At 47.5% G+C, this 72089-nt stretch overlaps 3 protein-coding genes across 5 annotated transcripts; 1 reads left to right on the forward strand and 2 right to left on the reverse strand.

Annotated features, from left to right (window-relative positions):
- Window positions 1-29899: 29899 nt before the first annotated feature.
- Window positions 29900-31430, reverse strand: LOC109941508 (uncharacterized). 3 transcript variants are annotated; one of them, XM_020542552.1, is made up of 3 exons: window positions 30996-31430; window positions 30702-30837; window positions 29900-30206 (listed from the first exon to the last, which is right to left on the reverse strand). In XM_020542552.1, the coding sequence occupies exons 1-3, from the start codon at window positions 31083-31085 to the stop codon at window positions 30175-30177; spliced, it is 258 nt and encodes an 85-aa protein (XP_020398141.1). In that variant the 5' UTR covers window positions 31086-31430; the 3' UTR covers window positions 29900-30174. The 3 variants fall into 3 exon arrangements, with proteins under 3 accessions (XP_020398141.1, XP_020398140.1, XP_020398139.1); XM_020542551.1 differs by having other exon boundaries at window positions 29900-30220; XM_020542550.1 differs by having other exon boundaries at window positions 29900-30223.
- A 1611-nt stretch (window positions 31431-33041) lies between these two features.
- On the forward strand, window positions 33042-34524 carry LOC103634794 (DUF1639 family protein). The gene is made up of 2 exons (XM_008657385.4): window positions 33042-34037; window positions 34139-34524. The coding sequence occupies exons 1-2, from the start codon at window positions 33480-33482 to the stop codon at window positions 34205-34207; spliced, it is 627 nt and encodes a 208-aa protein (XP_008655607.1). The 5' UTR covers window positions 33042-33479; the 3' UTR covers window positions 34208-34524.
- A 6447-nt stretch (window positions 34525-40971) lies between these two features.
- Window positions 40972-42653, reverse strand: LOC103636755 (E3 ubiquitin-protein ligase WAV3). Its single transcript, XM_008659085.2, has one exon. The coding sequence runs from the start codon at window positions 42630-42632 to the stop codon at window positions 41133-41135; it is 1500 nt and encodes a 499-aa protein (XP_008657307.1). The 5' UTR covers window positions 42633-42653; the 3' UTR covers window positions 40972-41132.
- Between the last annotated feature and the right edge of the window lie 29436 nt (window positions 42654-72089).

Genomic DNA, 72089 nt, shown 5'->3' on the forward strand with positions numbered 1-72089 from the left:
CGGACATCATCTTCCTCCACGCCTTTGACCGCATGGGTATAAGCCACAGCCTGCTCAAGCCTTCGGACAACCCGTTGTATGGCTTCGGCGGCAAGGGCACCTTTCCCGTTGGCAAAATAGAGTTGCCCCTCTCCTTCGGTGTAGCACCCAATGCCCGAAGTGAGCAAGTAACCTTCGATATTGTCGACATGGTATATCCATACAACGCCATCATGGGCCGGGGCTCCATCAATAAGTTCGAAGCTGCCATCCACGGACTGTACCTATGTATGAAGATACCAGGTCCGCTAGGCGCTATTACGATCTACGGCAACCAGCAGACGGCGCGCAACATAGAGCGGGACTTCGTGCCTGGTCAGAGGAACGTGCACTGTCTCACGACCCAGCGCGAGGTCCCTCCGCCCGCCAGCCCAACCGATAAGCAGCACGACAAGGCACAGTTGCAGAGCCAAGACGGGACCAAGACTGCCCCCCTCGATCAGGCCACACCCAAGCAGACAGTCACTATCAGCGAAGACCTTACCTCACCTGAAGAAGAGAAGCTTCTCTGCTGCCTGGCCAAGAATAAAGATGTCTTCGCCTGGTCCGCCCTCAACCTGGTCGTAGTCAGCCGATCCATAATTGAGCACAGCTTGGGAATTGACCCTTCGGTGCGACCAAAAAAGCAAAGGCTTCGCAAAATGTCCGACGAAAAGACAGAGGTCGCCAAGGCAGAGGTGCACCGCCTCCTCGAGGCTAAATTTATCGAGCCAGTGGCTTACCCCACGTGGCTCTCCAATGTTGTAATGGTGCAGAAAAAAGCGGGAAATGGCGAATGTGCATAGACTTCACCAGTCTCAATAAGGCCTGCCCAAAGGACAATTTCCTGTTACCACGGATCGACAAAATAGTCGATAGCGCGGCTGGATGCGAGGTCTTGTCACTCCTCGACTGCTTCTCCGGCTATCACCAGATATACATGAAGGAGGAAGACAAGGCTAGCACCAGCTTTATAACACCCTTCGGCACTTATTGCTTCATCAGAATGCCGGAGGGACTCAAGAATGTCGGGTCCACCTTCTCTAGACTCACCAAAACAGTACTCGAAGGGCAGGTTGGCAGAAATATATTTACATATGTGGACGACATCGTCGTCGCCAGCAATAATAAGGAGGACCACCTCGCCGACCTCGCCGAGACGTTCGCGAACATGCGAGATGCACGACTCCGCCTAAACCCGGAAAAGTGCGTCTTTGGTGTTCGCTAGGGCAAGATATTGGGCTACCTGGTGTCACATCGCGGCATCGAGGCCAACCCAACCAAGATCCAGGCCATCGTAGACATGTCGCCTCCGCAGTCCGCCAGGGACGTCCAGCGTCTAACAGGCAGATTGGCCGCTCTCAACAGATTCATCTCCAGGTCCGCCGAGCGAAGTCTCCCCTTCCTCAAAACACTCCGCGGTGCAAAAGACTTCGCCTGGGGACCGGAGCAAGCAGCGGCCTTCGCCTCACTAAAACAGTACCTGTCGGAGCTGGCCATCCTCACAAGCCCCGACTCCTCGCTCCCCCTACTGCTCTATGTCGCGGCTTCGCCGCACGCGGTCAGCACGGCACTAGTGCAGGAGCAGACAGTTGAGGGTGCGGTCAGACAGTGCCCTGTTTACTATGTCTCCGAGGTACTGACACCGTCCAAGTGCAACATGACAGAGCTGGAGAAGATCGCCTACGCAGTCGTTATGTCCTCGCGCAAACTGCGCCATTACTTTGAAGCATTCAAGGTCCGAGTCACCTCAGACAGAGGACTCGGCGAGCTCTTCAGAAACCCGGAGGCATCGGTGAGGATTGCCAAGTGGGCAGCCGAGCTATCCGGCTACCACATCAGCTTCGAGCCCAGGACAGCCATCAAGTCACAAGTCCTGGCAGACTTCGTCGTCGACTGGACTGGGCCAATAACACAGCCAGACCCGTCCACAGAGAAGGTTTGGACTATCCATTGCGACGGCGCATGGTGCCATGCGGGGGCAGGCGTCGCTGCAGTCGTCACCTCACCAGCCGGAGTCAAACACAGATATGCAGCACGCCTCAGCTTCGCTCTGGAATCCGACAAATGCACAAACAATATAGCAGAGTATGAAGCGGTTATCCTCGGCCTCCGCAAGCTAAGGGCACTCGGAGTCACCACATGTATCATCAAAACAGACTCCAAGATAGTTGTCGGCCAGGTCGAGAAAGACTTTGCAGCAAAGGATCCCGCGCTCATGCAATACCTCGCGGCCATCTGAAGTCTCGAGAGACAGTTCAAGGGATTCACCTTGCAGCATGTGGATAGGGCCAAGAACGAGGAGGCCGATGCATTGGCCAAGGCTGCCGCCAGGGGCGAGCCCTTGCCCTCCGACGTGTTCTTTCACACCATCGGCACGCCAGCCGTCCGGAGCCCCGAAGGGCTCCAAATAACTAATGATAGCGAGGGCCACCGCATAGTCAACCTAATCATGACCGAAGACTGGCGGGCACCAATAACCCTGTTCCTACAGGGGTACTATCATCCAACCGACGTCAGTGAGGCCAAGCGCCTCAGACATCGAAGCCGGGACTTCGCACTGATTGAGGGCCAACTCTACAAGAAAGGGGTCAGTTAGCCAATGCTTAAGTGCGTCACCGAAACCGAAGGCATGCAGATCCTACGTGAAGTCCACAGTGGCACGTGCGGTTCGCACGCAGGGCCAAGGGCCCTAGCTGCCAAGGTGATCCGCCAAGGGTTTTACTGGCCCGCAATGATATGCGCCGCAAATCGGGTCACAAGGTCCTGCGAAGCCTGCTAGAAGTTTTCTCCTCGATCAGGCAGCCCCTTGCAGTATACAAAGCTGATTGCCCACACATGGCCTCTCCAGCGCTGGGGCCTGGATATCGTCGGGCCCCTGCCCACCGCTCAGGGGAACCTCAAGTTCGCCTTCGTAGCCGTCGAATACTTCACCAAATGGATCGAAGCGAGGGCTGTCTCTACAATAACATCAAAGACTGCCCAGAAATTCTTCTGGCAAAACATTGTTTGCCGCTTCGGAGTACCGTCCGAGCTAACAGTTGACAACGGCAAGCAGTTTGACAGCCAAGATTTCAAGGATTTTTGTTTCTCCATCGGCACCAAGCTTGCCTTCGCTTCAGTCTATCATCCGCAGTCCAACGGGGTCGTGGAGCGCGCCAATGGGAAAATCTTCACAGCTGTCAAGAAGATGCTCCTCGATGAAAAAAAAGGCAGATGGACCGATTTGTTACCGGAGGCAGTCTGGGCGCTAAACACAACTGAGTGTAGGGCGACTGGGTTCACTCCTTTCCGCCTTCTATACGGATCGGAGGCCATGACCCCGCAAGAAATAAAGCATGGGTCCCCGCGTACAGTTCCGTCAGCCGTCCCCGACGTGGACGAGCCAACTTCAAAAGATCTCATTGACGGAGACCGGGTCTTCGCCCTACAGGCCCTAAACAAATACCAAGCCTAGACCAAAGCATGGCGCGACCACGCAGTCATCCCGAGGGAGTTCAGCGAGGGGGGCCTCGTACTCGTCCGAATAGCTCGGACGGAGTCCAGGGGCAAGCTGGAGCCCAAGTGGGAGGGCCCCTTTATAGTCAAGACAAAAGCTTCCCCCAGCGCTTACAGGCTCACAACACCAAACGGCGAGGACCTGGAGCACTCCTGGAACATCGACAACCTTCGCAAATTTTTTGTTTGACTCATTAGGGCTGATTTCGCCCTTGTAATTCGCCAAATACAATCTTGTACCGGCCCGCACTCTTTTCCTCCCGGGGGGTGAGGTTTTTAACGAGGCGGAGCCATGTAATATATGTGAGAAAAATCCCCCGAAAAAAAAAACATGTCGAAAAAAGACCGCGACAACGGTCTTCGGCATTCGACCAATTCGAGGTCACCGCGAGGCTAAGCGCTAGCCACCCTCGCGTGCGACAAATCCGTGCAGAAGTCGCCTAAGGGTGCAGCCGGACAGCACAACAAGTGCGCAGAAACCGAAGTCCACCGCGAGGACTATCCGTGCAGAAGTCGCCCAAGGGTGCAGCCGGACAGCACAACAAGTGCGCAAAAACCGAAGTCTATCGCGAGGACTATCCGTGCAGAATTCGCCTAAGGGTGCAGCCGGACCAGCACAACAAGTGCGCAAAAACCGAAGTCCACCGCGAGGACTATCCGTGTAGAAGTCGCCCAAGGGCGCAGCCGGACAGCACAACAAGTGCGCAAAAACCGAAGTCTATCGCGAGGACTATCCGTGCAGAAGTCGCCTAAGGGTGCAGCCGGACCAGCACAACAAGTGCGCAAAAACCGAAGTCTATCGCGAGGACTATCCGTGCAGAAGTCGCCTAAGGGTGCAGCCGGACAGCACAACAAGTGCGAAAAAACCGAAGCCTACCGCGAAGGCTATCCCCGCAGAAGCCGCCTAGGGGCGCAGCCGAACTAGTACAACAAAAGCAGAAACGACAGCATCAAACCGTCCGCGCTAAGACCGACTATAATCACACCAGCACAGCATAACAAAACATACCAGACAAAGTACACAACGCCTTCGCAGACACAGGCAAGCGAGGGCACACGGCTTCATCGTACAAGCCTTCACACATATACAAGCGAGGGCGCCACACTCTACATCGGCTCAACCTTCGGAATAATTTCCATCTCCCTATAATTAAATAACATTATCCTAAGCTCCTCACCCGCAAAGAGACTCCGCAGTTCCCCTTCCCCTATACTCGCGGCAGCGGGCAAAGACAACAGTTCCTGCCGACCAGCCCTACTCACACGAAGCCGAGCCCTTTCCTCCATACTAACCCTATGCTTTGCAACCGCCCTTCGCCGTCGGCGCCCGGTGCTAGGACCTGGCGCATCTTGCGCGTCCGCGGCATGTGGCGAGGCCTCCGCCGCAGCCACGTCCAAGGCCGCAAAATAGTCCAAGTCCTCCTCCGACGACTCCTCAGTCCACTCAACCGAGCTCCCAGAGTCAGTAAAATCAAAAAACTCAGATGCAGATCCACCATATTCATTACCACTTTCCACTGTCGAAGCTGCCAAAAATTCAGTAGTAGCGGTTGCGTGCGCAGGCCCAAAATCTTGAACCTGCGCAGCAACCAAAGTTCAGCAACATATCCAAAATTCCCCAACCCTATACACCCACTACGCCACCTGCGAAGGCCCTGGCGCTGCGGAAGCCTCCGCCATTGGCTCCGCCGCTGCTTCCGCTGTTGATTCCGCCGCCACCGCCGCGGGGTCTTCAGCACTCGGCGCAGCAGCCGCGGGGGCATCAGGTGCGCCTTCGGCCACCTTCGGGGGCAGGTCTTCGCCAGCCGCTGCAGATGTGGGGGCATCCGGTGCGTCTTCCGCGGTCTCCGGGGTCGGCTCCAGGGCGACCCCGGACACGGCCTCCGCGGGGGCCGGCTCCGGGTCAGGCAGCGCGCTGTTCAACGCCCCGAGGTCGTCCACCCGCTCGCCACGCAACGCCTAAGACAAAACACGCAAAATTCAGCAAACACACGAACACCCCACATCCAACAAACGCCAAACAAACGAAAATGTTACCTGAGCCATCGCCGTCTCCGCCCGCTCCCTGACCACCTCGCGACCGTGCGGACCCCACATCCGGTCGTAGAGGGCCCCGGCAGAATCCTTCACCACGAGGTCTTCAACCTTATAGACATCTCGATCAAAATCTTCATCCGCCTGGTCGAAGACCTCGAAGTGCCGGCACCCTTCGCGGGAGAGCGCGTTCATCGCCCCCTTGCAGGTGACCAGGGAGGCGTACGACATAAACCCCCCCACGATAGCGGGGAGTTCCTGCAGCTCCTCCTGCACCCATTGCAGACAACGAAGCCCGGGCTCTCGGTCCGGCACCTCGAAGTCACCGGTCCGCGCACCCAGCTCACGATATGTATCCATAAGCTGCGTGCGCGTCCGTTCGGCCTCCACACGCATCGCGGCCTCGGCCCTCTTCGCGCGGATCTCTAGGGCGGTGAGCCGCTCCTGCAGATGTTCGGCGAGCTCCTTGGCAAGATTGCCCTCCGCCCGCGCCAGTTTGGCCTCCGCCTGCGCAGCCTGCTCCTTGGCGATGGCCTCGTTGGCCTCCCTCCTCTCCGCCGCCAGTTGGCGCCGGAGGTCAGCCTTCTCCCTCTCCAGTACGGCCACCTTGTCCGTCAGTTTACGACACTTACTGTCGGAGGCTGATTTCTCACGGACAGCATCAGCATGTTGCATCCGAAGTCTCTCGACTTCGGCAGACACAGCTGCCGTGAGGGCCCCCGACGCAGTACGGCTGGCGAAGTCAGCCACCTGCAGAGCACATGTAAGGCCGTTGGTTAAAAAAAACCGCGAGAGTACAGCTCAGCGGACCTGACTCAGCGCCTCCGTCACCTCCTTCAGCCGGCGGGTCGCTGCGCCCGCCTCGTCCCTGACAACCGCGAGGGCCGACACCTCGCCTCCGGAGCCAAGAGCCTCGCCCCTCGCCTTCGGCACCATGGCAGCCGTCGCGATCGCCGCGGCAGGCGCAACTGTAGCAAGCTGGCCCTCGTCCGACCCTGCAACGCATCAACGAATTAAACAAAAAAAACCAGCGACTTACCACCAAGATAGTCCTCCACGCAAATGTCGGTGGCGAAATCGGCGACACGCTTGCCTGCCGACGGCAACGCTCGGGCCGCCTTCGCGGCCTCTGCCACCCTGCTGGGCGGCGGCACAGCCTTCGCCAGTTTGGAGCCTCCGGCGCCTGCCGCTGTCTCTGGCGCCTTGCTAGATGCAGGGACGCCTGACTTCGCCGCCTGCGGCGGCTTGCCTCCGCCGGGGGCCGCAGCCTTCGCCGACCCCCGCTGCCTCTTCGGCCTGGCTTCAACAAGCCTGACAGCCGCCTGGCGCTTTTGCGCAGCCCCCTGGCGATCCTTGTCCATCACTGCCGACACAACAGCAGCAATATTCTGCCCGTAAGGAAAAACTCTCCATTTGCGAACCATGCGAGATGTAAAAACGTCCCCGCTGGCCGCGCGGGGGATAGGAACATTCCTAGGCCAGCAACCCCCGGTAACCTCCAGCATCCGAGCCGAAGACTCCCGGAGCTCGGGCGAAGACATCCTTTCCCCCGGGGCCGCGCACGTCCTCATCACTCTCTAGCAAAGCCATCGGAAACCCCAAGTCCTCCCATGGCAGTACCTAGTCTCCTCTTCTTAGAGGATGGGGCGGCCGCCGGCGCAGGGTCGTCTTTAGTCTCCACCACCGGCTTCTTCCCTCGGCGGTCCGCATCGTCTTGACCAGGATAGCCGTCATACGGCAGTTGGTTCAATTTGAAGACCCTATTCAGACGGTCATTTGACCCGCGGATATCAAAGCTACGCTGGCCTTCCGTCCTCGGCACGTAACGTCCCACAAGCCGCATCGCCCCATCCTCCGCATCGCGCACAAAGGCGACCGGGTCGCGGTTTCGCAGACTCAGTGCGAAGGCAGGGCTTCGCACCACCCTTCCTCCGTGAAAAGGCATCTGGCGAGGGCACACTTCGCCCAGCGTCCAACCATGCGCTAGGGGCCACACCTCGTACGCCACGAACTCTTCAACTAAATCACGCCCACTGCTCTGACCGGCGGCGCACCGAAGGGCCCCTTCGTCCGCATCCTCCTCTGCCACTTCAAAGGGCGGATACGCTGAGTAGAAATGAGAGCACATCTCGGACACGGGAAGTCCCTCATGGCCTTCGACGGTACCCTCAGCAACGTAAAACCAAAATTCATTCCAGTTGCCCCACTTGTTGCGGGCGCATGGAACCAGCTCCACCACTTGCATTGTAGTCTTGCCGGTCTTCGGCGTGAATGTGCACGACCCAAACTGAGCAACTTCGTCCCCAATCATCCTCTTCTGCCAGTGTAAGGAATAATACTTCGCAAAAACTTCAACCGATGGCTGCCCGCCGTACGAAGTCGTCGCCCAGACATACTTCGACAGCGCCACCACGGCATTCGGTGTCAGCTGATGTATTTGAACGTTGAATCTACGCAGGACTTCGCCAACAAACCGGTGCGCAGGCAAGCGGAGACCGGCGGCGAAGAACGCCTCGAAAACGACCAACTCCCCCTCCGGCTCGGGGACTTCCTCCGTCCCCGGAGCACGAGCAACTCCGCCGCCAAAGTAGCCCAACCGCTGCATATCTCGAACGCGGGCTGACGTCATCCGCGACACGCCGAAATCAACAGAATCGCCGGCGCGCAATTCCTCCGCCATCAAACTACTCAGCGTCTCCTCCGACGAGGCGGCGGCCGGCGGCGAGGAATCGGCTGGCGGCGTAGCGGCAGCGGAAGAAGAGGAGGACGGCATCGCTACGTACCATCGGTGGCGGCGGGCAGTCTGCTTCACTCGCGCCAGATCTCCGGCGAACAAGAGCACGGCGGGCAGACGAGCAGCAAGGCGGCGGGCGGCTAGGGTTTTCGCGGAGCGCGGAAAGTAAAGTTCAAAAAGCGCCGGCCCCCACCCCCTTTTATAGGCAGGGCGCGGCTCTTCGGGAAACCCGCAATCCAACAGGGCGCGGCGCTTCGGGAAACCCGCAATCCAACAGTACGCCGTCACTCAACGGTCACATCAAAAACCCCCGCGGAACCACTTCGAGCGAGGGCAGCGTCTCCGCCATCTAGCGACGTCTTCGGCACCAGGTGACTTTGTCGAACTGGTCCCTCGGAGGGCAAATGTTGGAGCGAAGGCAGAAACGCCACCCTTCGCTCGAAGTCTCCGCTGCTTAGCCGCTGCTCTGACAGAGACAGCAAGCAGGGGCACCCTTCGCTTGATCGGCACCAGACGAAGACCGACGACGAAGGCATCCCACGGCGCGGCCTCGTCCAGCTCAGAGGCCCACGTGCGATCCGGCCCATTGTAACGGGCCCTGCGTGGCCGCCGCGTGTTACGGGCCTAATTTGTAAAGGCATCCTTGTAATTACAGTCTGTAACCCTGCTTTATGGGAATATTCTGGGGATAACCTAGGTAGCTGAGGGCACATGCGTCCTTAACACAAGGCGCTGGGCGTTCAGGTACCTATAAATACCCCCGCACAGTGCCCGTGAGAGGCCTGGTTAACAGAGCTATTTGCCATCTCACGCGTAACCCTACTGTCTACACTGTTCACCCTTGTTGGCCTTCTTGCGGCTGATAGCAAGTTCCAACACCTTCCTAAGAATTGGCACGTCCCTGATGTACTCTTCCTATCGACCTTACATCCAGCATAGTCGGAATCTGAGTATCCAACCAAGTCAAAGGTAGACCCCTTTGGATACCAGAGCCCGAAGCAAGGCGTAGCAACCAAATATCTAAGAATTCGCTTCACCGCCACTAAGTGACACTCCTTAGGATCGGATTGAAATCTAGCACACATGCATACGCTAAGCATAATATCCGGTCTACTAGCACATAAATAAAGTAAAGACCCTATCATTGACCGGTATGCTTTTTGATCAACGGACTTACCTCCTTTGGTGAGGTCGGTGTGTCCGTCGGTCCCCATCGGAGTCTTTGCGGGCTTGGCATCCTTCATCCCAAACCGCTTTAGCAGATCTTACGTGTACTTCGTTTGGGAGATGAAGGTGCCGTCCTTGAGTTGCTTCACTTGGAACCCAAGGAAGTAGTTCAACTCGCCCATCATCGACATCTCGAATTTCTGCGTCATCACCCTGCTAAACTCTTCACAAGACTTTTGGTTAGTAGAACCAAATATTATGTCATCGACATAAATTTGGCACACAAACAAATCACCATCACATGTCTTAGTAAAAAGAGTTGGATCAGCTTTCCCAACCTTGAAAGCATTAACAATTAGAAAGTCTCTAAGGCATTCATACCATGCTCTTGGGGCTTGCTTAAGTCCATAGAGCGCCTTAGAGAGCTTACACACATGGTTGGGGTACCGTTCATCCTCGAAGCCAGGGGGTTGCTCCACATACACCTCCTCCTTGATCGGCCCGTTGAGGAAAGCGCTCTTCACATCCATTTGGAACAACCTGAAGGAATGGTGAGCGGCATATGCTAGCAAGATACGAATTGATTCTAGCCTAGCCACAGGAGCAAAAGTCTCCTCAAAGTCCAAACCTGCGACTTGGGCATAACCTTTTGCCACAAGTCTAGCCTTGTTCCTTGTCACCACCCCGTGCTCGTCTTGTTTGTTGCGAAACACCCACTTGGTTCCCACAACATTTTGCTTGGGACGAGGCACCAGCGTCCAAACTTCATTTCTCTTGAAGTTGTTGAGCTCCTCCTGCATGGCCAATACCCAGTCCGGATCTAGCAAGGCCTCCTCTGCCCTGAAAGGCTCAATAGAAGAGACAAAGGAGTAATGCTCACAAAAATTAACTAATTGAGATCGAGTAGTTACTCCCTTGCTAATGTCACCCAGAATTTGGTCGACGGGATGATCTCTTTGAATCATCGCTCGAACTTGGGTTGGAGGTGCCGGTTGTGCTTCTTCCTCCATCACATGATCATCTTGTGCTCCCCCTTGATCACATTCCTCTTGATGAACCTGTTCATCGTTTTGAGTTGGGGGATGCACCATTGTTGAGGAAGAAGGTTGATCTTGCTCCAGTTGTTCCTGTGGTCGCACATCACTAATCGCCATGGTGCGCATAGCGGCCGTTGGAACGTCTTCTTCATCTACATCATCAAGATCAACAACTTGCTCTCTTGGAGAGCCATTAGTCTCATCAAATACAACGTCGTTAGAGACTTCAACCAAACCTGATGATTTGTTGAAGACTCTATACGCCTTTGTATTTGAGTCATAACCTAACAAAAACCCTTCTACAGCTTTGGGAGCAAACTTAGAATTTCTACCCTTCTTTACTAGAATGTAGCACTTGCTCCCAAATACACGAAAGTAAGATACATTGGGTTTGTTACCGGTTAGTAGCTCATACGAAGTCTTCTTGAGGAGGCGATGAAGGTAGACCCTGTTGATGGCGTGGCAAGCCGTGTTCACGGCTTCTGACCAAAAACGCTCGGGGGTCTTGAATTCTCCAAGCATCGTCCTCGCCATATCGATTAGCGTCCTGTTCTTCCTCTCTACCACACCATTTTGCTGTGGTGTGTAGGGAGCGGAGAACTCGTGCTTGATCCCTTCCTCCTCAAGGAACTCCTCCACTTGAAGGTTTTTGAACTCGGACCCGTTGTCGCTCCTTATCTTCTTCACCTTGAGCTCAAACTCATTTTGAGCTCTCCTGAGGAAGCGCTTGAGGGTCCCTTGGGTTTTAGATTTATCCTGCAAAAAGGATACCCAAGTGAAGCGAGAAAAGTCATCAACAATAACTAGACCACACTTACTTCCTCCTATGCTTAGATAGGCGACAGGTCCGAAGAGGTCCATATGTAGTAGCTCCAGGGGTCTTGAAGTGGTCATCACATTCTTGCTGTGATGCGCTCCTCCCACTTGTTTACCTGCTTGACAAGCTGCACAAGGTCTATCTTTTTCGAATTGCACGTTAGTCAAACCTATCACGTGTTCTCCCTTTAGAAGCTTGTGAAGGTTCTTCATCCCCACATGTGCTAAGCGGCGATGCCACAGCCAGCCCATGCTAGTCTTAGCAATTAAGCATGCATCTAGACTGGCCTCCTCTTTTGCAAAATCAACTAAATAAAGTTTGTCGTCTAATACACCCTTAAAAGCTAGTGAACCATCACTTCTTCTAAAGACAGACACATCTACATTTGTAAATAGACAATTATATCCCATATTGCATAATTGACTAACAGATAACAAATTATATCCAAGAGACTCAACTAAAAACACATTAGAGATAGAGTGCTCATTAGATATTGCAATTTTACCTAACCCTTTTACTTTGCCTTGATTCCCATCACCGAATATTATTGAATCTTGGGAATCCTTATTCTTGACGTAGGAGGTGAACATCTTCTTCTCCCCCGTCATATGGTTTGTGCATCTGCTGTCAATAATCCAGCTTGAACCCCCGGATGCATAAACCTGCAAGGCAAATTTAGGCTTGGGTCTTAGGTACCCAACTCATGTTGGGTCCTACAAGGTTAGCACAAATATCCTTAGGGACCCAAATGCAAGTTTTGTCTCCCTTGCATCTTGCCCCTAATTTTCTAGCAACTATCTTCCTATCCTTTCTACAAATAGCAAAGGAAGCATTTAAAGCATGATATATTGTAGAAGGTTCATTAACTCTCCTAGGAACAACATTTCTCCTAGGCATATTATGAACAACATTTCTCCTATCAGTATTTCTATCATGCACATAAGAAGAACTAGAAGCAAACATGGATGAGAGTCAAAGACATCATATGCATTACAACTCCTATAAGCATTTCTAGATTGTCTCCTATCATGATACATAAAGGCATGGTTCTTTTGCACACTACTAGCCATGGGGGCCTTCCCTTTCTCCTTGGCGGAGATGGGGGCCTTATGGCTTGTCAAGTTCTTGGCTTCCCTCTTGAAGCCAAGCCCATCCTTAATTGAGGGGTGTCTACCAATCGTGTAGGCATCCCTTGCAAATTTTAGTTTATCAAAATCACTCTTGCTAGTCTTAAGTTGAGCATTGAGACTAGCCAATTCATCATTAAGTTTGGAAATTGAAACTAGGTGTTCCCTACAAGCGTCAATGTCAAAATCTTTACACCTATTACAAGTTGCAACAATTTCTACACAAGATGTTGACTTACTAGCTATTTCTAACTTAGCATTCAAATCATCATTAATGCTCCTTAAGTTAGAAATTGTCTCATGGCAAGAAGATAATTCACAAGAAAGCATTTCATTTCTTTTAACTTCTAGAGCATGAGATTTTTGTGCTTCTACAAATTTATCATGTTCTTCATACAACAAATCCTCTTGCTTTTCTAAAAGCATATTCTTATCATTCAAGGCATCAATCAATTCATTAATTTTGTCTACCTTGGTTCTATCTAGGCCCTTAAACAAACATGAATAATCTATTTCATCCTCATCACTAGATTCGTCCTCACTTGAAGAAGCATAAGTAGAGTTTCGAGTACATACCTTCTTCTCCCTTGCCATAAGGCATGTGTGACGCTCGTTGGGGAAGAGGGCCAATTTGTTGAAGGCGGTGGCGGCGAGTCCCTCATTGTCGGAGTCGGAAGAGGAGCAATCCGAATCCCACTCCTTGCCTAGATGCGCCTCGCCTTTTGCCTTCTTATAGTTCTTCTTCTTCTCCCTCTTGTTCCCTTGTTCCTGATCACTATCATTGTCGGGACAGTTAGCAATAAAATGACCAAGCTTACCGCATTTGAAGCATGAGCGCTTTCCCTTGGTCTTGGTCTTGCTTGGTTGTCCCTTGCGATCCTTTAGCGCCGTCTTGAATCTTTTGATGATGAGGGCCATCTCTTCATCATTAAGTCCGGCTGCCTCAATTTGCGTCACCTTGCTAGGTAGCGCCTCCTTGCTCCTTGTTGCCTTGAGAGCAATGGGTTGAGGCTCATGGATTGGACCATTCAACGCGTCGTCCACGTACCTCGCCTCCTTGATCATCATTCGCCCGCTTACAAATTTTCCAAGGACTTCTTCGGGCGACATTTTGGTGTACCTGGGATTCTCACGAATATTATTCACCAAATGAGGATCAAGAACGGTAAAGGACCTTAGCATTAGGCGGACGACGTCGTGGTCCGTCCATCGCATGCTTCCGTAGCTCCTTATCTTGTTGATAAGGGTCTTGAGCCGGTTGTATGTTTGGGTTGGCTCCTCGCCCCTTATCATTGCGAATCTTCCAAGCTCTCCCTCTACCAACTCCATCTTGGTGAGCAAGGTGACGTCGTTCCCTTCATGAGAGATCTTGAGGGTGTCCCAGATCTGCTTGGCATTGTCCAAGCCGCTCACCTTGTGATACTCGTCTCTGCACAAAGAGGCTAGCAACACAGTAGTAGCTTGTGCATTTTTATGAATCTATTCATTAATAAACAAAGGGCTATCCGAGCTATCAAATTTCATTCCACTTTCCACAATCTCCAAAATGCTTGGATGGAGAGAAAACAGGTGAGTACGCATTTTGTGGCTCCAAAATCCGTAGTCCTCTCCATCAAAGTGAGGGGGCTTGCCAAGTGGAATGGGGAGCAAATGAGCATTTGAGCTATGCGGAATGTACGAATAATCGAAAGAAAAGTTTGAGTTAACCGTCTTTCGTCTGTCGTAGTCGTCGTTGTCCTTTTGGGAAGAAGAGGACTCATCGCTGTCGTCGTAGTAGACAATCTCCTTGATGCGTCTTGTCTTCTTCTTCTTCTCATCTTTTCGCTTGTGGCCCGAGCCCGAGTCGATAGGCTTGTCATCTTTGGGCTCATTGACGAAGGACTCCTTCTCCTTATCGTTGATCACCATCCCCTTGCCCTTAGGATCCATCTCTTCGGGCGGTTAGTCCCTTTCTTGAAGAGAACGGCTCCGATACCAATTGAGAGCACCTAGAGGGGGGGGTGAATAGGTGATATTGTAATACTTCAAAACTTCAGCCACAAAACTTGGTTAATCGTTAGCACAATAATTGCCAAGTGGCTAGAGAGGAATCCTCAACAAAACACAATAACCAACAAAGATCAATCACAGAGATGGCATAGTGGTTATCCCGTGGTTCGGTCAAGACCAACGCTTGCCTACTCCACGTTGTGGCGTCCCAACGGACGAGGGTTGCAATCAACCCCTCTCAAGCGGTCCAAAGACCCACTTGAATACCACGGTGTTTTGCTTGCTTTTTCTCAATCCCGTTTGCGAGGAATCTCCACAACTTGGAGTCTCTCGCCCTTACACTTGAAGTTCACAAAGAAACACGGAGTAAGGGAGGGAAGCAACACACACAAATCCACAGCAAAATGTGCACACACACGGCCAAGAATCGAGCTCAAAAGACTATCTCAAAGTTCTCACTACAACAGAGCTCGAATCACTGAGAATGACAAACGAATGCGTAAGGACTGAGTGTGGATGATCAAGAATGCTCTAAGGTTGCTTAGTGTTCTCCTCCATGCGCCTAGGGGTCCCTTTTATAGCCCCAAGGCAGCTAGGAGCCGTTGAGAGCAATCTGAGAAGGCAATTCTTGCCTTCTGTCGCGTGGCGCACCGGACAGTCCGGTGCACACCGAACAGTGTCCGGTGCCCGATTTCTTTCCTTCTACGGCGAAATCGACCGTTGGCAGCCAGAGAGCCATTGGCGCACCGGACATGTCCGGTGCACAACGGACAGTCCGGTGCCCCCTTCTAGCCGTTGGCTCGGCCACGTGTCCCGCGCAGATCGCGCGGCCGACCGTTGGCCCGGCCGACCGTTGGCTCACCGGACAGTCCGGTGCACACCGGACAGTCCGGTGAATTATAGTCGTACGTCGCCGGTGAATTCCCGAGAGCGGCCACTTCGCTCGAGCCAGCCTAGCGCACCGGACACTGTCCGGTGCACCACCGGACAGTCCGGTGCTCCCAGACTCAGCAGATTCTTGACTGCTCGAGCCAAGACATTTTCAATTGGATTTTTCCTGTTTCCAGCACTTAGACACAATACATTAGTCCATAAAACAATGTACTAAGTCTGAGAAACATACCTTTATCCTTGATTTGTACATTGTCCACCTTTTTACACTTAGGCACTTGTGTTGGACACTAAATCACCAAAATACTTAGAAATGGCCCAAGGGCACATTTCCCTTTCAACTATGCGCAATTCCCTTCCTTTTCCGGCGAAGCCGACCGTTGTAGCCACTGGCCTCTGTGGCACACGGGACAGTCCGGTGCGACCTTCTGACCATTGGCTGAGCCACGTGTCACCCGCTGATCGCACGGTCGACCGTTGGCGGGGCACGCGGCTGGCACACCGGACAGTCCGGTGCACACTGGACAGTTCGGTGAATTATAGTCGCGACACCCACAGCATTTTCCTGAGAGCGGCCTGTTCGCCGGGGCGCTAGCCTAGACACCGGACACTGTCCGGTGCACCACAGGCAGGTGCAAGTCTGGCTTGCCTGAGCCAAACTCCTCCAATTCGATTTCTCACTTTGAGAAGGTTCCTAGCACTTAATAGAATAATGTTAGTACCAAGAACATTTTACTAAGGCTAGAATCATACCTTTCTTTTCCATTTACATCTCTTTGACTCTTAGCTCAATAAATTCATAACTCTATGTGTTGGGCATCTAATCACCAAAACATAATAGAAATGGCCCAATGGCACATTTCCCTTTCAGTTGGTCAAAATTTTATTCGCATTTACTAAGTGTAAGTGGATATCAATCCAATTAAATACTTGATCAATATAAAAAATTATATATCTAGGCCCTTAAGTGATGTTTGGTAACTAATAACAACCATATGTGGACTAACAATTATTGGAGAAATAAGAATGCATGTTGGACCACAGGGAGAAGAATGCATGTTTTCCCTTTGTGAGGAATCTACACAATTTCGAAGTCTCTCACCCTTACACAATTGATCACAATTAAACCACAAGAGTAAGGGAAGGAATAGAACCACACACACGAGACAAACTTGCAGCGACTCACGCACACAAAATGAGAGAGAAGAGCACAAAGACAGCACAACGGAGTTACAGCTCAAAATAAGTGCCCAAATCTCAATCTGCTAAAGCAAAGGCGTGAATTCGATGACTCGGCGTTGTTGGATGTTCAATGACTGCTCGGTGTGCTGCTCCATGCGTCTAGGGGTTCCTTTTATAGCCCCAAGACAGCTAGGAGTCGTTTCAGTTCCATTTGGAAGGACCTGATTGCCTTCTATCCGTGGGCGCACCAGACAATCCGGTGCACCACCGGACAGTGAACTATGCGCAATTCCTTTCCTTTTCTGGCGAAGCCGACCGTTGTAGCCACTGACCTCTGTGGCACACGGGACAGTCCGGTGCGACCTTCTGACCGTTGGCTGAGCCACGTGTCACCCGCTGATCGCACGGTCGACCGTTGGCCGGGCACGCGGCTGGCACACCGGACAGTCCGGTGCACACTGGATAGTTCGGTGAATTATAGTCGCGACACCCATAGCATTTCCTAAGAGCGGCCTGTTCGCTAGGGCGCCAGCCTAGACATCGGACACTGTCCGGTGCACCACAGGCATGTGCAAGTCTGGCTTGCCTGAGCCAAACTCCTCCAATTTGATTTCTCACTTTGAGAAGGTTCCTAGCACTTAATAAAATAATGTTAGTACCAAGAACATTTTACTAAGGCTAGAATCATACCTTTATTTTCCATTTACATCTCTTTGACTCTTAGCTCAATAAATTCATAACTCTATGTGTTGGGCATCTAATCACCAAAACATAATAGAAATGGTCCAAGGGCACATTTCCCTTTCAATTGGTCAAAATTTTATTCGCATTTACTAAGTGTAAGTGGATATCAATCCAATTAAATACTTGATCATTATAAAAAATTATATATCTAGGCCCTTAAGTGATGTTTGGTAACTAATGACAACCATGTGTGGACTAACAATTATTGGAGAAATAAGAATGCATGTTGGACCACAGGGAGAAGAGCTTTATCAAAAGTCTTGGAGACTTAAATCATTGGTTGTTGGATCAGGTCAAGGCAAAGGTATGTCATAGGTTTTGTTTTTGCCGCTCACTAGATGTTTAGAGAAGAAATTGACTAGATTAGTAGGCTAGATAGCCATACTATTAAGAGGGGTCACTGACAATTGCCTGTGTGAAATTTAGTGCCTCATAGAACATTTAGATGTTGCATTTGCATGAGGACTAAAAACGCTTCCGATTTCAAGGATTAAAATATTTTCAAAAGTGTGTTTGAAAAATGAGCAAATGTCTATGTCGTGGACCGTCCGGGCCAGGTGGTCGGATCGTCCGCAACCTACTGAGAGAGGTACGAAATGTGATGTCTTCGGTGTGGTCTGAAGAGATTGTATTGTGGATCGTCCGAGCCTTAGCGTCGAATCGTACGCAGTCCTGACAAGAAATGTATCTCATTTGCATAGGTCCCTGTGTGCTACTCCAGACAGTCTAACCAGAGGGCACGGACCGTTTGCAAGGGCCAAAATGGAATTGGGCAGAGACTGTGTGGATTTTGGCATTTGTACTTAAGAGCACCTAGAGGGGGGGTGAATAGGTGACCCTGTAAAAACTTAAAACTTATAGCCACAAAACTTGGTTAAGTGTTAGAGAGATAATACCAAGTGACTATAAAGCGATCTCTTGCGAATCACAACAATTACACAAAAAGCAATCACAAGAGACACGCGAGTTATCCCGTGGTTCGGCCAAGTACAACACTTGCCGACTCCACGTTGTGGCGTCCCAATGGACGAGGGTTGCACTCAACCCCTTTCAAGTGATCCAAAGATCAACTTGAATACCACAGTGTTTTTCTTTCTTTCACTATATCCCGTTTGCGAGGAATCTCCACAACTTGGAGCCTCTCGCCCTTACAATTTGATGATCACAAAGAAGCACAGATGTAAGGGAGGGAAAAGCAACACACACAAGACTCAAAGCAAGAGACAAACACGCACACTAGTCACAACTTGAGCTCTAAGTTCACACACGGAGTTCTCAACTCAAGATGAGCTCAAATTGCTATCACAACGAATCAAATGCGCTAGGATGAAGTCTTGGTGCTTAGAGATGATCAGAGAATGCTTGATGTATTCTTCCATGCGCCTAGGGGTCCCTTTTATAGCCCCAAGGCAGCTAGGAGCCGTTGGAGGCATTCCAGGAAGGCAATTCTTGCCTTTTGTCGGGTGGCGCGCCGGACAGTCCGGTGCACCACCGGACATCCACTGTTCACTGTCCGGTGCAGATTGCTTTCCTAAATTGGCACAGCCGACCGTTGAAGATTTGGAGTCGTTAGCGCACCGGACACTGTCCGGTGCACACCGGACAGTTCGGTGCCCCCATCAGACCGTTAGCTTGGCCACGCGTCACGCGCGGATTGCGCGGCCGACCATTGGCTCACCGGACAGTCCAGTGGACCACCGGACAGTCCGGTGAATTTTAGCCGTACGCCGCCGACGAATTCCCGAGAGCGGCCAGTTGACCAGACGCCAGCCTGGCACACCGGACACTGTCCGGTGCACCACCGAACAGTCCAGTGCACCCAGACTGCGCAGAGTCTTGGCAAATATGTTTCCTTTTGTATTTTCTCTGATTCTAGCACTTAGACAAATATGTTAGTGCACAAAAACCAATGTACTAAGTCTAGAATCATACCTTTGTGTTGATTTGCACTTCATCCACCATTTGGCACTTATTAATACTTTAAGGCACTTGTGTTGGACACTTAATCACCAAAATACTTTAGAAATGGCCCAAGGGCACATTTCCCTTTCAATCTCCCCCTTTTTGGTGATTTATGCCAACAATTCAAAAAGCAACAAATAGAAGTGCAACATCAATGCAATTAAGAACAAGAATTGTGATTCAAATTTGGCATATTTGGATCATTCTTTGCCATCACTTGGTTTGTTTTCAAAATCAAACTCAATTTCCTATCTCTAAGTCAAACACACTTGTTTAGGCATAAAGAGAGGTACTTCATGGGAAAATTTGATCAAGAGCCAAAAAAACTCCCCCTTTTTCCCATAATCCTATATTCTCCCCACAAGAGGGCACATAAGAGTATTTTGACAAAACAAAAGTTCTAACTCTACTATTTTCAAAATTCTCAAGTGGTAGCTGATCCATTTGCTTTGGCCTTAATTTCTCCCCCTTTGGCATTAAGCACCAAAACGAGATCATTATTGGCCCTTAAACCCCATTGCCTCACCAAAATCTTCAATTAAGAGTAAAAAGGGCAATAAGAGCACGGAGATGAACTTGGAGTAAATTACCCTCTCATCGGAGTGCAGTGGAAGTCTTGCATGGTCCAAGTTCACCTTTTCCCTTTCAATCACCTTTTGATACTAAATTAAGAAAACTCAAGCACACGGTTAGTCTTAAAGGGTCAAGTTGCAGCATTTCGCCCCCTAAATATGTGCACCATTCACACATGGACTTGTGAGGTCCGAGGATCCCTTGCACAACTTGAGCACCATAAATAAGCAATAAAATGCATAAAGGAACATGATCAAAGGCATAAAACACATGTATGCTCTAGATCAATCCAAGTTACACGAATCTAAGACATTTAGCTCACTACGCAGCCTGCAAAAGGTCTTCTCATCTAGAGGCTTGGTAAAGATATCGGCTAGCTAGTTCTCGGTGCTAACATAAAACACTTCGATATCTCCCTTTTGTTGGTGGTCTCTCAAAAAGTGATGCCGGATGTCTATGTGCTTTGTGCGGCTGTGTTCAACAGGATTGTCCACCATGCGGATTGCACTCTCATTGTCACATAGGAGTGGGACTTTGCTCAGATTATAGCCAAAGTCCCAGAGGGTTTGCCTCATCCAAAGTAGTTGTGTGCAACACTGTCCTGCGGCAACATATTCGGCATCAGCGGTGGATAGGGCAACAGAGGTTTCTTTTTTAGAACTCCACGACACCAGGGACCTTCCTAGGAATTGGCACGTCCCTGATGTACTCTTCCTATCGACCTTACATCCAGCATAGTCGGAGTCTGAGTATCCAATCAAGTCAAAGGTAGACCCCTTTGGATACCAGATCCCGAAGCAAGGCGTAGCAACTAAATATCTAAAAAATCGCTTAACGGCCACAAGGTGACACTCCCTTTGGTCGGATTGAAATCTAGCACACATGCATACGCTAAGCATAATATCCGGTCTACTAGCACATAAATAAAGTAAAGACCCTATCATAGACCAGTATGCCTTTTGATCGATGGACTTACCTCCTTTGTTGAGGTCGATATGTCCGTCAGTTCCCATTGGAGTCTTTGCGGGCTTGGCGTCCTTCATCCCAAACCGCTTGAGCAAGTCTTGCGTGTACTTCGTTTGAGAGATGAAGGTGTCGTCCTTGAGTTGCTTCACTTGGAACCCAAGGAAGTAGTTCAACTTGCTCATCATTGACATCTCGAATTTCTGAGCCATCACCCTGCTAAACTCTTCACAAGACTTTTGGTTAGTAGAACCAAATATTATGTCATCGACATACATTTGGCATACAAATAAGTCACCATCACAAGTCTTAGTGAAAAGAGTTGGATCGGCTTTCCCAACCTCAAAGGCATTAGCAATTAGAAAATCTCTAAGGCATTCATACCATGCTCTTGGGGCTTGCTTAAGTCCATAGAGCGCCTTAGAGAGCTTACACACATGGTCGGGGTACCGTTCATCCTCAAAGCCAGGGGGTTGCTCCACGTACACCTCCTCCTTGATTGGCCCATTGAGGAAAGCGCTCTTCACGTCCATTTGGAACAACCTGAAAGAATGGTGAGCGGCATAGGCTAACAAAATACAAATCGACTCTAGCCTCGCCACAGGAGCAAAAGTCTCCTCAAAGTCCAAACCTGCGACTTAGGCATAACCTTTTGCCATAAGTCGAGCCTTGTTCCTTGTCACCACCCCGTGCTCGTCCTGTTTGTTGCGGAACACCCACTTGGTTCCCACAACGTTTTGCTTGGGACGTGGCACCAGTGTCCAAACTTCATTTCGCTTGAAGTTGTTGAGCTCTTCCTGCATGGCCAACACCCAGTCCGGATCTAGCAAGGCCTCTTCTACCCTGAAAGGCTCAATAGAAGAGACAAAAGAGTAATGCTCACAAAAATTAGCTAATCTAGAGCGAGTGGTTACTCTCTTGCTAATATCGCCTAATATCTGGTCGACGGGATGATTCCTTTGAATCGTCGCTCGAACTTGAGTTAGAGGAGCCTGTGGTACTTCTTCCTCCTCATCTTGGACATCCTGTGCTCCCCCTTGATCACACGCCTCTTCTTGAGGAACATGTTCATCATCCTGAGTTGGGGGGTGCACCATTGTTGAGGAAGAAGGTTGATCTTGCTCCTGGTGTTCCTGTGGTCGCACATCTCCAATAGCCATGGTGCGTATTGCGTCCGTTGGAACATCATCCTCATCTACATCATCAAGATCAACTTGCTCTCTCGGAGAGCCATTAGTTTCATCAAATACAACGTCGCTAGAGACTTCAACCAAACCCGATGATTTGTTGAAGACTCTATATGCCTTTGTATTTAAGTCATAACCTAACAAAAACCCTTCTACAGCTTTGGGAGCAAATTTTGAATTCCTACCTTTCTTCACTAGAATGTAGCATTTACTCCCAAAAACTCAAAAATATGAAACGTTGGGTTTGTTACCGGTTAGTAGTTTGTACGACGTCTTCTTGAGGAGGCGATGAAGGTAAACCCGGTTTATGGCATGGCAAGCTGTGTTCACAGCTTCCGACCAAAACCGCTCGGGCGTCTTGAATTCTCCAAGCATCGTCCTCGCCATGTCTATGAGCGTCCTGTTCTTCCTCTCTACCACACAGTTTTGCTGTGGTGTGTAGGGAGCGGAGAGCTCGTGCCTGATTCCTTCCTCCTCAAGGTACTCCTCCACTTGAAGATTCTTGAACTCGAACCTGTTGTCGCTCCTTATCTTTTTCACCTTGAGCTCAAATTCATTTTGAGCTCTCCTTAAGAAGCGATTGAGGGTCCCTTGGGTTTCTGATTTGTCTTCCACCAATGCTGAGGTAGGCGATGGGTCCGAAGAGGTCCATGTGAAGTAGCTCCAAAGGTCTTGATGTGGTCATCACATTCTTGCTATGATGAGAGCTTCCCACCTGTTTACCTGCTTGACAAGCTGCACAAGGTCTATCTTTTTCGAAAGTTACATTTGTTAGACCTAACACATGTTCTCCCTTTAGAAGTTTGTAAAGGTTCTTCATCTCCACATGTGCTAGACGACGATGCCACAGCCAGCCCATGCTAGTCTAGCGATTAAGCATGCATCTAGATCGGCCTCCTCCTTCGAAAAATCAACCAAATAGAGTTTGTCGTCTAGTACACCCTTAAAAGCTAATGAACCATCACTCCTTCTAAAGACAGACACATCTACATTTGTAAATAAGCAATTGTAACCCATATTACATAATTGACTAACGGACAACAAGTTATACCTGAGTGATTCAACTAAAAACACATTAGATATGGAATGCTCGGATGAAATAGCTATCTTTCCTAGTCCTTTAACCTTGCCTTGATTCCTGTCACCGAATATGATTGAATCTTGGGAATCTTTGTTCTTGACGTAGGAGGTGAACATCTTCTTCTCCCCCGTCATGTGGTTTGTGCATCCGCTGTCGATAATCCAGCTTGAGCCCCCGGATGCATAAACCTGCAAGGCAAATTAGGCTTGGGTTTTAGGTACCCAACTCTTGTTGGGTCCTACAAGGTTAGTAACAATAGTCTTAGGGACCCAAATGCAAGTTTTATCTCCCTTGCATTTTGCCCCCAATTTCCTAGCAACCACTTTCTTATTTTTACACGAAAGTACAAAGTTAGTGTTGCGGGCATGAAAAACAGTAGCAGATTTATTTTGCATTTTCTTAGGTACATGATGAACAACATTGTTTCTAGTCATATTTCTACTATGCACAAAGGAAGAATTTGAACCAATCATGGCATGTGAATCATAAGCATTATAACTCCTATTATGATGAGCATTCCTAGAAAATTTTCTATCATAAATAAATGCATGATTCTTTTGACTACTACTAACCATAGGAGCCTTCCCTTTTTCCTTGTTGAAAATGGGAGCCCTTTGGGTTGTTAAGTTCTTGGCTTCCCTCTTAAAGCCAAGCCCATCCTTAATTGAGGGGTGTCTACCAACAGTGTAGGCATCCCTAGCAAATTTTAGTTTATCAAAATCACTTTTGCAAGTCTTAAGTTGAGCATTAAGACTTGCTACTTCATCATTTAATGTTCATCACAAGCGTTAACATTAAAATCCTTGCATCTATTGCAAATTACAACATGATCTACACAAGGACTAGATTTATTAACTATCTCTAGCTTAGCATTTAAATCATCATTCGAAATCTTCAAGCTGGAAATAGATTCATTGCAAATAGATAATTCAGAAGATAGTAATTCATTCCTTTTAATCTCTAAGGCAAGAGACTTTTGAACATTAACAAATTTGTCATGTTCCTCATACAAGATGTCCTCTTGCCTCTCTAGCAGTCTATCTTTTTCATTCAATGCATCAATCAGCTCATTAATCTTTTCTACCTTAGCTCTATCTAATCCTTTGAACAAGCTAGTGTAGTCTACTTCATCATCACTAGAGTCCTCACCACTAGAAGTAGAGTACTTGGGAGTTTCTCGAGCGTTTACCTTCTTCTCCTTTGCCATTAGGCAAGTGTGGCGCTCGTTAGGGAAGAGCGACGATTTGTTGAAGGCCATGGCGGCGAGTCCTTCGTCGTCGGAGTCGGACGAAGAACAATCCGAGTCCCACTCTTTGCCAAGGTGTGCCTCGCCCTTAGCCTTCTTGTAAACCTTCTTGTTCTCTCTCTTCCCATGTCTTTCGTCTCCCTGGTCATTTTCATTATCTGGACATTGAGCAATAAAATGACCTGTCTTACCACACTTGAAGCAGGAGTGCTTTCCCTTCGTCTTGCTCTTGTTGGGATGCTCCTTGCGACCCTTTAGCGCCGTCTTGAAACGCTTGATGATGAGGGCCATTTCTTCCTTGTTAAGCCTGGCCGCCTCAACTCGCGCCACCTTGCTAGGTAGCGCCTCCCTTAGCTCGTTGAAGATGGACTCCTTCTCCTTATCGTTGACCACCATCCCCTTTCCCTTAGGATCCATCTCTTCGGGCGATTAGTCCCTTTTGTGAAGAGAACGACTCTGATACCAATTGAGAGCACCTAGAGGGGGGGTGAATAGGTGATCCTGTAAAAACTTAAAACTTATAGCCACAAAACTTGGTTAAGTGTTAGAGAGATAATACCAAGTGACTATAAAGCGATCTCTTGTGAATCACAACAATTACACAAAAAGCAATCACAAGAGACACGCGAGTTATCACGTGGTTCGGCCAAGTACAACACTTGCCTACTCCACGTTGTGGCGTCCCAATGGACGAGGGTTGCACTCAACCCCTTTCAAGTGATCCAAAGATCAACTTGAATACCACAGTGTTTTTCTTTCTTTCACTATATCCCGTTTGCGAGGAATCTCCACAACTTGGAGCCTCTCGCCCTTACAATTTGATGATCACAAAGAAGCACGGATGTAAGGGAGGGAAAAGCAACACACACAAGACTCAAAGCAAGAGACAAACACGCACACTAGTCACAACTTGAGCTCTAAGTTCACACACGGAGTTCTCAACTCAAGATGAGCTCAAATTGCTATCACAACGAATCAAATGCGCTAGAATGAAGTCTTGATGCTTAGAGATGATCAGAGAATGCTTGGTGTATTCCTCCATGCGCCTAGGGGTCCCTTTTATAGCCCCAAGGTAGCTAGGAGCCGTTGGAGGCATTCCAGGAAGGCAATTCTTACCTTCTGTCGGGTGGCGCACCGGACAGTCCGGTGCACCACCGGACATCCATTGTTCACTGTCCGGTGCAGATTGCTTTCCTAAATTGGTGCAGCCGACCGTTAAAGATTTGGAGCCGTTGGTGCACCGGACAGTCCGGTGCCCCCATCAGACCGTTAGCTTGGCCACGCGTCACGCGCGGATTGCGCGGCCGACCGTTGGCGCGGCCGACCGTGTGCTCACCGGACAGTCCGGTGCACCACCGGACAGTCCGGTGAATTTTAGCCGTACGCCGCCAACGAATTCCCGAGAGCGGCCAGTTGACTAGACGCCAGCCTGGCACACCGGACACTGTCCGGTGCACTACCGAACAGTCCGGTGCACCACCGAACAGTCCGGTGCACCCAGACTGCGCAGAGTCTTGGCTGCTTCAGCCAAGTCTTTTTCCTTTTGTATTTTCTCTGATTCTAGCACTTAGACAAATATGTTAGTGCACAAAAACCAATGTACTAAGTCTAGAATCATACCTTTGTGTTGATTTGCACTTCATCCACCATTTGGCACTTATTAATACTTTAAGGCACTTGTGTTGGACACTTAATCACCATAATACTTTAGAAATGGCCCAAGGGCACATTTCCCTTTCAGTACTACAGACTGTCTGAGTTTTTAGCTCTAACAGTATTGATTACAAGTCCTGGACCATCCGGACTTGGAGGGTGAACAGTCTGCCCATGTAAAGTTACTTGGTTAGTGCTCGGGTGCTTTAAGTTGCCAGGTCTCAGACCGTCCATCCGAGGTAAAAAGAATTGCAGAAGCTTTACACTATTCGTTGCTAATAAAATTTTGACCAACTTTATTAAAAGCAAATGCTTAGACTCAGCCATATTCCTTGGTAAGCTTTACACTACAATTGTTCCTACACACTTGTTGAGCCCCCACCATAAGTGAGCTCATTCGATGTGGGATTTTGTTGAGTTCGGAGAGGTATAGGCCGTCGTCTCTCAGTCAATCGTGCATGTAGAGAAGCTATCATCGTTTATTTTATTTATTTAGTTACTTTATATAAATATATTTCGTTAAATTATGGTTGTGATTTACGTTATATTTTATGAACCAAACAGTAACCACTACAGTAAAAAGATAAAATTTCCGATGGCCAAAGCCGTTGGAAATAAACCCTAAACCGTCGAACATAAGCCGATGGTCACTGGCTTATATTCGACGACAGCCGTCCCTCGGTCGTAATGGGTCAGAAATAACACTATTTCTGACAGCGGCCGTCAAAAATAAGCTATGTCCGATGGCCGTAAAGGGCCGTCAGTATTTACCACATTTAACAGTCGTAACGGTTACTCATGGATCCCGCAGGCGTTATGTCCGACGGCCCGAGTCAAGCCGTGGGACATAAGACATTCTTATGTCCGACGACCACCGGTGGCCCTCAGACTTAATTCATTCTTATGTCTGACAGCTTGAATAAAGCCGTCAGACATAAGACTTTTCAGCAGGGGCAAAAAACTCCTAGTTTTGTCCATTTCTGACATTTATAAAAATACACATATTTCATATATACAAAGATTTTATATACAATCACACATTCACGTTCACAATTACATTCACAAACATCAATTCATATTCTCAAACATCAACTCACATTCACAAACACATTGCATCAATTCATATTCTCAAACATCAACATATAGTTCCAACATATGTCACATATAGTATCTTTATAGTTCGACATTCACATAATATCGTCATAGTTCGACATTCACATAGTTTTTGACATGAACATTGATATAGTTCCAAATCAAACACGGTTCAATTACTGTCACACATATCTGTCACCTGGTTGGTCGGAGTTGTAGCCACTTCCTCCAGCTAGACTCTGGGTGTTGAAAATGTTGTTCACCCAAGAAGTCGAGGCGTCGTCTTGACCAGACACATCTCTAGGTGCGACAACTGAAGCGGGAGGTGTATCAAAACCCTGTAACTCACGCACATGAAATAGTAACCACTAAGTTATTCATTTTAACACATAAGGGCACATATGAACATAGCACACACGCATATATGTACATACCACATGGAATTGTGGCGGAGGTGGAGGCGACATCATTGGCAGCGGCAGTGCAAGGTTCGGAGGCGGCATCCTATACGTTGGCATTGGGACGCTCGCTTGTTGTGTCAGTTGCTACAAATTAGATCCAAGCAATTGTTGAAAAAATAAGGTACACATCATATGTTTTTAGTTGTTACGAATAAAATGTTACTTCAACTTACCAAGAATAGAGCTTGATTCTAGGCCAGTAGGTTCAAATAGTACCCGTCCTTCTTCCGGTACTCAGCGTGCTGCCTCTGATACTCCATCTGTTGCCTCAAAAATGATTGATGATAATCTATCTGCTGATACAACACTGCAATCTCTATGTCCTGGGCGGGTGATCGAGAACGAGACACCTGTGAAGACGATGATATGGATTGTCGTCCACGGCGTCTCAGCTCCCTAGAATCAATCGTAGAATCAAAATACGTAACCTACAAGAGTGAACCATGGACTTAGTATAGTAAACCATGGACTTAGTAGAGTAAACCATGGGCTCATTTCAATCGCAAGCATATGAGCATAACTTTGAAATCTAAATGAAATACTCTCACCGTCCATGGACTTGTCCTGCTGCGCTAGCATATGCTGCCTGAGGGTCGATTGGCTGGCTCAGGCAAACACATACTAAAGTACCAAAAACTCACTAGACGGTCGGTGGTTGTCTGAGTGCATAAAACATGAGGATTTTGAGGATCAGAACCCCTATGCCCTTACATATACACCTCCACATCTGAGGGCGGGGCAGGCGCCAGCGGCGCAGACGAGGCTGGCTCCGGTCCGGCGTGGCGGCAGTGCCGCAATTGAGACGGCGGCGGCTGGCATGAAGTGACGCTTGTGTGAAATGAAACGGCGCGATCAGACACCGGCGGGCTTAAGATCCCTTATGTCCTGACAGCCGTTAGATATAAGGTTATTTCCAACCACTTATCTAACAGACGTTGAACATAAATATAGCATCGATCGATTTTTCTGACAACCGTCGGATGTATGACCTTATGTTCGACGGCCGTGGGAAGCCGATAGGGTAGCCGAGATTTATCATTTTGCTGTTGTGAACGTAAGTTATTCGGTTTGTCGCATCACAACACGTCCAAGCAGCGAAGGACGATGGGTGAACAGTCCTGACCACGAACGAATCTACAGGCAAAAAAAAACAATCAGAGAAGAATCAGCAGTGGCATCGCGAAAGCTCACCGCGCTCTGCCTCTGCATCGAATGAGGTGGGGCTACAGACTGGCTGACAGCCGCGCGCAGCGTCAACAACGAGTCGCCCGGCGCCGGCGGCGAGCGGCTCACGTGAACGCCCGCCGCATCCGGCAGCCCGCAGCGGCAACGCCCTCGGCCCCTCGCCTTGACCCCTTGTGAACATTCGAACCAGAGCCACAGCCACCGGCCGGCTGGCTGAGACGTCCAGACTCCAGACCAGACCAGACCAGAATGGCACCATGCACCATACATACTGACACGCGGGTCCGAAATCCGTGGGCCCACGCGTCAGTGCCATCACCTGCACGCCGTGTCGTTCCGCGTTGGCCTTCGACGATTCAAGCATAAGCTATTTTTAAAAATATGTATCGAATAAAACAAGTTAAAAAACAGTACCGAACACGTCCTTCATAAAACGTGCACCGGCTGTGCTCGGCGGGCGCAGCGCAGAGCAGAGCAGATGGATCCGCAGCTAGCGTTGCGACTGGCAGGCAGCCAGCTCAGACTGACTTCAGCGGTCCCCCTAAATTTCTCCCCCTATATCCCACTCACGTGCCACGTCAGCGTTCTCTCTCCCCCTATACCTCCACGGTCTACAGCGGTTCCCCCTATATCAAACCTCTATACCCCACTACATCAATATTATATACTTTCATCATCAACTAACTCAACTACCATCCAATATTAGTTTTATTTTTATTTGTTCTATGCACAGTACACGGCCATAACTTGGTCCACAATTAATTAGCAAACTTCGTAATTAGTATTAAAACTTCACAATTAATCCCCATGTCAGGTATGTATGACCAATCTATTTAATACTAAAATAAGACATGACAGTTAAATCCTGGTTCCATAGTGCTATCGGTCAGGATAGCTATTAAGTATGTTTGCAATTGCAACTACAAACTCCTCTTAATAGAGATCGATACAACAAGTAGCTATAAATTATGCTATTTAACACACGAAGGTTGAACCCATGGAGCTGTCCACATCCTAAATTCTAACATAGAACAGTCCACGCCAGAACATATAAGGGTCCAATACCAATAATGTGGCCAAATGGCACAAGATTCACTGGACAGTTTCCTTCCCTGACACATATGGATGGGCATTTGGTCTTTCAACACATGCACATATGTCAAACATAATAGAACTGTCTCCTGCGATAAATAGTATCGAAATTACCAAAATTAAACCACCGTATAAACACAGCATTCAATGTCCTGCTAGAGCTAGACACTTCTTAATGCAACCATGTTTACTTGACTGGAGTTCATTAACCATGCCGGTGATGATTCTTTTGTGTTCTAAAGCTGGCAGCAGTTATCTTAAGTGCTAACAAGCCAAAAACAGGTATCTGGTTCTGTCCACAAAACAGATCACACCTAGCAAAACTGAATCTAACAGTGTATATGCCTCCAATTGATCTTTACTGAACCCATCACCGCAAAAATGCTAACCAGTGAGCTCAAATGATTAGTGAATTTCTTTTCCAGCAACTTTGCTAACTTCCTAACATGCAGAAATTGAACTGACTGCAGTCTCTGTGAATCAGCAGCTGCTATTAGAATGAAATTGTAAGACTATAGGGGGAAAAACAAACCATAACATACACAAATAAGAAACATCACTTGTTCCAGTTTATGATATATAATTTTGTAGCCATAGCTGCGGTTATAAAAAACGACTTAAGATCATGAGGTTTTTTTATAATAACAATAACTTTACTGAAGTCATGAGACACATTTCAGTTACCTATAACTAGGAATGGTGGAAACTGGAAACATAATCAAAATGGTGACAGCATGCAACTGGTAACAATTCAATGAAACTCTATAGTTCCTGGTAACCAAATTAAACATACCCAAGTTACAACAGTTTAATCTTTAATCATCTGTTTCCCCCAGATCGAGCAGAAATCATTTATTTCTGCGCCTACTGCATCCAAACAAGCCCCAAACTCATAACGTTGCTAACACAAACTAACCCCAATCCCCTCAAATTACAAGCATCACGGCAGGCCAGAGCCTTTGCTGTACCTGAGCCTCGATGACCTTGCCGTACTGACCGAAGGTGCGCTCGAGCGTGCGCTCCGTGGTGTTCCACGACAGCCCGCCGACGAAGATCCGCCCCACCTTTTCCTCCGTCATCTTGAACCAAATCAACCAGAACTACCTGCACGGCAAAGCGGCGGGAAGATCCCATCAGGGAAACCGAAATTCCGCAGCGATCCGCGCAACGCAACAGCGCGAATCGCGTCCCGACAAGACCGGACGGGAAGGGATGGCGGCTAAGGTTCGCAGCCAACCAAAACGGAGAAGCTAGGGGCTCACCTCGAGGAGCTTGGCGAGTTCGTCCGCAGGAGCCGGCACCACCGCCTGCAGCTTCTCCCCCAGCTCCTTCAGCTGCTCCGCGGCCGCCATACCCGGCCGCCGCGCCGGATCGACCGCCTGCTTTGCTCATCGCGGGTGGACCTTGAAGCTCCAATGAAGCGGATCGACGGCTACCTTCTCCGGCGGCGGATACGTCGCCCTTGCTTCGCCTCCTTTGCCCTCCGCGGAGTTTTCCGACCGCGCGATTGTGTGGCCCAACGAACCGACCGCGGGGGAGAAATCCGGCGTAGCGTGCCCATCCATTTAGCGGGAGAGAGAAGGAATCGGGAGGGGAGAGGAGGAGGAGGAAGCCGGTGAAGGATTTAGGGGCGCACTGTAGCCCCTAAATCGGCTACAGTGGTAGGGGAGGGGGAGCCAAGGGCACACCGTTGAACACAGTCTCAGCCAGCGAGCGCCGGCCAGCTCAGCCAGAGCATAATTACCTCTTTACCCCTTTTGCCCCTCTTCATACTGGACCTCTTTGCGTACTACAAAGCTAGACCACGGTTCTTTGCCAACAATCATCAAGGAATCCCACGTCGCTTTCCGTGATCATACAACCAAAGCACGCTCTCTTTTCTGTTGCGTCATCTGTTCATCCATGGCTGGTACCTGGTACTACCAAAACAAGCGGCCGTGGCTCCAAATCCTTGCAGCTTACACGGGGAACTGACTAAGAGCATCTCCAACAACGTGACCTATAAAAATGCCTTATAATTTAAAAATAAGTAAATTTTATAGAATTTAGGGCACTAACAAAACACTCTGCTCCAACAGTAAAGCCCCAAATCTAGATTATAGGGCAGCCCACTACGGTGTAGTATATTTGAGGCACTTGAGAGGGTGCCCTATAGTTTTTTGACAAAATTTATTGAATTGAGGCACTGTTGGAATGGTTTTTCCTGTGTAGAGCCCTATATTTCAATTTGAGGCACTAGTTTAAGGTATTGTTGGAGATGCTCTAATACTACTATGACTAGTACATACTCTCTCCGTTTTTTTAGTTGTCGCTGGATAGTTCAATTTTGCACTATCCAGTGACAACTAAAATGAAACGGAGAGAGAGTATACGTTATCAGCACTTTGTCCGTGTCATCTATCTTTTTTTTTTGTTTTTACGATTGGGATGCGCTATGCTAGGCTTTGTGCACGGTAAGTGGATGATATGAGTTCATGCTCTGCTAAACTTGACGCGTCTCGTGATGGTGCAAAATAATAATAATAATAATAACTTCGTGTTTGTGAGTTGTGACCAAGGTAAAGAGTAACAAAGTCATGTACCTAGGGCGTAGCTAGGATTTTTGTACGGAGAGGGTCATAAACAGTACTTATAAAAGATTATATGTAGCATATGAGTGTTTGATTTCAGTTTCGATTTAACTTAATAGACTACATGCATTTTTTTTATCAAACGAACAAACAAAGAAATAACCAATATTTATTGAATATTTATATACTTAGTCTCTGTTTGTTTCGGATTATAATCTCTCTAGATTATATAATCCAGCGCAAATAATCTAATAGGTAAACAAACACATAGATTATAAGTTCAGATTATATAATCTAAAGCCTAGATTATGATAATCTTATAATCTCCTCAAGAGTAGCTTATTTGAGATTATTTTGGCAAAAGACCCACTACCCATGGTTATGTAAATAGAAATTACAATATATGTCATTCTTCTTTCCTCACATCAAATAAACAAACAAGGGTATTGCTGTCTTTATGAATAATCTACATTTGTATAATCTAGACTACCAAACAACTATATGTAGATTATAATATGTCTAGATTATAATCTAGATTATATAATTTAGATTATAATCCAGATTATATAATCTATAAACTGAAACAAACAGCTCCTTAACTACTTTATTATTAGTAGTAATTAGCATATATTTATGCGTTTGATAAACATAGACTTCGAAAAAGAATAATCGTCACATACTCACATGTAAGAAAGCCAGAGCATCATAGTGCTATTCGAATTCTGCTTGTCATATTCAACATGTATAATGTATATAATCCAACTTGCTCACCATCTTGTCTTGTATCTAATGACAACTTAATGCATGCCACCAGAACCCAGTATCCCTTGCTGAATGGAACTCACCGAGTCTCAGTGAGTCACCGTAGCACGCTGCACGCATGGTCCATCGCAGATGGGGAGAAAAAAACGACAACACTGAAATACCCGTCAAGCCCTCAACGCACAAGCCCTCTCAATATTTATTCATCAGCAACGCCCACTATTCCATCTATTTTTCCTTTCCCCCCACGGCCCACACTTGCATCGCCGAGAGCCGAGGACGCACCTCCCTCTCGTCTCGTCGCCTCGCCTCCTCCCTTCCCTTCAGCACGTCCCACGCGCTCCTCCCTACGCCGCCGCCAAGGGTTGCTCCCGCACCACATCCGAGCGCGTCGCAGCCACGTCGCCCACGGCCATGGTGATCTCGGCCGAGCCGCCCCCGCCGCCTCCCCCAGATCCCGTCGCCGACGCCGCGGCGGCGGCGGCCACGTCGAACGCCCGCCAGGCGGCGGCCGCGTTCTCCTCGTTCCCGTCGCTCAAGACGTGGGGGAGCCACCGGGCCCTGCGCTGCGCCCACGTCAACCGCGCCGGCGACGCCACCGCCACCGCCACCGCCAGGCGCTCCCCCGGGAAGCTCGCCGCCGTTGCCGGAGAGAAGGCGCTGGGGAACCTCCACGAGGTGGAAGCAGGGAGCAGCGACGCGGACCACGTGGCGGCCGCCCCCGCCTTGCCACCGTGGAAGCTGCGCACCCGACGACGGCGCCCCACGCCCACGGTGGCGGCGCCGTCCGCGAGCACGTCGCGAACGCCCGAGCGGAGGCCGTCGCGGGCCTGCGCGGAGGCCCTGGGCCGGGCGCGCTTCTCCGTGGCGCTCACGCGAGAGGAGATCGAGGAGGACGTCTTCGCCGTGACCGGCGCGCGGCCGCGCCGTCGCCCTAGGCGGCGGCCTCGCCCCGTGCAGAAGCAGCTCGATGTGAGTCCCCCCGCTCTCCCTCCGAAGCCCGACGACCTCCTCCGTCCCTTTGCCCTGTTCCAGGGACCCGTATGTGATTTCGTAAAACATTGCGTCCCCAGATCCTATTCCCCGGCTCGTGGCTGTCGGAGATCACCGCCGAGACCTACCGCGTGCCGGACGGCCGGTGAGAGACCGCGTCGCCGGCCCATCAAGGAGCACCGTGGAGCCGTCGTCGTCCCGCCCATGGACGAGGGCGCAGGAACCCGAAAGGCGAATTGGGCAATCACAATCCGGTGCTGCTGTTCATTCTCTCTTTAACTCGTCTTCTGCTGGTCATGTTGCCGTGAGCTAATCAGCTAGTAGTAGTTATCAGTAATTGTTACTATTAATTAATTGATTGAATAGGATGCTAGTAGCAGTCCCAGGAAGCAGCAAGTGACTTTATCAGCTTGTTTATCTTTAGCAAAAGTACGTAAGGAATAGTCGATCTGGTAAACTTTTGTTCGGTGCGTGCTGCGATTGCCCTCCACCTCCATGGTCGGTACCTTTCTCCACACACAACACAATCGCTGTTTCGTGCCCAGGAAGTTGCAACGTTGCATGCGCAATGGCGAAAACTGGCTCATACTTGCTATTATTATGTGTTCATCAGTGATGGTGATGCTCCTACTGTCCTAAAATGATTCGTAGGCTTCTGTACTTCAGCTGGGGATGATTCATACGAGAGTGGTGGTTTTTTTTGGTCACATACCGGGTGAGCTTTCTACCGGCAACGGCTAGAGTGGTATGGGTTTAGGGTTAGTCATGGTTTCATGGACTCAAGGCACGGCCCCTTTGAGCACGAGGAGTTCGCGGTCGTTCGGCTGACACGCGGGTCCGACCAGCGCTGGGAACCGAACAGTTTGGAGAAAGCCCGGGCCCGGGCCTTTGTTGCATGTTTTTAGCACCCGGGGAGGGCCCGCGCATCAGGGAGGCAGAGCTAGTTGACACATTTAGGCCTTCGATTATTCCTATTACGCCTGGATTGGATAAGATTAATAATTTTATAAAATATTTTGACTTGTTCAGAAATGAAACCCACTCATGACTCGTTCGGTACAATAGGTTTTAGTTCTAACCTCAACGATTCCAAGGCAAGCATCAGGGAGGCAGAGCTAGTTGACACATTTAAGTCCCATTTGGTTTAAGGTGACTAAAGTGGTATGACTAAATTTAAGTTCTTTAGTCATAAGGAGGTGACTAAAAAAGACTAAAGTATGATTTTTATCTCATTTGTCCTCTCCTTTTTCGTAGTGTAGTAGACATCCACTAATTAATATGGGTAATACAGTCATTATTTACACCAATTAATGTTTTTTAGTCAGGTTTAGTCACTGGAACCAAACGAGATACTTTAGTGACTAAACTTTAATCACTAAAATTTAGTCAGATGACTAAAGAAACCAAACGGACCTTAGGCCCTGTCCGATTATTCCTATTGCATGTGGGTTAGATGGGATTGGATTGAAAAAAATTATGAAAGATTTTGACTTGTTTAGAATTAAAACTCATTCAATTCCAGTCAATACACATGGATTGAGAACAAAACGAACAAACCCTTAGCAGGGCCGGCCCTGAGGGGGTGCGGTGGGTGCGGTCGCACCGGGCCCCCCAAAACAGAGGGCCCCCTATCCATCGGACGCTGACATTTTTTTTGTTAAACCTATCTATTCTAGATACAAATACGCAAAAAGCGATACGTTATCGAGTTATTGACTAGTCTCGTTTATATTGTTAAACTAATGTCTCAATTACTTATCGAATACTCCATCCGTTTCAAAACAGTATTTAGTTTAGCTCTTAATTTTTATGTTTATATTGATGATGATAAATCCACTAAAGTGATATAGAGAGAGTATTATAAACTATACATATGATGGTTGCTTTGGTAGAGAGAAGCTTTTTAAAATTAATTTTTTATGAACTATTTATGGTCAACAATAACTCAAGAGAGGTTAAATGGCTTGGCGATTCTATATATAGAAAAAAAAAGTTATTGGATAAGATTGATCTCGATGATATAAGCGATGACTTTGTATCACAAAATGTTAGAAGATATTTTTAATAATATCATATAACAAGTAAGTGTTTTTTGCTATATTTTATATCTGTTATCTTATAAACTTTAAAACAGTGCATAATAATTTTTATACGTTAAATATTTAGTAATATATGTATAATTATATATATTTGTGTGTGGATGGGGTCTCTATATCGAATTTCGCATTGGGCCCCTAAAAAGTCAGGAACGACCCTGACCCTTAGACGGTGGAAACGAGCCGAGCTCGATTCGGCTCGCTTTTCGGGCGAGTTTGAAAAATAGGCTGGCTCACTGCCGCCGCCCGCCGAGCCAATAAATCTGGCCATTAAACGTGAACTCACCCTCTAAATTGTAATATAAAATCTTTAAAATAATTTAAGTAACACATTAAAATAAATAGCTCTTAGAGCTTGTTCGGTTTTGGATTGAAGGAATCAAATCCCCTCCTATATAAATTTGTTTAGGGCTATTTTGGGAACCTCAAATCGCCTTCGAGATTGAAGGGAATTGATGTGAAAATGAACTAATTTCTCTCTAATCCCCTTCAATCTCGAAGGGGAATTGGGTTTCCAAACTAGCCGAGAATTCAATCCCCTCCGACCCTCCTCGATCTACCTCTAACTAAGCTAAAAAATAGATTTGATTCAAGCTCGTCTAAACGTCGAGCTGCACAAAACCGAGCCGAGACAAACCTAAGCCGGTTCGTCAAGCTCAAGTTTTTTTTCAAGGCCAACTCCTAATCCGATCCAGCCGTGGACACTGGACAGTCACCAAGCCTCCGCCTCCCCGGTTTGTACTGTACGCTTGCTCTCGTCCGTGCGGTGGCCTGGCCCTCTGGGCAGACCATGGGCCCGGTCCACGCGCCCACCATGCGGTTGCGGTGGCTGACTGGCTGTTATGTCGTGGCAGCGTGCGAAGTTTTCGGGTTGGGTGGGCACGGTTTTGGACCAAACTGTTCGTGAACTGCTGGTGAGGACCCTTAGATGATGCCCCGTGATCGATCCTCCGCCGCCGTCCGATTGGCGGTCCACGCACGGCTCCGGTCGCACCTACCTAGCTACCTGGTCTGAAAGCTCTGGAGCAGCTGCACGTAAATGTGGTCAGGGATGGATTTTGATCAGATTCACACGGATATGGATTTGGTGGATATCACTATTTATTGGTTTTTTATTTCGAATCCGAATATGAGTATAGATATTGTCCGATAATAATACAAAAATAAATATCTCGAATTCGAACATCTACATGATTCGAAGATAACATGTATATGTTTGCTTATCTATAGTTTTCTATTATAATAAAACTAGTACAAATAATTGGATTTAAAATATAGCTATACAGCATCGTGGACAAAGACAACTATAAAAAATAAAATTTTTATTAATGTTTCAACAATTAAATATCTAGAATACAAGAAAGTTATAGATAATATACAAATATTACTAAATTTAAGTAACTGAAATAAATTCCAGAAATATATAAGTAAAAACAAAATGGTAAGTGATATTAATCGTAATATTCAACTTAATTAAACCTAACATTTATATATAGTTTATATTATTAAAATTCTAATTTCCATAGATAACTTTTAAATAATGATACACACCATTTGATATATGAAATTATTTTAATTTTATATAGTTAATTAGTCGAAATTATATGATTTATAAAGTTTCAAAAATAATTTGTACTCCACACATACAGATGATATCGGATATTTTGCATTTTTATCGAAAACGGATATGAAATCGGATTGAGGTCGCCAAGCTTTTTTTGTCTTGTTTATTGGCTTTTCTACTCAAGGTCTTCAAAAATGAATACAGATACAGTGCTGTGCTGTGCTGTGCGTCGCAAGTAGAGATGTCAATGGGTAATTCCCCATCGGGTTATAGCATCACAGACCCATCCCCATCATGTTTGATACATCCTCATACCCATACCCATACCCATCATGGGTACAAAACTCATCCCATACCCATCCCCATTCTGGTTTCGGGTCCCCAATGGGTTCCCATCCCCAATTAAGTAATAACTAGGTACTAACATCTAGCACAAACTATCCAGATTTCATACATCACTACATCGGTAAGCACTCATCCATGAACCATTATATATTCATCCATCCATCAGAAAAGAAATCAGTACTTGGGACCAATATAAGAAATGGAGTCTGCCGGGTTTGATGGCCGACTCGGCCTCAACTCATTCATACAAACAGGACAGGTGTACACGTATGAAATACCCATGGGTAATCGGGTTCGGATTATTGCTTCCCAAACCCATACCCGTTTACCCAATGGGTGCAGATTTTGTCCCATATTCATACCCATGGGACAATTTTTGTCCAATACCCGTACCATAATAGGGGAATTCCCCATGGGTTATCGGGTATCGGGTCCCCATTGACATCTCTAGTCGCAAGCCTCCCTGCACTTGCGGCCCTGGCCCTGGCCCAGGCCAGAGAGTACGAACAGAAATCTCTACCGGGCAGTCTGTCTACCAGTTGTCTCTTTTCAGGCATGGCAACAGCGGTGAATACAACAGTCCACTGGACCCTCGCTGTGAATGTTAGCAGTACACTCGCAGGGTGCGCGGTAGGCTTGGACATCCATAGCTGACACTGACAGCTCTACTGTTTCACGTTGTATACAGACAGAAAAGTCCGATGCTATGCAAAAATCTTTGTTGTAAACTCTGCTGAAGGAAAGGAATGCCAAGATGGTTGAGTACGCACGGCAAAGTGCATCCATCCTTTTTTAACCCATATCTCTTGTTTTTTTAATTGGAGAGAGCTAGTGATCAAGCGGACATTCTTCGTTGTCGATGTTGTGCAACTGTTGTGCAGTTAGATGCCGCTGCTTTGATAGAAATTGGCACGCATCGCACTTCTAGACTAACTCAGCTACATCATTCTTCGCTGTCGGTCAGTTTTGTTAGATTTCTTACGGGCGCATAAATCCATCGTTTAAAGGAAAAACTGATAAACCATTATTTTTATTACAGATTTTTAGACCAGATTTGATGTTTTCTAGGTAAGGTGATGACCTTTTTTAGGGGGTAGCCCCTAATGACCCTAGAGAACCGTTACACAAAGATTGAAATCATTTGAAATTCGATTTGAATTGGAAAGTCCTTGTGGAGGGGATAGGCAAGTCAGTTCCGAAGGTGGACAGGCCAGTCCAAGGCTCCGTTTGTTTTCGCTTTTGAGCGGCTTCTGGCGGCCATAATCCGTCCGGGTCATCCAAACGCGTAGATTCCTTGCTGACTGCGAGGCGAAGCGCTTTAAGGAGAAGTGGATATGCAGCTATTGGAGAAAAGCGGTCACTCCCTCGCGTCTCCAGGAATCCCAACCGCTTCTCGGACGTCAGTCGCCCCGCACGCTATTTTTTGTGCCATGCGATGTATCTAGTGACTTGTTGAATTAGTGATGCATGATTCCTTTGTTAACAAAGCTAACGCTTCAACTTCGATTTGAGCATTACTTTGATTTTTTGTTGAATCGTGCATATCTGTATCAATTTATTTATTTTGGGTTTATGGTATTGTGGTTCGATCCGGTTATTGTGACTGATCTAGGTTATTAAAACTATTATTGTAATGAGGCGTTGATTATTGTGTCTTTGCCTGTTTCCTTTTTTTCACTTAGAATCTACCTTCATTTTCGCTTAGGAAGAAATCCAAGATAATTATTGCTTGTATGACATTGCATAACTTTATTCGAGACAATGCTCTACACGATCGAGACTTCGACCAACTTGTACCTACTACCCTTGCTCATGATGTACCCATAGATGAGAGTAGTAGTACCATATCTGATGAGTTAGACATGAGTGCATTTCGAGATGCAATTGCTAATGCATTAGTGTTGTAGTTTAATATGTCAATGTACTGATAGTTATGTTGTAATGAACTCTACTAATTTTAATGTAATGACCTTCTTATTGGTTCAGTGTTTATATCTGTTTCCTTTTTTGAATCAGAATCTACAATCTCAGAATCTGTGTATCCAAACACCCAGATTCTAACCACCAGCTTTTCTACATAGCAGGCGAACCAAACAACTAGATTCTAACCACCAGCTTCTCTGCACAGTCAGCTTTTCCCCTCAGTCAGCTTTTCAGAAAAGCTCTTCAGAAAAAAGCCGAACCAAACAGGCCCCAAATCGGGCAAGATGGTTCATTAGATGACGACTGGATTGACAAGAAAGTTTGGATCGACTTCCATCCAGCCCCTTGTGGTCGCGTTTACCTATGAGATTATACACGTTAAACTAGCTTAACTTTAGCTAAATTTGTAGTAAAGTGTATTATAAATTTTTGCAATGAGCAATAAATATTGGTAATATCCTATTTGATCATCATTAGGTTACTGTTACCTGTATTGTATCATAAAATGTTGGTAGTTTTTTTTTATATAAATTTGCTTACATTTTAAACATTTTTTTGTTAGATCACTGATTATGGTTAGATTAGGATTTCACATATTCCAACATGGTATCTAGCTAGCTAGGTCCCTCCTCTCTCTCCCACAGTCGTCTACGTTCCTAGCCACCGGCGACCTCCCTTCTCTAGCCGTCGGCGGCGAGCCAATACCTCTTTCCCCATGGCGCGCCGGTGGTCTCCTTCCTCGCTGCACAGCGATGCCGTGCACCTCCACGGTCGTGCCAAGCATCTCCTACACTACGTTGGGCGACTCTGCTCCCACGCCGGGCAGGGCATCTCCTGCGGCACCGACGACGCCCGCACTCTCCTTCCCCGGGTCCGCTCCGTTGCACGCCACTGGGCCCATATGTTAACAGGATATGTAAACGCAGTACTTTGAACACGAGCATGATCATATGAGCATTACTTCTCTTGATGGTGGTGATGATATGATTCCGATAACATGACATGCCAAGTTTATTGCAACGACATCAGCAACGAGCTGCAGACTTGGGGTAGATCAAACTGAAAGCCCTACGCATACAGGAGAGGGCATGGATAGTTGAAGACTTGATTAGCTCGACCAGAATACGAAACGAACGTGATCGTCCCTTACACTTCTTCTACCTTGGCCTGTTTGACTGGCTGCTTCTGCTTCCTGGTGCTCTCACTCTCACGCGAGAGATCCACCATCTCCTCCATCTTGGGAGTCAGGTACGCGCTAGCCTTGCTCGTCGCCTCCACGTCCATCCCCGAGGCGCGCTGCTGCGCGTGCGAGCTCATGCCAACCAGCATACACGCGCGCCCCGTCTTCTGGTACTCCGCCCGGTCGCCGACGCGGGCGCTGAGGTCGCGCAGCTCCTCCTTGATCGCCTCGCACGTGGGGTCCCCCGGCGCCGACAGTTCCACGGCCCTGAGCCGGGACTCGAGGATCCGCACGGCGCCGGCGTTCTGCCCGTCGTCGGCGGCTACCCGGGCGGCCGCGATGTCCTCGGTCGCCGCGAGGCGGACGCGCTCCCGCTCCACGTCCACGGACGGAGCGGGCAGCGTCGTCAGCTCCAGCGGCCTCTGCACCACGGCGGCGGGCGCGGCGACGTGGCGCGCCAGGCCCGTCGCGGTCTCTCGGTAGGTGCACCTCGCCTTGACGAGGCGGGTGACCTCCTCCGTCGACCGGACCCTCGGCACGTACACGAGCACCAGGAACCGCCTTTCCTCTCCTTCGTAGAGCTCGCCGACGTCGATGGTGGCAGCGATGCCGTCGGCGCCCAAGTGGCTGACGTAGGCGCCCGACTTGACCTCCTGGATCCGGACGCCCTGGTGCAGGCACGTGACGGCGACGCGCGCCTCCTGCACGGCCACCGAGAGGAGCCCGCCGACGCAGCGCGCGAACGAGCTCTGGATCGCCGCCTCATTGCCGACGAAGGAGAAGGTGCCGCCCGTGGCCTCCGCGATGGCGTGCATCGCCGCGGCGTCGTGGTCGGTACCGAACCCGAAAGTGTGGATCGGCGCGGGCCAGCCACCGCCGCCGGCACTCGTGAACGAGGGCGGCACAAGGACGGTCGGCCAGCAGCCGGAGTTGTCTTGACCGTCCGAGAGAAGAATCATCCCGGCCACGACGTTCTTCTCCCTGCGACCGGCTAGCACCTGGGCGCCCACACGGAGGCCGCTACCGATGTTGGTACTGTACCGGACACCAAGCGACAACACGGCCCTCTTCGCGCAGGCCTTTCCCAAGTCCGACATGCGATTGAGGCGGGTCAGGCGGATGGCGTCGTTCGAGAAGGTGACGACGGATAGGCGGTCGATTGGACTGAGCTGGTCGATGACGAAGCACATGGCCTGCTTCAGGAGCTCCAGCTTCTGGCCCTTCATGCTGGAGCTGACGTCGAGCACGGTGACGAGGTCGAGCGGAGCGCGCGCCACGTCGGACGGCGCCTTGGCGTGCACGAGCACCGCGAATCTGTCCCGGGACGCGCTCCTCGCGATGGCCGGGAACTCGCACTGCGTGCTCAGGGCCAGCCCGCCGTTGGCTGTGGGGGCCTGCGCCGGTACGGTCGAACGCTCCAGAGGCTCGTCGTCTTGGTACTTGCCAGCCGGCTGTGGCGCCGACATCGCTGACGACTGTTTGGTGGAACCGTGGAAGTGGAAACCGGAAAGATGGTTCAGTTCGGCTCGGCACGGCAGATGATATATAACTCGACTCCTCGGCGTCCTCGCTCAGCAGTCGTGCCGTTTCGACTTCCATGTGCTTTGATCCACTCCTGGTTCCGTGCCGTTTCGTCTTCCGGTGCTTTGATAAAAATTTAAGTATTCTTTTCATTAATTAAAAAACTATAGATCTCTACTATACTTAAGGCCAACGACTGCTATACAAACAGTCCTTCTTTACAAGCGTGCAAGCAAACCATCTGGTCCATTAGATTACGATTCAACCACAGATACAACCATAATTTGTTAGGAGTTTTTTTTATAAAGATTATTGAGCTGGTGGTGGAAGAGTTTAAATGTTAAATATGACCTACGGTTGGATCACGATCTAATGGAATAGATGTTTTGCTTGCACGCTTGCAAAGAAGGACTACTTGCATAGCAGTCGTTGTCATACTTAAGACAGTGGTTTCAACGGTCGTCATGCGTCATCTTTTTACAAAAAAGTCCCTACATTTCTTCTAAATCAACTCAGCGTAAAATATTAAAAAGCGGTGCAGGAGGTAAGATTTAAACCCACACCCTGATAGAAGAAGGGTGTGAGTGGGAGACACTAGGCGAAGCTGTCTAACCAGTAGAACATCATGTTCAAGTGTTTACAGTATTGAATATAAATTGTATCATGTTCAAGTGTTTACAGTATTGAATATAAATTGTACATCTGTATATATGATTTTTTTATAAAATAAAAAGAATAATCGTGTCGGGTCAGCACTACGGGCTGAGGCTACAGCCCAAGCACCGCACGACGCTCGTGCCAGGTTGGTCCATGCACTATTAAATGGGTATCTCTACTCTTTACTATACTTAAAACACCAGTTTTAACAGTCATCCCGCGTCATCTTTTTACAAAAAAGTCCATACATTTTTTCCAAACAACTCAGCGTAAAATGCTAAAAAGCGGTGCAGGAGGTAAGATTTAAACCCACACCCTGATGGAAGAAGGGTGTGAGTGGGAGACACTGGGCGAAGCTGTCTAACCAGTAGAACATCATTTTCAGGTGTTTACAGTATTGAATATAAATTGTACATCTGTATATATGATTTTTTGTAAAATAAAAAGAATAATCGTGTCGGGTCAGCACTACGGGCCGAGGCTACAGCCCAAGCACCGCACGACGCTCGTGCCAGGTTGGTCCAAGCACTATTAAATGGGTATCTCTACTCTTTACTATACTTAAAGCACCAGTTTTCAACAGTCATCCTGCGTTATCTTTTTACAAAAATGTCCCTACATTTCTTCCAAATCAACTCAACATAAAATATTAAAAACGGTACAGGAGATGAGGTTTGAACCCACACCCTGATGGAAGAAGGGTGTGAGACACTAGGCGAAGCTGTCTAACCAGTAGAACATCATGCTTAGGTGTTTATAATATTGAATATAAATTGTACATATGTATATATGATTTTTTGTAAAATAAAAAATAATCATGTCGAGCCGGGCTAGCACTATGGGCCGAGGCTATGGCCCAAGCACCGCACGACGCTCGTGTCGTGTTGACCTAGGCACTATTAAATGGGTCGTGCCTCAGGCCGGCTCGCTCGCCAGAAACGGCTCATTTGGCCATCTATACCTCCACACAATAATGATGGTCCTCACCTCAGTTGCCACCACCTTGTTCGTCATGCTGCTTCTTTTCTCTCTCCCCTCATACCTCCACCTCCGCGCCACCCCATTCTCGGCAGAGGGCGTAGGAGCATGTGCCTCCTCTCCGTATTCGTCCGACACCAGCCCCGACACCGACTCGCGCAGTGGCTATTGCACATCCACGAGGACGTTTCACATCATGCGCGCACCATCGTTTTCGCTGTTGTCGGACATCCCGTTCATCTTCCCGACCTTCGCACTGTTCTTCCTCCCCAACCTGCTGCCCCCGCTCACGGTCGCAGCCGCGAGCCGACCGACGCTCGTCAACGCGGGTACAGCGCGAGTCGGACATGCTCCTGGCCTTTCTCCATTCATGTCGTCGAGGAGGACATGGTGGCGCCTGCCACACTTGGGTTATCTTGGCGATGAGGAGTCTAGGTCTGAGATATTGGACAACCAAGGCCCGTAGCGTGCCAGCAGTTGGCATATGCTATAGAGTTGGTGGTGGTGTTGTGTCGCTTCGGCGGGTCCAGGGCTAGGAAAACACTCGCATTCTCTCGCCCTTCTCGGATTGACGCCTGGTGCGGGTGCCTCTTGGTTTGGAGCTGCTCCGGCTGGGCTTCTTTATCCGCTTGCGTGCTCTCTCCCTATATATCTAGCGGTATACTACCTATGTTGCCTCCAGATGCCCAGGTCTTCGTAGTGTCCTTCTCCGACAACGAACGGGTATGTCCGCCTCTTCCCTTTCCCTCTTGCTCTACGAAACCCTAGAAGTGAGGGAGGCGAGGGATGGGGGGTCTCTGTTTTGCTGCCTATGGTACCCGTGCGTTCATAAAAAATATTATGCAAAGAGTGGAGACAATCAATAAAAAATCTTGATATCTTTTTTGTGGATAATTTACGTGGGTATTGTTGTGAGCCATCGTAACGCACGGGTAACCGACTAGTAATTCTTTACATTTAAGTGTTTTTATTTCAGATTTCTTACTATACTACTAGGTTAAAGGTTTAACAAAATAAAAATGACTCTATGAAATACATATAAAATATAGAAAAACTATCAGTAGGTATAAAAATACAAAATATAATTGTACTCAAATAACTCTCCAAATAATAATTTATAGAGTATATTTTTAAATTACTTTTAATCCAGATCTTGTTAAATGTTCTGTCTTCCACTCTGTAGATTCCGGGTGCCTCAAATCTAGACTATGCTAAATGTAGATTCCAGGGTGGCTGGACTGGTGCGGTGATGGGCTGGGCGATCCATGAGGGTTGTTGGATGTCGCCCCAGATTGTCCCTACATAGAGAAGAGATTGCATATGTTATACTTGATAAATATATATCATGTAGGACTAGAATTTTGATACTCACAAGAGTATGGAACTGAGCAGGGTCAACTATAGGGAACAATGGGAGGTGGTGGAGCAAAACCCTGTGCGGCGCCAAGCTCTGCATGTACTGGAACATCTCCGCCATCCTCGCCTCTGTCACCTATCATTCCCTCCTCTCTTCTTCTAGCTGGGACTATAATATTCCAACCCAATATTATAGTAACTCAAAGAGAAGGTATATAACTCAAGGAATGACGAGTTACAGAAGCACTAACCTGGAGTTGTTTTATCTGATTATGTGAGCTGTCCTGCCGAGGTCATATGGCTGGGCTCAAGCTCGTGCTCCTTGCTCGCACCTGAGAGTAGAGATGGCAATGGGGCTGAAAGTCGCCTAGAGGGGAATGAATAGGCAGAATCTGAAATTTATAACTTAAAAGACAAACTACAAGCCAGGTATAGTGTTAGAATTAAAATCAAGTCCGAAAGAGAGGGCGAAAACAAATCAACCAAGAAGTAAAGCGGATGACACGGTGATTTGTTTTACCGAGGTTTGGTTCTTGAAAACCTACTCCCCGTTGAGGTGGTCACAAAGACCGGGTCTCTTTCAACCCTTTCCCTCTCTCAAACGGTCATCGGCCTAGACCGAGTGAGCTTTCTCCTTAATCAAACGGGTCACTTAGACCCCATAAGGACCACCACACAATTGGTGTCTCTTGCTTTGATTACAAGTTGCTTGAAGAACAAGAATGAGGAAGAAGAAAGCAATCCAAGAACAAGAGCTCAAAGAACACGAGCAAAACTCTCTCTCTAGTCACTAATTGTTTGGAGTGAATTTGGAACTTGGAGAGGCTTTGAATCTTTTGAATTGTGTCTAGTATTGAATGCACCTAGCTCTTGTATTGAATGGGATGTCTGAAAATCTTGGATGCTTGGAGTGGTGGTGGTTGGGGGGTATTTATAGCCCTCAACCACCACATAGCCGTTGGGGAGGCTGTCTGTAAATGGGCGCACCGAACACTGTCCGGTGCGCCAGCCACGTCACCCAACCGTTAGGGTTCTGGCGGTTTCGACCGTTGGAGCTTTGACTTCATTCCGCACCGGATAGGTCCTGTTCACTGTCCGGTGCGCTTCTGACGCCTGCTCTGACTTCTGCGCGCACTATTCAAGCACTGTTCACGCTTTTGCAGACGACCGTTATGCTGTAAGCCGTTGCTCCGCTTGGCACACCAGGCAGTCCGGTGAATTATAGCGAAACGCGGCCTCAGAAACCCGAAGGTGAAGAGTTTGGAGTCGATCGCCCCTGGTGCACCGGACACTGTCCGGTGCGCCAGACCAGGGTTCTCTTCGGTTTCTTTTGCTCCTTTCTTTTGAACAATGTAACACCCTGATTTTGGGGGTATAAAATTTCTTTCTAATTATAACCCAAAATCATATGTTACTCTTCTTTTTCTCACTCTAGGTTTTCTCTCTCTCTAGATTCATTCTCCCTTTTTCCTTTTTGGTTAGAAAGAGCCTAAACTAGTGGAGGTTAATTATTTATTTTTGCCAAAACCTTATGAGTCATGACATGTTGCATCATGCTGAGTTTAAAATATTCTTTGAAGGGTTGCACAAGTTTGAATTTATTTGAATTTGAAACCTAGTTTGAATTTGGATTTGAAAACCCTATAGAAAAAGAAATAGAAAAGGAATTAGAAAATCCAGGGAAAAAGAAAAAAACCATTTCGGCCCAAACCAGCTCACCCGGCCCAGTCCCGCGCGCGCCTGCCGCCCTTGACAGGTGGGCCCCGCCTGTCGGCGCCAGTCTTCCGCGCGCGCTCACTCTCTCGCTCGCTGCCCGCTGGGACCGATCTGTCGTCGCCAGTTTCCTTCGCCTACACGCTCCCTTTCTCTCTCTGTCTCGTGGGCCCGGATTGCCAGTCGTCAAGCCGTTGCCCCGCACGCCCCTTTCTTCTCTCTTTGCACCGTGGACCCTACCTCTTAGTTCCGCCTTCTCCGCGCTCGTCGTGGACCAGCGTGTGCGCACTTCGCCGGATTTCTCGGCCACGATGCCCGCCCACGCGCCCAGCTCCCTTTTTAGAGCCCCGCCAGTGCCCCGCGCACACCCCTCACCTCATTTCGAGTAGCTTCGCCCTCTCTCGCGCTCTGCTCACGCCGCCAGCCACCGCCAGAGACCCGTGCCCGTGTTCCCGGCCATCCAGCTCGCCACAGACCACTCCAAGCCTCCCCGAGCTCCGCCTCGAGGTGAGACACACGTCCCCGTGCCCAATTTCCCCTATTGCGCCCTGTGTTCAGCCAATTTCGTCTTCGCCGATGCTCGGCCGCGGCGATCCACCGTGCTCGCATGGTGGTTGGCCGATTTAGCCTGGTCTAGTTCCCCGGAGTAGGTCCCTATGTCACCCCTGCCTCTGCTGAAGCTAGCCCAGGCCTTAGCGTGCCTTAGGACCCCTCCCCGTGGCCAGAATGGCTCACCGGAGTTTCTCCGGCCTACCCGAGGCCTTCTCACCGCCGTTCTACCCTCTCTGCCTGTGGATTCATGGCCTCTTCCCCGCCATTGAGTTCGCCGTGGTGCCCTCTCTCTCTGCCTAACTCTAGCGACCTCGGAGCCACCCTAGCTCGTGCCTGCCTCAACTCCGGTGACCTCATCGCCGCGGAGAGGAGCGGTGCCACTTCACGCACGTCTGTTTTCCTGGTCTGATTTCCCTCGTCCGATCTTGATCGAACGACTCAGACCCCCTCGGACCCCCTCCGTCCGATCTTGATCGAACGGCCCGGACCCCAGGAAACCGCTTCGCGCTCGTGCGCCCTGACGCCCTGGCCCGCCTGTCAGTGTCCAAAACCCCCTGGCGCTGGACCCGCTCGGTCAGCACGCTCTCCCCCTCTGTCGCTGACACTCCCTGGCCCGCTTGTCAGTGCTCGCCCGCCTACGCGCGCGCGCCCTCAGCCGCAGATCTAATCTCAGCCGTTGGTTTTAGATCTGATGGTTAGATTCACCCGATACCCCTTCGTGTGGTTGTTTTATTAAAGAGACCCTCGGTTTATTGGAAATCAAACCGCCGTCCCTGGTTTTCGCTCGCAGGCCCCTGTAATCTTGCAGATTTAGCCCTAGACTTTTAAATATTCACAGGTTTAGCCCTGATTTCATATTTTGAATTCTCAAACTTGTTTATTTCATAACTTTTGCATAGGAACTCCAAATTTAGTGATTCAAATTGCAAAATGTTCATATAATTATTCTCTGTTTAAATAAAATGGTTTCACTTACTGTCTGCACACTCTAATTTTTAGGATTGAATATGAACTAAGGTAGATGTATTTTTATTTACTTAATAAAATAAATAAAAGGAGAATCCTAGAGACTTAAACCTATTTAATCTTGTGAGACTAATAATGTGTATTACATGAAATCATCTCTGGTCTAAATTTAGGTCACAATAAAATAAATTGAACTATGTTATGTACTTGTAAGTAACACTTAGGGGAAATAATAACCTATTTTCAAATAAAGTTAATGTATGTTATAGTTTATGTTATACTTTAAATTCAGTATCCCCTATGTAGTATTGTGTCCTTTTAAGATGTGATCCTATGTTTGTACATGTGTGGTGTGTTGTTCATTTGTACTTTCCAAATGTATTGAATGCATGCTCACTTTATTTAGACAACGAGCAGTCCCAGGTTCCTGAGTGTGTTGTTGGAGACCTCCCTGAGCAACAACCTGGTGAAGGCAAGTGTCCTCTGACCTATTATGTCCTACATACTTTATAATTCACTGTCCCGCATTACTTTATAAAACCTAAGGATTGACTAGTATGTATTCACTTATCCTTGTTTACCTTTTTGGGTTATCATGGTTAGCATTTTGCTATTGCCTTAACTTAATCAATGAACATGATGTGAAAATTAATGATACGATATTGTTATCCTGATTATGTAAATGATCTTGTGATACCTTAGGAGACTCAGCCCTTTTTCCTGAGTACCTCTCCGAAAGGACCTGTTTGTGGAGTGACCACCCAGGATAACAGTACAACCATGAGGGTGGAATGGGACGCCCTTAGCTGATTAATTAGATGAACCTGGGGGTGTAGTTGGCTTTGCCGGAGGGCCGTCAATGGGGGCCAGAGTGTAGTGCTCGCTCTGCCAAGGTTGGGGTGCAGAGGTTCTTTCGATTTGGTTTTGTTAGTCACCACCTTGGGGAGGTGTACTACGTTTGTACGACTGGCGAAACCTAACGAGCAGCTATGCACCGGGGGAATCTTTGTAAAGGCTACATAGTGTATTCCTGGCCATTCACCTTGGTAGTGAAGATTGGGTCTGTACAACCCAGGCTAGAAAGGGATCACGACTTGTGGGTAAAGTGTACAACCTTTGCAGAGTGTTAAAAACTGGTATATCAGCCGAGCTCACGGTTAAGAGCAGCCTTGGGATCCTCTTTGATTAGAAGAACTTTGGATACTTTTATGATGACGATTAACAATGATGCTATAAAATCTGATCTTTGGTATTTCCTCGTTTGAGGAAGTACTTTTGGGTAATAACTGGGTTTATTACTAAAAGTTGGCTCTACTAAAAATAATAAATACTTGACTAACTTAAAAGCAACTGCTTAACCTCAAACTCCACATACAGCTAGTCCACTTTAGCCAAATGGGACATTTGCTGAGTACGTTGATGTGTACTCACCCTTGCTTTACAAACCACCCCACCCCAGGTTGTCTCCAGTGTACTCAGTGCTCAGGAGGTGATGCTGGCAACATGGAAGATTTCGAGGAGTTTCAGGACTACGACGAGTTCTAGTTCTTTCTTAGTGGCAAACCCCCAGTCAGCTGCCTGTGTAGGCTTAGCTTCTACGTTTCATAATTCCGCACTTTGATATTTATGTTGAACAATGGTTATGTATTAGACTCGGTGGATGTCTTGGACATCTTGATGTAATAAAGTACCTTTCCGCTATTTATTTCGAGCATTGTGTGATGATGTCCAATTATGTAATCGTTGTGTACGTGAGTTTCTGATCCTGGCACGTACATGGTTCGCATTCGGTTTGCCTTCCAAAAACCGGGTGTGACATAAGTGGTATCAAAGCCCTGCACCTCAGCCAGAGATGCCCCCTGCACCACCACAGGGCATTCCGGCTGCTGGAGGAGACCTTGATGGAGACAGAGACGATGACGACGCTGGTGGCAGTTCAAGCCACGACACGATGCTCTCGGAGGAGCCAGAGCCGGAGGGATGGATCGCTAGACCCATCACTCGTGACGCTGCTCGCGGGTGTCACTTCCACGACGCTCTCGATACCCTGTTGCGTCAGGCCTTCGACCCACACACCTGGTCTATCGAGTACCGTTTTGTAGTCTACCAGCATCGTCGCGGGTTATACCCGGACCAGTGGGAGGCTACTTGTTTGGTGCGTCGTCTAGACGATGATCTCCGGGGTGCAGAGGCCTTCTCAGAGCACTATTCTATTACTGAGAGGGATACAGCCGAGGCAGCCATGCAAGATGCAGCACGACGAGCACTTTCTCAGTATTGCTCATTGTTCAGCGGGGTAGCTGATGGCCTTGACCTGAAGTACTACCCTTGCCGTTCGACCGACAGTGCTGGAGGTGTGATCGTCTCGCCAGTGGGTGAGGGCAATCCTAGGTTGAACAGCATGGTCAATCCAGTCGCCGTGCTCAACACAGAGTTGGACCATGCCCTTGACGAGTTGGGCAAGGTTCGGGTGGAGGTTGTGGAATTGCGTGCTGAGTGCGCAGCACACCGCTATTTGGATGGTGGTTCTCCTGCCCCTGTTGGGATTTAGCACCCTTATCGTTCACCGCCCCGTGGTCGCTTCGACTATGGTACCCCAGACTGCAGGACCCAGATAGATTTGGATCCCTAGATCGACAGAGTCGGAGTCTGTAATAATTCTTAGTTTAGTGTCTCAGTCTAATTAGTCTTAGTTCGAGTTAGTTTGCTTATCTTATGTTGGATGCTTGTTATGATGGACATGTACTGAAGTTGGGTCTTTGTAATGATTGTCACCAAGGCGTGGGTATCCCCTGCAACTTGGTGTAGTTATTAATAAATTTAGTTATTTAGTTGGGTAATCCATCTATTTCCACTTTCCTCCTTATCTGAGAAGCTGTCAGTGAAGATGATCAATTGTTCAGTGTTGTGAAGATTTCCGTATATCTTTTCTTATGTTGAAAGACTCCAGAGTCAGATCTGATATGTGTGTGATTCCTATAGATGTCTGAGAACAGGCGCAGAGGTGCGAGGCGTGCACAACCAGAGCAGCAGGCACCCCAAGAGGAGGCAGCTCTACAACAGCATTTGCCACTGCCACCCCCGATGACCATTGAGCAGATGTTCTTGATGCAGACTTAGGCAGTTCAGGCAATTGGTCAGACATTAGCAGCGATGCAGCAAGTTCAGCAGCAGCCACTAGGGATGGCAACGGGTACATACCCGTCGGGTAGTACCATTCCATACCCATACCCATCAAAAAAATTCTACCCGTCGGGTTACCCATATATATTCGCGGGTATAAAATCTTACCCATACCCATACCCGCGCGGGTATTTTTACCCGTCGGGTAACCCGTACCCGCTAGGAAAGTCTTAAATTCCAATATACCAATCACTCAAAATATTAAATAAACATATAAAAACAACTTCAATTTCACATATAACAAATCATATGATTACATAACTTGGTATCTAGACAAATGATAGCTAGAGAAGAGTTTTATTTTAGCTAAGATGGGCTCTATTAGATGATTATAGTTGTATTGATGCGGGTATATTTTACCCATGGATAGATGGGTATGGGTAGTTCCAACGCGTACCCGTACCCGTCTACCCAACGGGTAGAGGTTTTTACCCATTAACATACCCGCGGGTAGAGAAATCATCCCGTACCCGCGTTCATATCGGGTAAAACCCGTCGAGTATTCGGGTTTCGGGTACCCATTGCCATCTCTAGTAGCCACCACCACCTCAGCCTTTAGTGCAAGTTCAGATGCCACAAGTGCCCAGAGACAAGCGGGCAGAGTTCATGAGGGGCCATCCCTAGTCTTTGCCCACTCTGCTGATCCCATGGACGCTGAAGATTGGCTGCGTACCATGGAGCGTGAGTTGCACACTGCCCAGTGCAATGATCATGAGAAGGTGTTGTACGGTCCCCTACAGCTGAGGGGAGCAGCACAGTCTTGGTGGGAGTCTTACCTTGCCACCCATGCCAGCCCTGAAGCCATCACTTGGGAGGAGTTCAGGGATAACTTCCGTCGCTACCATGTGCCCGAGGGACTGATGACAGTGCGGAAGGAGGAGTTTCTCGTGTTGAAGCAATGTCCCCTGTATGTTAGCGAGTATAGGGACAAGTTTCTGCAGCTGTCGCGTTATGCCCTAGAAGATGTCAACATGGATGCAAAGAGGTAGTACCGCTTTCTGAGAGGATTGTTCGATCCCCTCCATTTTTGGCTGATGAACTACACCTTCCCTACCTTCCAGCATTTGATCGACAGAGCAATCATGACAGAAAGGAAGCATCGGGAGATGGAGGACAGGAAACACAAGATTGGTGGACCTCAGGTTGGAAGTAGCAGCCGTCCTCGCTACTCAGGCAACCCACCTTAGCAATTCAAGCCAGGTCACTAGCACTAGCATCAGCATCAGCGTCAGAACCAGTAGCAGCAGTACCAGAGGCAGTTTCCTCAGCAGCAGCAACAGTACCATCAGAATAACGAGCAAGGAGGAAGTCAATACCAGCGTTAGAGCAACCAAGCAACCCGTCTTCCTACCCCAGCAACCAACCAGACCAACCAAGCAGTGCCAGCGCAAGGAGGAGGTCGTGCATGTTTCCACTGTGGGGAACAAGGCCATTGGGCGAATCATTGTCCAAAGAAAGCAGCTCAGCAGCAGCCAGCTCCCAATGCCCCAGTCAGGCAGAATGCAATGCAGCAAGGAAGCAACAACCGTGGGCAACCTCGTGCCCAGTATGGAAATGTAACACCCGGTTTTAAGGAACAAGCCGGGTGCATCTCATACATGCGCCAAAGAAGACAACATATATAATAACAGAGTGTATAGAGATAAATGTCATAATAACATCAGAGTACTTATTACATAGCGGAAGACTTATTACAAAATAAAAGAATAAATATAAAACAAACTAAGGATCGTCGGCGCCAATGTCGACTGAGAAACGCCACCTAGATCAGATCAAACTCCTCGATACTTGGCTCCACTTGAACCACCTGTTCTTCTCCTGTGGGAGGGTGTGAGACAGCAAGAGTGAGCTCACATACGTTCATAGCTCAACAAGTCGTGGGGAATAATGTGGCATGAACTCACCAAAGGTGGGAGTTCATGAAGTGTAAGGCTGATCAATGGAATAAAGGCTGAAGCTGAGCATTGCTTTTATAAGTTGGTCAAAATTTTATTAGCAATTACTAAGTGTAAGTAAATACCAAACCTTAATAATAATAAAGAAAAGTAATAGTAAAATAATCCCAAATGCGATGCAAATGTCAAATTAAATTTAAGTTCCATATTTAATCATGTGAGGGTCCGAGCCGCTCATGACCGTGAGCACGGCTACTATACTAGTTTTACACTCTGCAGAGGTTGCACATCTTTACCCACAAGTCATGTTACCCATCTGCCAAGAGACGGCCAATCCCATACACCTCTACCGAGGAGGCGAGGCAGGGTAACACTACGAGGCCTTTACAAAGTTCCACTAGCTTCAGACTACCCGCTACAGTTTATAGGAAGCTCCAGTGCAGGGTTCTTGTTTGACCGCCATCGCAGCAAAATCAACCTAAGGACCTCCCTACACTGACCACTCCCCTACTGCCCTTGCCCCTTTAAGGTAAGGTAGCCCTCGACTAGCTTTCCTAGTTAATCAGCCAAGGGCGTCCCATTAAACCCTTGTGGTAGCACTGTTTTCCCGGGTGGTCGCTCCATGTTCCCATTAATTTAATGATCTTAACATGAATAGTAATAATAACAAGATAATAACAGAATAATCATGAATAGTGTATCTCCATACCTAATCCACATAAAGCAATAGCAAGTACTACCCAAAAATATTTCAGGGGTGAACAAGGTATAGAGGTAATCAAAACTAGGGTAACCTAAAGGGTCCCATCAAAATTAACCTATGCAGATCATTAAAATTAATAAGAACATGGCTGGGAAAAGTAAGTGATCAAGGGCACAACTTGCCTTCAATGAGCTCCTGCTCAGCTACTTCTACTTGATGAACCTCAGAATCCACAGTGGCTTGCTCGTCTACTCGCATCAACACAATACATACATAGTATAGCAAAAATTAACATTGCACCAAACATGTAAATAAAATACACAGTAGAATCTACACATTAAAATGAAATCATAGGAACTGGAATCACTAAATTTGGAGTTATAGATTTCAAGTTATGAATTTCCTAAGGTTTAATGTGATTAAAATAGGATTAGATGAGAAATTAATTTTCTAACTGTTTTCATGTCAAAACAGAGATACTAAATGATAGAGAATAATATTACAAAATTTTAGGAATTGGAATGACTCAATTTGGAGCTAAAATGAATTTTCTATGGAATAAACAAGTTTCTAGAATTGTTTTTGTATTAAAAATGAATTTCTAATAATATTTCTCTGTTTTTAAACATCTCTGGACTGGGCCTCAAATGCTAGAAAAGACAGGGTCTTCTGCGCAAGAATTCCCAAGACACAGAGTACTGCTACACAGACTGCGGGTTAGTTAAGTAAAAGTCCAGGGTTTCTTATGTAAGAAAGCAAGGCCGAAGGGGTATGCATAGATGTGGACCGCACGATTAGAATCTGAGGGTTCAGATTAGATCGCGCGTCCCCAACCGGTATGCATCACCAGCCGCTGGATTGGGATCCGATGGTCCAGAGTTTATGAATCCTGATCTAGCTACCACCGTTAGATTCAAGATCAATGGTTCAGAATTATCCCCGAACCGGTACAAACCAAAACTAATCGCATCCGATGAAGCCCGATCCAACGGCCACCCAACGTCGTCCACCTCCCACTCGGTGACCACACAGAGGATCCAGGTCTCCCCTCCGCGGCGGCGGGTGCCAGCGAATTGCATGTAGCCATGCACCTACCCCCTTGCTTGAACGGGTGAAGAGAAATGAACGCGAAGTCCAGTGTTAACCCATGGCATTAGCGCATGTAATCGAACCACGACGAGTACGGGTTACCGCGCCCTGTGGCCCAATCGGCGGTGCCCAGGTTGGCACACGACGCCAGCCAACTTCTACCCCAATTGCTAACCCCGAGGAACATAGCACACAAAGGATAACAGGGAAAACGCAGGCCGTAGTTCTCACCCCGATCACACGCCGGAGTTGAAGCTTCCAGCCCTGCGGCGTCACTGCCCACTCCCAGCGAAGCCTCCCTGCTTGATCTCCCACAGCCGGTTTGGCTTGGCGCGAGGGGAAAGAGGGTCGTCGGGATTCCAGTGCTGGGTGAATGGAAGACACAGAGAAGGGCGCAGAGGGGGTCGTGGCCTTAAGACGTGCGGGGGCGCGGCAGCCGTGCGTGCGCCGAGATCGCCGGTGAGCTTCTCGCGCGAGGTGGAAGCGGTCCTTGCGGCGGGATCCGTTACGCTCCTGACCACTGGGTCCCAGCCGACAGCGAGACACAACGGAAGTCGGCAAACGAGCGCCCGTTAGACTGGCGAGTGGGGCCCGATCCGCAGCTGTGAGCGCGCGCATGGTGAAGTTTTGGGCCGCGCAGGGTAAATTGCGTATTGGGCCGAATACGAGTTCAGGGCCCAGTTAGGCTAGGTTTTCTTTATTCTTTTCTGTTTTCTATTCCTTTTCCTCTCTATTTTCAACTCCAATTTGAATTCAAATTTCGAATCAAACTTAGGCCAAATTTATTCCCAAATCATATGGTGAAGTTAAAATACAAGTTTTTAGAGATATAATTATATTATTTATATCTTTTTTTATATATCATTTCTCTTCTTCTCATTTTCAAAAACCCTAGGTTTAATTTAGGGCTTAATTCAACTTCTAGTAATTATTATCTTATTACCATTAACATTATTATTTTATTTAATGCACAAACATATAAACTCCAACATGATGCATTTTTTTATCATTTGTTTGAATTAAACTCCAAATTTTGTGTATGCTCTTTTTATGATGCAAATGAGGCACATAAAATGAGAAGGTCTCTCTATATTCTTTATTTAGAATTTTGAGTATTACAAATCCTACCCCCCTTAAAAATAATCTCTTCCTCGAGATTTAGGAAGATCTAGGGAAAAGGTGAGGAAAATCTATACGAAGCTCTTCTTCTCTTTCCCAAGTTGCTTCATCTTCACCGTGGTGGCTCCATTGAACTTTGCACATCTTTATAACCTTATTTCTTGTAACTCGAGTCAGTGTATCAAGAATCTTGATGGGGTACTCAGCATAAGTCAAATCCTCTTGAACACTAAGGTCCTCCATTGGTAACTGCTCCTCAGGCACCCTGAGACATTTCTTCAGCTGAGATACATGAAAAACATCGTGAACATCTGCAAGATGATCCGGTAACTCCAACTGGTATGCAACCTCTCCCACTCGCTTTAAGATTAAGAAGGGTCCAATAAAGCGAGGGGACAACTTTCCTTTGACTTTGAATCTTCTCATACCCCGGAGTGGTGACACCTTCAAATAGACATGATCTCCCTCTTTAAACTCAAGCAGTCTTCTCCGGGTATCAGCATAGCTCTTCTGCCTGGACTGTGCAGTTCTCAAATTCTCCCTTATTTGCTGGACTTGTTCCTCTGCTTCTTGTATAATCTCAGGTCCAAACAACTGCCTTTCACCAGTTTGATCCCAGTACAGTAGAGTCCTGCACTTTCTACCATACAAAGCCTCAAACGGTGACATCTTCAAACTGGCCTGATAGCTATTATTGTAAGAGAACTCCGCATACGGCAAACTCTTATCCCAACTACCACCATGTTGAAGGTACAAGCTCTTAACATATCTTCAAGCACTTGGTTGGTCCTCTCTGTCTGCCCATCAGTCTGTGGATGGTAAGCCGAACTAAAATTCAATCTCGTATCCAAGGACTCGTGTAACTTCTTCCAACACCGAGAGGTAAACTGTGATCCCCGGTCTGATACAATCTTCTTTGGCACACCATGCAGGCATACAATCCGTGCCATGTACAACTCTGCTAACTTGGCTCCTGAATACGTGGTCTTCACTGGAATAAAGTGGGCTACCATGGTTAGCCTGTCCACAATCACCCATATAGAATCATATCCTCTCGGGGTGCGAGGCAATCCAGTCATGAAGTCCATACCAATCTCTTCCCACTTCCACTTAGGTATCTTTAATGGGTATAATAGCCCAATTGGCCTTTGGCGTTCTGTTCTAACTCTTTGACACATATCACACATAATCACATGTGCAACCACAACTCTCTTCAATCCATACCACCAATACTTCCACTTCAAATTCTGATACATCTTGGTACTACCAGGATGAATAGAATAATCTGAGTCATGGACCTCCTTCAATATGGTTTCCCGAAGACTATCGATATCAGGAACACAGATTCGATTCTTAAACCATATCGTGCCTTGCTCATCCTCCGTAAAATCTGGGCCTCTACCTTCTGTAATTAGATCATTAATCTCTTGTATTTTAGCATCACCAATTTGTCCTTTGCGGATCTCTTGCTCCAAAATAGGTTCCACATCAATAGTAACTCCTTCAGTGTGAGCAACTATCCCCAGGTTGAGTCTCTCAAAATCTTTTGCTAATTCATCAGGTAGCTGGACAACGAAAGCGGAGTGAACATGCCCCTTCCGACTCAAGGCATCTGCAACCAAATTTGCCTTGCCTGGGTGATAGTGAATCTCCAAATCATAATCCTTAATGAGCTCCAACCAACGGCGTTGCCTAAGGTTGAGATCCTTCTGAGTGAATATGTACTTCAAACTCTTATGATCCGTGTATACTTGGCACTTAGTTCCCATAATGTAGTGTCTCCAAATCTTAAGTGCATGCACAACTGCTGCCAGCTCTAAGTCATGAGTGGGGTAGTTCAATTCATGTTTTCGCAACTGACGAGATGCATAGGCGATCACATGTCCTTCTTGCATAAGCACACATCTAAGTCCCTGGCCACATGCATCACAGTAAATGTCAAATCCCTTCTGCAGATCTGGCATAATCAATACTGGTGGCGACATCAACCTCTTCTTTAATTGATCAAAGCTATCTTGGCACTTCTCATCACACTTAAATTCTCTTCCCTTCTCCAGAAGCGAGGTCATAGGCTTAAGAATCTTAGAAAATCCTTCAATAAATCTCTGATAGTATCTTGTAAGTCCCAAGAAACTCCGAATCTCCATGATTGTAGTGGGTATGCTCCATGCCACTATCTCCTTGACTTTAGCAGGAACCACTAATATTCCTCCATTAGAAATGATATGTCCAAGAAAGGGCACCCCGCCTATCCAAAACTCGCATTTGCTGTACTTGGCGTAGAGTTGATTATTTCGTAGCTTCTGTAGCACCAATCTCAGGTGTTTCTCATGATCACTATCACTCTTCAAATAAAAATATCGTTGATGAAACCACGACGAATCTGTCCAGATCATGAACACCTTATTCTTCAGATCCATAAAATAGGCTGGTGTATTGGTTAGTCCAAATGACATAACAGTAAACTCATATAATCCATATCGGGTTGAGAAAGCCGTCTTAGGAATATCCGAGGGTCTAATCTTCATCTGATGGTATCCCGATCGGAGATCAATCTTCGAGAATACCCTGGCTCCTCTCATCTGATCAAACAAATCCTCAATACGGGGTAATGGATACTTGTTCTTCACCGTGACATCATTGAGTGATCTATAGTCCACACACATCCGTTGCGATCCATCCTTCTTCTGCACAAATAACACCGGTGCTTCCCAAGGTGAGGAACTCGGACGAATGTACCCCGCTTCTTGTAACTCAGTTAACTGCTTCTTAAGCTCCTTTAGTTCTTCTACGGACATCCTGTATGGCCATTTAGAAATAGGAGCAGTTCCAGGTAAGAGATCTATGACAAACTCAACTTCCGTATCTGGTGGCATCCCTGGTAACTCCTCTGGGAAGACATCCGAAAAATCTCTAACCACACGGATGTTGACACCAACAAACTTCCCATCTACTAAGAATGCCACTAGTTTGGTGGCGGTAGTTACTGCAATTCCAACTTTAAATCTTTCTCCTTTGGAACTGGTGAGTTCTATGGTTCCTTTAGCACAGTGTATATACTGCCTTTGTCTTTCTTAACCATGACATACCAAGGATCACGTCTATAGTGCTCTCTTCTAACACTATAGGGGTAGTTCATCTGAGTTAGAAATACAGGGTAAGAAAGGAAGAATTGTAGACAAGGCGAGTAATTATGAGAAATGTTACTGCGGGGGATTTATTAGCTAAGTAGATTAGTGTGTTATCCACTAAAGCTAATACATTACCTTATGGTGGTACATGCTAAGATGCCCGTCTATACTATTTGACTATTTCAATCAATCAAAGAAGCAAATCAGGCATTGATCATCAGCACAATCAACCAACATTTTTTTAAATAGAGAAAATAGTTTTAATTTTTTTGTCTTAGGTTCCCTATCTCTTAAAAAGATCATAATGGTAGGATTCCAAGGTGTGAAATCCATCTTGTATTAGAGTAGAAAGGATAAGATTAATCAGAGTAGAAAAGCAGAAGTTGAGACAAGACCAAGATGAGATGAGTATAGAATGAATCAGAATAAGGTAAGTAGTGAAGGGTTTGTCCATTTCTATCTAGGTTTCGTACTACAGTCAACATTTCCTCTGATACCACTTCTGTAACACCCGGTTTTAAGGAACAAGCCGGGTGCATCTCATACATGCGCCAAAGAAGACAACATATATAATAACAGAGTGTATAGAGATAAATGTCATAATAACATCAGAGTACTTATTACATAGCGGAAGACTTATTACAAAATAAAAGAATAAATATAAAACGAACTAAGGATCGTCGGCGCCAATGTCGATTGAGAAACGCCACCTAGATCAGATCAAACTCCTCGATACTTGGCTCCACTTGAACCACCTGTTCTTCTCCTGTGGGGGGGTGTGAGACAGCAAGAGTGAGCTCACATACGTTCATAGCTCAACAAGTCGTGGGGAATAATGTGGCATGAACTCACCAAAGGTGGGAGTTCATGAAGTGTAAGGCTGATCAATGGAATAAAGGCTGAAGCTGAGCATTGCTTTTATAAGTTGGTCAAAATTTTATTAGCAATTACTAAGTGTAAGTAAATACCAAACCTTAATAATAATAAAGAAAAGTAATAGTAAAATAATCCCAAATGCGATGCAAATGTCAAATTAAATTTAAGTTCCATATTTAATCATGTGAGGGTCCGAGCCGCTCATGACCGTGAGCACGGCTAGTATACTAGTTTTACACTCTGCAGAGGTTGCGCATCTTTACCCACAAGTCATGTTACCCATCTGCCAAGAGACGGCCAATCCCATACACCTCTACCGAGGAGGCGAGGCAGGGTAACACTACGAGGCCTTTACAAAGTTCCACTAGCTTCAGACTACCCGCTACAGTTTATAGGAAGCTCCAGTGCAGGGTTCTTGTTTGACCGCCATCGCAGCAAAATCAACCTAAGGACCTCCCTACACTGACCACTCCCCTACTGCCCTTGCCCCTTTCAGGTAAGGTAGCCCTCGACTAGCTTTCCTAGTTAATCAGCCAAGGGCGTCCCATTAAACCCTTGTGGTAGCACTGTTTTCCCGGGTGGTCGCTCCATGTTCCCATTAATTTAATGATCTTAACATGAATAGTAATAATAACAAGATAATAACAGAATAATCATGAATAGTGTATCTCCATACCTAATCCACATAAAGCAATAGCAAGTACTACCCAAAAATATTTCAGGGGTGAACAAGGTATAGAGGTAATCAAAACTGGGGTAACCTAAAGGGTCCCATCAAAATTAACCTATGCAGATCATTAAAATTAATAAGAACATGGCTGGGAAAAGTAAGTGATCAAGGGCACAACTTGCCTTCAATGAGCTCCTGCTCAGCTACTTCTACTTGATGAACCTCAGAATCCACAGTGGCTTGCTCGTCTACTCGCATCAACACAATACATACATAGTATAGCAAAAATTAACATTGCACCAAACATGTAAATAAAATACACAGTAGAATCTACACATTAAAATGAAATCATAGGAACTGGAATCACTAAATTTGGAGTTATAGATTTCAAGTTATGAATTTCCTAAGGTTTAATGTGATTAAAATAGGATTAGATGAGAAATTAATTTTCTAACTGTTTTCATGTCAAAACAGAGATACTAAATGATAGAGAATAATATTACAAAATTTTAGGAATTGGAATGACTCAATTTGGAGCTAAAATGAATTTTCTATGGAATAAACAAGTTTCTAGAATTGTTTTTGTATTAAAAATGAATTTCTAATAATATTTCTCTGTTTTTAAACATCTCTGGACTGGGCCTCAAATGCTAGAAAAGACAGGGTCTTCTGCGCAAGAATTCCCAAGACACAGAGTACTGCTACACAGACTGCGGGTTAGTTAAGTAAAAGTCCAGGGTTTCTTATGTAAGAAAGCAAGGCCGAAGGGGTATGCATAGATGTGGACCGCACGATTAGAATCTGAGGGTTCAGATTAGATCGCGCGTCCCCAACCGGTATGCATCACCAGCCGCTGGATTGGGATCCGATGGTCCAGAGTTTATGAATCCTGATCTAGCTACCACCGTTAGATTCAAGATCAATGGTTCAGAATTATCCCCGAACCGGTACAAACCAAAACTAATCGCATCCGATGAAGCCCGATCCAACGGCCACCCAACGTCGTCCACCTCCCACTCGGTGACCACATAGAGGACCCAGGTCTCCCCTCCGCGGCGGCGGGTGCCAGCGAATTGCATGTAGCCATGCACCTACCCCCTTGCTTGAACGGGTGAAGAGAAATGAACGCGAAGTCCAGTGTTAACCCATGGCATTAGCGCATGTAATCGAACCACGACGAGTACGGGTTACCGCGCCCTGTGGCCCAATCGGCGGTGCCCAGGTTGGCACACGACGCCGGCCAACGTCTACCCCAATTGCTAACCCCGAGGAACATAGCACACAAAGGATAACAGGGAAAACGCAGGCCGTAGTTCTCACCCTGATCACACGCCGGAGTTGAAGCTTCCAGCCCTGCGGCGTCACTGCCCACTCCCAGCGAAGCCTCCCTGCTTGATCTCCCACAGCCGGTTTGGCTTGGCGCGAGGGGAAAGAGGGTCGTCGGGATTCCAGTGCTGGGTGAATGGAAGAGATAGAGAAGGGCGCAGAGGGGGTCGTGGCCTTAAGACGTGCGGGGGCGCGGCAGCCGTGCGTGCGCCGAGATCGCCGACGAGCTTCTCGCGCGAGGTGGAAGCGGTCCTTGCGGCGGGATCCGTTACGCTCCTGACCACTGGGTCCCAGCCGACAGCGAGACACAACGGAAGTCGGAAAACGCGCGCCCGTTAGACTGGCGAGTGGGGCCCGGTCCGCAGCTGTGAGCGCGCGCATGGTGAAGGTTTGGGCCGCGCAGGGTAAATTGCGTATTGGGCCGAATACGAGTTCAGGGCCCAGTTAGGCTAGGTTTTCTTTATTCTTTTCTGTTTTCTATTCCTTTTCCTCTCTATTTTCAACTCCAATTTGAATTCAAATTTCGAATCAAACTTAGGCCAAATTTATTCCCAAATCATATGGTGAAGTTAAAATACAAGTTTTTAGAGATATAATTATATTATTTATATCTTTTTTTATATATCATTTCTCTTCTTCTCATTTTCAAAAACCCTAGGTTTAATTTAGGGCTTAATTCAACTTCTAGTAATTATTATCTTATTACCATTAACATTATTATTTTATTTAATGCACAAACATATAAACTCCAACATGATGCATTTTTTTTATCATTTGTTTGAATTAAACTCCAAATTTTGTGTATGCTCTTTTTATGATGCAAATGAGGCACATAAAATGAGAAGGTCTCTCTATATTCTTTATTTAGAATTTTGAGTATTACAGGAAAGGTGAACCATTTGGAGGTCAACACAGTCTAGGAGACTCCAGGAGTGGCACTAGGTACGTTTTCAGTCGAGTACCATTCCTCAAATGTCTTATTTGATACTAGAGCAACACATTCTTTTGTGACTGCATCATGGGTAGAATCACATAATATACCAATAGCACTCATGTATCCACCTATGAGAGTTAGTTCAGTTAGTGGAAGGACCCAAACTGATAGATTTTGCCCTAGTGCAAAGGTTCAAATAAGGGGGATAGAGTTCCCCACTGATTTAATAGTTATGGGTAACCAGGATACAACTATAGATGTCATCCTAGGGATGAATAGGCTAACCAAGTATCAAGCTAGTCTTAGTTGTGATAAGAGAACAATGAAGTTAGTGTCCCTATCAGGAGAAGAAGTGTTAGTGGAGTTGGTCTTGTCAGGACCAAGAAAAGGGAGTTATCACTAAGTCACCGCCTGTATTGAGGAGATTAACCCATCAGAGGTTATCAGTGTAGTATCAGATTTCCCAGATGTGTTTCCCGAGGAGTTACCAGGTATGCCACCTGAAAGGAAGGTTGAATTCGCCATAGAGCTTATTCCAGGCACCGCCCCTATTTCCAAGAGAGCATATCGAGTGTCCGGACCAGAGTTAGTGGAACTCAAGAAGCAAATTGATGAGTTATCAGAGAAAGGCTACATCAGATCGAGTACTTTGCCTTGGGCAGCCCTAGTGTTGTTTGTGGAGAAGAAGGATGGCACAAAGAGGATGTGCATCGATTACCGAGCCTTGAATGAAGTTACTATCAAGAACAAGTACCCCCTGCCCAGAATTGAAGATTTATTCGATCAGTTGAGAGGAGCCAGTGTGTTCTCGAAGATAGATCTAAGATCAGGTTACCATCAGCTCAGAATCCGACCTTCCGATATACCGAAGACATCATTCATCACCAAGTATGGACTATATGAGTTCACGGTCATGTCATTCGGTTTGACGAATGCGCCAGCTTATTTCATGTACTTGATGAACAGTGTGTTCATGGACTACCTCGACAAGTTCATAGTGTTGTTCATTGATGACCTTCTTATATATTCCTAGAATAAGCAAGAGCATGAGGAGCATTTGAGGAAAGTACTCCAGAGACTACAAGATCGTCAGCTGTATGCCAAGCTTAGCAAGTGCGAGTTCTAGATCAGTGAAGTCCTATTCTTAGGTCACATTATAAACCAGGAAGGATTGGCTGTAGATCCGAACAAGGTAATAGCTATCTTGGACTAGAAAGCACCAATGATGTTCGAGGAATCAAGAGTTTCATCGGAATGGCCGGTTACTATCGGCGTTTCAATGAAGGTTTCTCCAAGATTGCCAGACCAATGACAGCCTTGCTGGCAAAGAAGGTTGAATTCAAGTGGACCCCAGCATGTCAGAAGTCCTTTGAGACAGTGAAGGAGAAGTTGACAATGGCACTAGTACTGATTCTGCCAGACGTTCACAAGCCATTCTTAGTGTATTGCGATGCTTCGTACACCGGACTGGGATGTGTGTTGATGCAGGAAGGGAGAGTAGTGGCATACTCGTCCCGACAGTTGAAGATTCATGAGAAGAATTATCCTACTCATGATCTGTAATTAGCAGCCGTGGTTCATGCATTGAAGACCTGAAGGCATTATCTTTATGGGTAGATGTGTGATATCTACACGGACCACAAGAGTCTCAAATACATATTCACTCAGTCAGAACTGAACATGAGGCATCGAAGATGGCTAGAGTTGATCAAAGATTATGAGCTAGAGTTTCATTATCACCTAGGCAAAGCAAATGTAGTTGCAGATGCTCTTAGCAGGAAGAGTCAAGTCAATATGTTGGCCAATCACCCAATGTCGTATGAGCTAGCGAAGGAATTCGACAGGTTGAGTCTCGGATTTCTGAACAATGCCCAAGGGGTGATAATTGAGTTGGAACCCACTCTAGAGCAAGATATTAGGAAAGGTCAGAAGGATGATGAGAAGATCAACGAGATCCGGCAATTGATCATAGATGGGAAAGGCAAGGATTTCCGTGAAGATGCAGAATGAGTGGTATGGTTCAAGGACAGACTGTGTGTTCCCGATATCAAATCGATCTGGGAACTGATTCTCAAGGAAGCTCATGAGACAGCATACTCTATACACCCTGGCAATGAGAAGATGTACCAAGATCTGAAGAAAAGATTTGGTGGTACGTCATGAAAAGAGAGATAGCAGAGTATGTGGCAGTGTGTGATAGTTGTCAGAGGATTAAAGCAGAACATCAGAGACCTGCAGGTTTGTTGCAAGCATTGCAGATTCCTTAGTGGAAATGTGATGAGATAGGAATGGACTTTATAGTCGGTTTGCCCTGCACTCGTACTGGTTATGACTCTATCTGGGTAGTAGTGGACCATTTGACAAAGGCGGCCCATTTCATGCCAGTCAAGACCACCTACAACAGTGCGGTGTTGGCCAAACTATACATGGCTCGGATTGTGTGCTTGCATGGCGTTCCGAAGAAGATAGTGTCAGATAGAGGCACCCAGTTCACCTCTCATTTTTGGCAGCAGTTACATAAAGCTTTGGGCACGCGTTTGAAGTTCATCTCAGCTTATCACCCGCAGATAGACGGTCAAACAGAGAGAACTAATCAGATTTTGGAGGATATGTTGAGGGCTTGTGCCTTACAAGATAAGATAGGTTGGGACAAGAGGTTGCCATATGCGGAATTCTCTTACAACAATAGCTACCAAGCCAGTCTATAGATGTCACCATTCGAAGCGCTCTATGGGAGGAATTGTAGAACTCCATTGCATTGGGACCAACCTGGTGAAAGACAGGTGTTCGGTCGAGATATTTTGCTTGAAGCCGAAGAGAACATCAGAATGGTCCGAGAGAATTTGAAGGCAGCACAGTCCAGACAACGAAGCTATGCTGACACCAGAAGAAGAGAACTCAGTTTTGAAGTGGGAGATCACGTCTATTTGAAAGTGTCACCCATCAGAGGAACCAACAGGTTTGGAGTCAAAGGCAAGCTAGCACCTCGTTATATTGGGTCGTATCAAATTCAAGCAAGACGTGGAGAAGTGGCTTATCAACTCAGCTTACCAAAAAATCTGTCCACTGTTCACGATGTGTTCCATGTGTCTCAGTTGAAGAAATGCTTGAGAGTGCCAGAAGAGCTGTTGCCAGCAGAGGATCTTGAAATTCAAGAAGATCTGACTTATATTGAGAAGCCAATTCAAATTCTGGAGACAGCAGATTGGGTCACCCGGAGAAGCACCATTAGGATGTGCAAACTGCAAAGTCAAATGGGGTCATCACTCAGAAGAAGAGGCAACCTGGGAACGAGAAGATGATTTAAAAACCAAGTACCCTGAGCTCTTTTCTAGCCAGCCCTAAATCTCGAGGGCGAGATTCTTTTAAGGGGGATAGGTCTGTAACACCCTGATTTTGGGGGTATAAAATTTCTTTCTAATTATCACCCAAAATCATGTGTTACTCTTCTTTTTCTCACTCTAGGTTTTCTCTCTCTCTCTAGATTCATTCTCCCTTTTTCCTTTTTGGTTAGAAATAGCCTAAACTAGTGGAGGTTAATTATTTATTTTTTCCAAAACCTTATGAGTCATGACATGTTGCATCATGCTTAGTTTAAAATATTCTTTGAAGGGTTGCACAAATTTGAATTTATTTGAATTTGAAACCTAGTTTGAATTTGGATTTGAAAACCCTATAGAAAAATTAATAGAAAAGGAATTAGAAAATCCAGGGAAAAAGAAAAAAAACCATTTCGGCCCAAACCAGCTCACCCGGCCCAGTCCCGCGCGCGCCTGCCGCCCCTAACAGGCGGGCCCCGCCTGTCGGTGCTAGTCTTCCGCGCGTGCTCACTCTCTTGCTCGCTGCCCGCTGGGGCCGATCTGTCGGCGCCAGTTTCCTTCGCCTGCGTGCTCCCTTTCTCTCTCTGTCTCGCGGGCTCGGATTGCCAGTCGTCAAGCCATTGCCCCGCACGCCCCTTTCTTATCTCTCTGCGCCGTGGACCCTACCTATCAGTTCCGCCTTCTCCACGCTCGCCGTGGACCGGCGCGTGCGCACTCATGCACGTCGCCGGATTTCTCGGCCACGACGCCCGCCCACGCGCCTAGCTCCTTTTTAGAGCCCCGCCAGTGCCCCACGCACACCCTTCAACTCATTTCGCGCAGCTTCGCCATCTCTCACGCTCTGCTCACGCCGCCAGCCGCCGTCGGAGACCCGTGCCCGCGTTCCCGACCATCTAGCTCGCTGGAGACCGCTCCAAGCCTCCCCGAGCTCCGCCCCGAGGTGAGACACTCGTCCCCATGCCCAATTTCCCCTATTGCGCTCTGTGTTCGGCCAATTTCGCCTTCGCCGGTGCTCGGCCGCGGCGGTCCGCCGTGCTCGCGCGGTGGCCGGCCAATTTAGCCTGGTCTAGTTCCCCGAAGTAGGTCCCTGTGTCACCCCTGCCTCTACTGAAGCCAACCCAGGCCTTAGCGCGCCTTAGGACCCCTCCCCGTGGCCGGAATGGCTCACCGGAGTTTCTCTGGCCCGCCCTAGGCCTTCTCACTGCCGTTCTACCCTCTCTGCCCATGGATTCATGACCTCTTCCTTGCCATTGAGTTCACCGTGGTGCCCTCTCCCTCTCTGCCCAACTCTGGCGACCCCGGAGCCACCCTAGCTCGTGCCTGCCTCAACTCTGGCGACCTCACCGCCGCGGAGAGGAGCGGCACCGCTTCGCGCACGTCTGTTTTCCTGGTCTAATGTCCCCCGTCCGATCTTGATCGAACGGCTCGGACCCCCTTGGACCCCCTATGTCCGATCTTGTTCGAATGGCCCGGACACTAGGAAACCGCTTCGCGCCCGCGCGCCCTGACGCCCTGGCCCGCGTGTCAGCACACAAAACCCCCTGGCGCTGGGCCGGCTCGGTCAGCGCGCTCTCCCCCTCTGTCGCTGACACTCCTTGGCCCGCTTGTCAGTGCTCGCCCGCGCGCGCGCCATCGGCTGCAGATCTAATCTCAGCCGTTGGTTTTAGATCTGACAGTTAGATTCACCCGATACCGCTTCGCGTGGTTGTTTTATTAAAGAGACCCTCGATTTATTGGAAATCAACCCACCGTCCCTAGTTTTCGCTCGTAGGCCCCTATAATCTTGCAGATTTAGCCTTGGACATTTAAATATTCACAGGTTTAGCCTGATTTCATATTTTGAATTCCCAAACTTGTTTATTTCATAACTTTTGCATAGGAACTCCAAATTTAGTGATTCAAATTGCAAAATGTTCATAGAATTATTTTCTGTTTAAATAAAATGGTTTCACTTACTGTCTGCACCCTCTAATTTTTAGGATTGAATATGAACTAAGGTAGATGTATTTTTATTTACTTAATAAAATAAATAAAAGGAGAATCCTAGAGATTTAAACCTGTTTAATCTTGTGAGACTAATAATATGTATTACATGAAATCGTCTCTAGTCTAAATTTAGCACAATAAAATAAATTGAACTATGTTATGTACTTGTAAGTAACACTTAGGGGAAATAATAACCTATTTTCAAATAAAGTTAATGTATGTTATAGTTTATGTTATACTTTGAATTCAGTATCCCCTATGTAGTATTGTGTCCTTTTAAGATGTGATACAATGTTTGTACATGTGTGGTGTGTTGTTCATTTGTACTTTCCAAATGTATTGAATGCATGCTCGCTTTATTTAGATAACGAGCAGTCCGAGGTTCCCGAGTGTGTTGTTGGAGACCTCCCTAAGCAACAACCTGGTGAAGGCAAGTGTCCTCTGACCTATTATGTCCTACATACTTTATAATTCACTATCCCACATTACTTTATGAAACCTAAGGATTGACTAGTCTGTATTCACTTATCCTTGTTTACCTTTTTGGGTTATCATGGTTAGCATTTTGCTACTGTCTTAACTTAATCAATGAACATGATGTGGACATTTATGATACGATACTGTTATCCTGATTATGTAAATGATCTTGTGATACCTTAGGGGACTCAGGCCTTTTTCCTGAGTACCTCTCCGTAAGGACCTGTTCGTGGAGTGACCACCCGGGATAACAGTACAACCATGAGGGTGGAATGGGACGCCCTTAGCTGATTAATTAGATGAACCTAGGGGTGTAGTTGGCTTTGCCGGAGGGCCGTCAATGGGGTCCGAAGCGTAGTGCTCGCTCTGCCAAGGTTGGGGTGCAGAGGTTCTTTCGATTTGGTTTTGTTAGTCACCCACATTGGGGAGGTGTACTGCGTTTGTACGACTGGCGAAACCTAACGAGCAGCTATGCACCGGGGGAATCTTTGTAAAGGCTACGTAGTGTATTCCTGGCCATTCACCTTGGTAGTGAAGATTGGGTCTCTACAACCCAGGCTGGAAAGGGATCACGACTTGTGGGTAAAGTGTACAACCTCTGTAGAGTGTTAAAAACTGGTATATCAGCCGAGCTCACGGTTAAGAGCAGCCTTGGGATCCTCTTTGATTAGAAGAACTTTGGATACTTTTATGATGACAATTAACAATGATGCTATAAAATCTGATCTTTGGTATTTCCTCGTTTGAGGAAGTACTTTTGGGTAATAACTGGGTTTATTACTAAAAGTTGTCTCTACTAAAAATAATAAATACTTGACTAACTTAAAAGCAACTGCTTAACCTCAAACTCCACATACAGCTATTCCACTTTAGCCAAACAGGACATTTGCTGAGTACGTTGATGTGTACTCACCCTTGCTTTACAAACCACCCCACCCCAGGTTGTCTCTATGTACTCAGTGCTCAGGAGGTGATGCTGGCAACATGGAAGATTTCGAGGAGTTTCAGGACTACAACGAGTTCTAGTTCTTTCTTAGTGGCAAACCCCCAGTCAGCTGCCTGTGTAGGCTTAACATCTACGTTTCATAATTCCGCACTTTGATATTTATGTTGAACAATGGTTATGTATTAGACTCGATGGTTGTCTTGGACATCTTGATGTAATAAAGTACCTTTCCGCTATTTATTTCGAGCATTGTGTGATGATGTCCAATTATGTAATCACTGTATACATGAGTTTCTGATCCTGACACGTACATGGTTCGCATTCAGTTTGCCTTCCAAAAACCGGGTGTGACATAAGTGGTATCAAAGCCCTTGCTGACTGTAGGACCGCTAACCTAGACTAGAATGGTCGCCCTAAGGACTATAGACCCCTACTCTTACCTTGACCTTAGAGTATTTTCAAATTTTGGTCATCTTGACCAACTCTATGTTATTTACTTATCTCAAAAGTTCTGTCTCACTTCTCTTTCTGTCTACTTTCTAGTCTAATAGTTCTACTCTTACTCTTGTGCTTACGATATCTTCTGTAGATGGCTCGTCTTAGGTGCACTGCACGTAAGTCCGTGATCCCCTTTTTGCCTTCTCGCCTGGCCCCCCATGGGAAGGTGCCAGACCCCTGTATATACGGTCTGGGCCTCCAAGTTTGGTCCAGGACCTCCACGTGTGCGAACCAGACCCCTGGAATGGGATCCAGACCCCCTTATATGAGGTTCGGGCTGCCCACAATGGAGTCCCAGGGTTCCAGGACAGAAAATACCCGGGCCTTAATCAGGACCCAGGCGGGGGTTCGGTGCCAACACGTGTCCAGACCTGATCTGGTGGGATCTGGATCTTATCACATACACTCCTGCTCCCCGTCCAGGCGGAGACCCGATGCTGCCACGTGGCCTACTGCGCGCGGCGTAAGCCAACGAGCGGAACCTGGCATGAAGCCTCTAGGCTACGCGCGTCTTTGCATTCATTATGGATAAGTTGTGCGCCTATCCATTCCAGTGACAGGCGGCGTGCCTAGTCCACGCTGCGTGGACTGTGCTGTTACTCACACGTTACCATAGCAAGGACAATGACTCACCATTACTCGTTCATTTTCAGGAAAAGGGTTACTGCTTATCAATGTTGCATGGACTGCAGTCATCATGACTCCCGCTGATTACTCATGCGTTACTAAGGCAGAGGGAATCTGAACGACTCCCTTGTTTAGGGTTTAGTCAGCATTAATTATTCGCATAATGTATTCCTTCCATTATGCTCCTGGGCCCGTATGTCGGAGCTCAGCATCCTTGTATATACCCCCCTTAAACTATAAAAGGGAGGGGACACAGCGTTACAAGGGACAAGCTCAATACAACTTACGGACAGTGGATGTAGGGTATTACGCTCCAGCGGCCTGAACCACTATAAACCCTCGAGTGTTCTTGTGTTCATCCAAAATTCACCAAACAGGCAAGCGCTTAGGCCCCCTCCTC

This window comes from Zea mays, chromosome 8 (assembly GCF_902167145.1).
Source record: "Zea mays cultivar B73 chromosome 8, Zm-B73-REFERENCE-NAM-5.0, whole genome shotgun sequence".
Classification (NCBI taxonomy): domain Eukaryota; kingdom Viridiplantae; phylum Streptophyta; class Magnoliopsida; order Poales; family Poaceae; genus Zea; species Zea mays.

Bases quoted from the DNA above. Each gene is read 5' to 3' on its own strand.
- LOC103636755 (XM_008659085.2), bottom strand. From the start codon at position 42,632: ATGTCGGCGCCACAGCCGGCTGGCAAGTACCAAGACGACGAGCCTCTG.
- LOC103634794 (XM_008657385.4), top strand. From the start codon at position 33,480: ATGGTGATCTCGGCCGAGCCGCCCCCGCCGCCTCCCCCAGATCCCGTC. The intron at 34,038-34,138 runs GTGAGTCCCCCC...TTGCGTCCCCAG, and splicing joins CCGTGCAGAAGCAGCTCGAT to ATCCTATTCCCCGGCTCGTG.
- LOC109941508 (XM_020542550.1), bottom strand. From the start codon at position 31,085: ATGGCGGCCGCGGAGCAGCTGAAGGAGCTGGGGGAGAAGCTGCAGGCG. The intron at 30,838-30,995 runs GTGAGCCCCTAG...TTTGCCGTGCAG, and splicing joins AACTCGCCAAGCTCCTCGAG to GTAGTTCTGGTTGATTTGGT. The intron at 30,224-30,701 runs GTACAGCAAAGG...TCATTCTAATAG, and splicing joins GCAAGGTCATCGAGGCTCAG to CAGCTGCTGATTCACAGAGA.